Source organism: Centruroides vittatus, unplaced genomic scaffold, assembly GCF_030686945.1.
Source record: "Centruroides vittatus isolate TY-2023 unplaced genomic scaffold, ASM3068694v2 contig_941, whole genome shotgun sequence".
Taxonomy (NCBI): domain Eukaryota; kingdom Metazoa; phylum Arthropoda; class Arachnida; order Scorpiones; family Buthidae; genus Centruroides; species Centruroides vittatus.
In genome coordinates, this window is record NW_027122625.1 from 1403605 (window position 1) to 1458764 (window position 55160).

The 55160-nt window shown below is 33.6% G+C and overlaps 4 protein-coding genes across 4 annotated transcripts in view; 2 read left to right on the top strand and 2 right to left on the bottom strand.

The window, feature by feature from the left end:
* The first annotated feature begins 1817 nt into the window (after window positions 1-1817).
* Window positions 1818-12591, top strand: LOC136984943 (saccharopine dehydrogenase-like oxidoreductase). The gene is made up of 11 exons (XM_067282088.1): window positions 1818-2017; window positions 4662-4771; window positions 6891-6971; window positions 7047-7176; window positions 7745-7794; window positions 10416-10580; window positions 10650-10766; window positions 11900-11956; window positions 12016-12145; window positions 12211-12292; window positions 12369-12591. The coding sequence occupies exons 1-11, from the start codon at window positions 1837-1839 to the stop codon at window positions 12463-12465; spliced, it is 1200 nt and encodes a 399-aa protein (XP_067138189.1). The 5' UTR covers window positions 1818-1836; the 3' UTR covers window positions 12466-12591.
* An 8056-nt stretch (window positions 12592-20647) lies between these two features.
* On the bottom strand, window positions 20648-28260 carry LOC136984922 (lipid droplet localized protein-like). The gene is made up of 11 exons (XM_067282061.1): window positions 27968-28260; window positions 27717-27823; window positions 27201-27281; window positions 27003-27132; window positions 25127-25176; window positions 23260-23411; window positions 22706-22823; window positions 22517-22627; window positions 22052-22172; window positions 21892-21970; window positions 20648-20872 (listed from the first exon to the last, which is right to left on the bottom strand). The coding sequence occupies exons 1-11, from the start codon at window positions 28146-28148 to the stop codon at window positions 20767-20769; spliced, it is 1236 nt and encodes a 411-aa protein (XP_067138162.1). The 5' UTR covers window positions 28149-28260; the 3' UTR covers window positions 20648-20766.
* Window positions 28261-40605: 12345 nt separating this feature from the next.
* On the bottom strand, window positions 40606-47039 carry LOC136984944 (saccharopine dehydrogenase-like oxidoreductase). The gene is made up of 14 exons (XM_067282089.1): window positions 46859-47039; window positions 45581-45687; window positions 45428-45508; window positions 45218-45347; window positions 44005-44054; window positions 43654-43793; window positions 42631-42748; window positions 42438-42554; window positions 41508-41874; window positions 41426-41454; window positions 41148-41204; window positions 40937-41057; window positions 40777-40858; window positions 40606-40702 (listed from the first exon to the last, which is right to left on the bottom strand). The coding sequence occupies exons 1-14, from the start codon at window positions 47037-47039 to the stop codon at window positions 40606-40608; spliced, it is 1677 nt and encodes a 558-aa protein (XP_067138190.1).
* A 2807-nt stretch (window positions 47040-49846) lies between these two features.
* mRpL37 (mitochondrial ribosomal protein L37) overlaps window positions 49847-55160 on the top strand; it is a 12472-nt gene continuing 7158 nt past the window's right edge. Inside the window, exons 1-6 of the mRNA XM_067282118.1 lie at window positions 49847-49917; window positions 51052-51238; window positions 51328-51443; window positions 51520-51754; window positions 51845-51960; window positions 54187-54390. Coding sequence (XP_067138219.1) covers window positions 51060-51238; window positions 51328-51443; window positions 51520-51754; window positions 51845-51960; window positions 54187-54390 — 850 coding nt within the window. The 5' untranslated portion in view covers window positions 49847-49917; window positions 51052-51059. The remainder of the gene's footprint in view (window positions 49918-51051; window positions 51239-51327; window positions 51444-51519; window positions 51755-51844; window positions 51961-54186; window positions 54391-55160) is intronic.

Below are 55160 nucleotides of genomic sequence, written 5' to 3' on the forward strand. Positions count from 1 at the left end.
CACATACATCAATGTAAGTAGATAAATCTGACGTCATTGGTATCAATTTTATTCTTCCATTAACAAATATACTTCGTGTGAAACACGATACTTCGATTTTATAGGTATTATTATTCATTAATTCTTTATATGAAGAAAATGTGTAAGTAGCTTTAATTCTTTAATGGCGTCGGATGATAATTTCGAAACGATTGTACCCCTAGAAAATAATAAACAGGTAATTTCAGATCTGAACCGTCTTGGACAATCAGCCGGGCGGCCTTCGTAAGTGATTAATAATTTAAAAATAATTGCTTGTATAGAATAAATTTTTCCTTATTTTGAACGTGAATAATTGCTTAAAAATCTCACAATTTATTCACTGTTATATAAGTTTGTTTAGTTATGCAACGCAATACTTGAGCAATCTGACTAGGGGGATGCCTTCCGGGAGGTCTTTTAAAAAGTAATTGGTCCCTATGCAGGCGTTACAGATGGAGAAAACCCGGGAAACTCCATATGGCCAGCCTGTCCTGGCGAGACGCGAACCCACGACCGAACTCCCAGTGTTCAGGAAACAGAACCGCTTGGCCACTGATGGACCCCTAAACTCTGTAACACCGAAATTCAGCGGCCGGATGGCCAAGCGGTCAAGGTGACAGCCTACCGCTCTGGAGGACTCAGAATCGAATCCAAACGGTTCGAAAAATCTCAAGAATTTTTCGGGGGTGCTCCGTCCAGATATGTCGGGCCCTATCTCTCACCACATTGTGGGCCTGGCTCACAGTGAGGCGGTATGACCTATAATGGGCGCACTGACCAATAATGGGCTTGCTGAAAGAGGCGCTCTTAGTGCCCATAGGATGGAAAAAGAAAAAAAAACCACCGAAATTCAAGTTTAGGTTACTATGTTCAAGAAAGTATTTCACAAGGAAACACGAAGATTTAGAATATAATTTACACAATCAGTACATTTAAACCAAAATAGAAAAAAAAACCCTAATCATACGTTAAAATGAAGAAATTACGAATTCTGAATGCTAGAACAACGAAATTACCGTTGAAATCGGCCTACCAGTGGCCAAGCGGTTCCGTTCCCTGAACACTTGGTGTTTGGTCGTGACCACGTGGAGTTTTCCGGGTTTTATTCACGTCTATAACGCCCGAATAGGGCCCAGTTACCTTTAAAAAGATCTCCCGGAAGGCATCCCCCTAGGTAGATCGCCCAGTGTTGCGTTGCCATAGCTTAATAATAAACAAACCACAGAAATTACAAATATCCATTTCCGGCATTTCTCTGTATTAAAAAAAAAAAACTATTATATTTCCTTATATCATGAAAATCATATAATCATATAAAATCATAAAATGATATAAAATCATGAAAACTATATATAGGCCTATATATAATATATATATAATACTTTGGGCACGTGCCCACCCTCTTCGTCTCAGTTGCCCTTTTCCTAATCCCCAAAGGGAACCCCCAACACAAAATTCGCGACTTCTAGCCTATTCTGCAAATATAAAAGAAATTAATGAACTACTAATGCGACTTCGTGGTATGTTTACCAAAACTCCCATTCCTTGTTTTCAAGGACAAGTTAGCAGCCGTGCAACTAGCGCCACCTTGTGGAAGCGTTGATCCGACCTTCGAAGATCCTTCAGTAATGCACGATGCCCCTTTTTTCCTCTCTCTCTCCATATATATACACACACACACATACAGGTTGTCCCACTTATCATCGGCACTATTGAAATGAAATATTAGTGAGGTAAATTGACTTCGTTAATACGCTACTGCTACGCAATTGGTCTTGCTTTTGCAAATTTGGTATTTGTCGTTCGGGTGTGAAGATGTCTTCACGTGAATTTGACATAATTGTTTTTGGTGCTACAGGCTTTACGGGTCAATACGTGTTCGAAGAATTAACGCGACTGTCTAAAGCCGAAAACGTGAAATTTGCCTTAGCCGCTAGAAACGAAAACAAGTTAAAATCTGTAATGGAAAGGTCAAGAAAGTATCTGCAGTCTGTCGGTATGTATGGAAACAGTTCTTATCAATAATATATATTGTATGTATCTATACAGTACAACCTATCTGAAACGAAACCGGAATAAAAAGGAAACCTTCACAAAGGGGGAAAATTCTTCAGAACGGAGCAATTTTCTACGTTAAAAAAAAAATCTGTTCTAAGCGGAAATCTGCCAAATCGGGAAAAAACATTCGGCACAGTGCGATTCCGGTTTACACAGGTTAACTGTATTTGTTTTAATATTTATTTCTAATGTAGACGATGTAGCATTAAGAACGTTCGTTATCATGGAGATTCATTGAATATTATAGTTGCTATATATAAATATTTCTACAATGTTAACTGTTATAAGTAATTCGTAATACACAAGAGCGTGCTCAAATTAGGTCCACACTGTTCGATTGCTCAGACAGAAACATTATCTATTTATACTAGCTTGATCCACATTAGGCGTAGACAGGATAAGAGACATTTTTTGTACTAGCGCACATACTCGGATGGTAGGATAGCTTTACACAGGATAGCCGCATTAAACTCGTGCATCTCTTAAATCACATCCTCAGGCACTTAAATAACAACATTAGAGTAGATTTTCAATGGGTCTTGCCAAATCGGCTGCTAAGTCTACAATCACTTTCAGTTATATTCCTACTTCTTACATCGACATTAGGGTTTCTCATTTCCTGGTCCTTTGCTTGTCCCGGGATTTCGGGGAAAATGTGAACTGTTTCCCGGGATAAAATTGATTATTTTTAAGATATGCAAAATATCTTTATATCAAATGATATAATTATTTTTCATTTTTAAAGTAATTTAATACGTTCTGCAACCTCCAAAATCACATTAATAATGCTGTGTAAGATATATATTAAAAATTACTTTTGAATTGCGTAGAAATTTTCACAAATAGAAAAAAAATTTATTAAAGTGTAATGAAAAGTCCAGCTATCGAGAATTCCCTTTCCGATTCAATTGATGTGAGAAATCTTCCAGCCGTAGCTTGGAAGATTTCTGGTTCGTTTTCGAGATTGTAGTACTTCTTTTGCTCTCTAGTATTCTTGATTTGTCTACCTCGGCTGCTTTAATAGCGGCATCGAGCTTATAGCCCGATAATTCGGCAATTCGTTTGGCTTTAATAATCAGATTTATGAAGGAAACTTCATACTTGCAGACTTCGTACTCGTTTGTATCCTTGCCCAATTTACACAACCTGGCGTTACGAAGTTATTGATGCCGCTGGGCATGGTTAAAAATTAAGACAGCGTAAGCACAATTATTCCAGATATTACAGCTTCTGACAAGTAAAGAATTTTCGGAGTCCTGCCACAAATAAGCTATGTATTGATTATTGACCATTTGTGGCATGCCATAAGAAAACTTATAAGTAGGTTTAAAATTAATAAATACAAATGTATTCTGACCGTTTATGAGTTAATTATACTTTATATTTGCAAAATTTTCTCAACCTTAATACAAAATAAGAAAAAAGTGAACTTTTAAGAAATTTGCGGGATTTCCCGGGTTATAAAAACAACCGGGATCCCGTTTGAGAAACCCTAATCGACGTACACGTCAAAAAACAGCTCTAATAACAGAGGAAATTTTGGAGAGTTACAACTGGCCTCGTACAGTACACCACGGCAACTCGTCCAGACGCGTACAATGTACAGTACCATCGCTTACTTTCATTCATATCCCGCAGCTAAGCCGCTGTGGTCTCTCTCCCCACGACACACACAACACAGCTCTTCTTTCTATCTCCTCGTCCTCCTCCTTCCATTCCCCTCTTTCCTTCCCTTCTTCCGCCGGCTAAAACCCTTTGTGTACGGCCGTTGTCTTTCGTTAAATAAATAAAATAAAAAAGTTATACCCTCTAATAAAAGTCGTCTTTGAAAAGGAACTGTTCTTGGTGATTAGACGCGACAAAGGTATGAAAGACCTTTTAGTTTCTACCATGTAGTTTAAATGTGAAATACCTTCAGCCATTTTAATCGGAAGCAATAGATATATTAAAAATATATACCAGTAATATCAGAATATTACTAGTATCTGATGGTACTATTTTGATTTTATTGTTTTGCATCATGCGTAATAAAAAAAATTGCAGTAATAAATATTAAAATTTAATTACAAGTTTGGCAAAGTTAAATAATTCAATTGGGAATTCTTGAAAGTTTCAAGAATGCTCAAGATTTTTATTATTATTTTTTAAATGGAAATTGAGCAAAAAGTTTAATTCTTAGTCATTTTGCATGTTTTAATTTTGTTACTTTTTAAAAAGTATTTACTTTGTCCTTGAAATCACTTTTCCTTCCTGCACATAACAAAATTTCTGTAAACAATTTTTGAAGGAAGAATATTAATATACTAATTAATTTTCAGAAATTGTTTCCTAAATTACTAGCTGCTATTTATTTTTTTTAATGAGCCTTTTATATTAAACAAGACACCACCTTCTTCCGGAATCAAACATCTCGTTATTTAATGAATAATAGAAGTCAAAAGAATAACATAATCATTTAATATTTCAGTTCGTTACAGTTTTTATTCTTTTGTTATTATTATAAAGTACAGTATTGCATTATTATATCATTATGATAAAGAGTAAAAAATAACATCTTTAATGATAAACTTTTATTCTTGCAGGTGAAACAATAAATGCAGATATACCCATTATTATTGCTGATGTTAGTGATGAAAATTCACTGTTAGAAATGTGTAAGAAGGCCAAAGTTCTTTTAAATTGTGTAGGACCAGTAAGTTTTAATCGTGAGAAATAAATTAATTTAGAGTATTTGGGAGAAAAGATGGTCCGGAGAAAGACTTGAATATCCCGCATCCTCCGCTTACCATGTAAAATTATTCGCGAGGTTGAGACCGAAGTTTTAAATGCGAAAACGTCGGACGTTCAGCGCCGCTTTCCTGTAAGCCTAGAAGTTTGACAATGGCGTTTGAAATGTCGAGCGCGATTCCACTGACTTTCCAAATGACATTGTCAAACTTCTAGGCTTACAGGAAAGCGGCGCTGAACGTCCGACGTACACGTTTTCGCGTTTAAAACTTCGGCCTCAACCACGCTATTACTTCTGGTTAACATAACTGATAATCATCTGCGTGGTAAGCAGGGGATGCGGGTTCGAGTCCTGCTCTGAGCCTGCATATATATATATATATGTATTTAACACATATACAGTGGTGCCTCGTACTTCTAATTTAATTCGTTCCAGGAAGTCGTTAAACTCCGAATCGTTCGAAGTCTGAATCAATTTTTCCCATTAGAAATAATGGAAAGCAAATTAAGATCCGTTTCCAGATCCTAAACGATACCCACTTCGATAAACTTGAAACAGCAAATACACTTAACTGTGTTATTATTCCTTAATAGTAAATTAAAATGCGAAAACAAAAATAAAATACGTAAATACTGGATAATGAAATGAAAATTGCACTTACAGGTTAAGTTTGTCATCTTAAACATGGCTGCCAGATCTGTCTTATGTGATTCGCGATAAGTTCCTTCATGTCAAAAATTGATATTGTGACCTTCCTCTTAGATTTCGTCGCTTCCACACACTTTTCTCGGATGTCGTGGTTAATAAATAAAGGTTATATTGGGTCGACAGAAAGATTTTGCTATTATTAACGGTGTTTTTATTTTTTGTAACTCTTTCCGCCCAGTGGGCACTAAGAGGGCCTCTTATAGCAAGCCCATTATGGGTTCGGCCAGGCCCACAATGAGGCGGCCGGGTGGTGAGGGACGGGGACCGACATATCCGGACGGACCACCCCCGAAAAATTCCTGGGGATTTCTCGACCCGTCCGGATTCGATCCCGGGTCCCCCAGGGCGGCAGGCTGCTAACCTTGACCGCTCGGCCATCCGGCCGCAAATTAATTAACGGTGGTTAAAACGTTCCGTTCGTAAGGGGCGCCCACAAGCTGTGGTCAAAGAAAAGCTGCAGGAAGAAATTGTTAAAAATCCACTAATAACAATATATGTAACCAAACACACCAAAATTAAAGCGAAAAAAGCACTGAAAACATACGAGCGTAACGCGAAAACAAGTGTTTTCACTGTACACGTGCATCTCGAACTTTGAAGCACCGTTCGAACTCTGAAGTGAATTTTTGTCAAATTTAGCGTCAGAACTACGAGGTACCACTGTATATTAAAATTGAATGAATATTTTAATTAATAATCTGACATGCAAATGTGTTTAAAAACCCATTGCAAGGCTAATCAATGTAAATTATATCATAAAAACAAAAATTATTTACTTAATTTATATGTATACATGATGACTATCACGCATAGTACAGCGAAATCCGCTTATTATGATCACTTAGGGACTTGCAACTTTTGATAACAATAACAGGCTGATAACATTAAACCGAAGGAAAAATTTTCATTATTCAACACAATTTATTATAAATAATTACAGTACGAAAGTGTACTATTTATATTTATCACAAAATGTACATTTAATACGACATTACACATTCATATATGCTACAAGTTTTTAAAAATAAATAACTTTTTAATTCAACAGATCGCAAACTTAAATTAAAAAATCACAGCAGGAATGTTCATTTCCGAGGGTAAGCTTCAAGTAAAGATCTACAGTACTAAGAATTCTTATAGTTTGTCTCCAAGTGTAATTATCACAATTGATAACAATAGCCGAAGTTTGATTATACTAGGCGGATTCTTTTTAACTACACATGGAATGTTTATGGACAGACTAAGTTAACAATATCCGACCGATAACATAATCCGATTGATAACGTTATCCGTGATTATAATCTGACATTAAAATTTAAACCTACATTATAGATTGTTGTGATAATTCCAGTTAAATCCTTTTTGTGGAATTTAGTACTATTTATATGGAGAGACTGTCATTAAAGCATGCCTGGCTGCCGAAACTCATCATTTGGATTTTAGTGCAGAACCACAGGTAAATCTAATGTTATGAATTAATAGTTTATTATTTCTTTTATGGCAATGGTTCATTAATCACTAGAGTTTTTAGTTTCTTGAAGGGATGCAATTGAAATATCATGAAGAAGCAATTCAAAAAGGAATTTATATAATTGGAGCTTGTGGATTTAGCAGCATTCCTTGTGACTTGGGAGTATCTCTAATTAAAAAAATATTTCCAGGTATTGGTATATATAATCTGATTAATATAATTTTATCTTAAATCATTTTTGTATATAAATATGCAACATTTAAATATTAATGTCATTTTATTAATGTGCATTTATGAAAGAAAATCTTTTTGATTATCAATTTCATGCTTTTAACTTTTCTGTGCACTTATTGATAGTTAAAATGTTTAATTTATAATATTATTTTAAACCTAATCATTTGATTTATCATGCTGTATTTAGGCTAATTAATCAATTTAACTAAATAATTTTTACATAAGGATATGCAGTTAAGCTGACATCTTGTATTCATATTAATAATTAGAAATTATATACTAAGCCAGTGGTGCCCAAACTATAGCCGAATCACACACCTTAATCTGGCCCATGAACATATTTGATATATCACTTATAAAAAAAATATAAGCTCATTTTTACCATTTATATATGGAATATACAAAATATTTGAATGTTTCGTATACTTATGCACAGTTTGGCCTACTAATTGAAAGGTTTGGGCATCACTGTACTAACAATAGAACACAGGTAAATTTTATATATTATATTTTTCTTATTTCAGGTGATCTTAATTCTGTAGAAACATATCTGAAACTTAGTAAAGGACTACTGGTGCATATTCTTTGCTTCTATATGTAGTATATTACAATTTATAAATTTAATTATCCTCAAACTGTAATTTGAATAATTATGTTCTTTTTAACATAGTTTTAATTAATTACATATGCAAAATAAATGTAGAGATTTTAAAGGAATATTTAAAAATTTTAGGATACAACTTTTAACTCAGGAACATGGAGCTCTGCTGTTCATGGAATAACGACTTTGAACAAAGCTAAAAACATTAGAAAACAATTAAATAACACTATTTTTAAGAAAAGTCCACAATTCTTACATCCTCTGCCAAAAAGGTATAACGTTAACATGTAAAAATTAAAAGTTATTTTAGATTTAGTTAATTTATTGAAGCATTGTGGTTTATCGTAAGAAATTGTCATGCATGGTTTGTCGTAATACATTTTTAAAAAGTTTCAAGGTGTAGATATATTATCCGCACCATATTAAAATTAATCTCATAACAGCCGGAAAAGTTATGCAACTCGTGGCTGGATTTTTTTTATTTTTACAATATCTAATTTTTATGGCATTGAAAAATATTGTCAGGAATGAAAAATTTCAGCTATACAACAAGATTTAACTCTTATGATATGCGAACATTTTTGCCTAAAATCATACTGAAGCCCATAAGGTTCTGGTAAGTCATATGATTTCTACAGGCAACACAACTTTTCATCATTCTTCTGTATTAAACAAATAATAATAAAGTTATAAATTTACATATATATACAGTAAACACGTAGTTCTACTATTCGATGCGTTTTATTTGGATTAAGCAACGAGCTTACTGTGTTTCTTCCACGCTCAAGATGGCGACTTCCGTCCTGTGCGCGCATATTGATTTTTCAGGGGCTGCCGCTACAGTATTATAGCTCCGTGGTATAGAGCCCTGCAAGTATCTTAATCTGCTACTCGTAGCTCAATTTTTCAACCCCGAAACCTAGCCATATTTTATGAGAACGGGGGTAGTCGATGGGTAAGATGACACCCGAAAATGTGTTACTGTAAAAGCAAAGCCATATTGACCAGATTAGAGTTGTTTGTGATGTATTGTTCTCTTATAGTATGGAGACACTAAAAGCTGATCTAAATACACGAGTTAACTGGCACATATCATGGAATTTGGACAGAACTTTCACCTTCAATTTCAAAGTAGCCATATCGAACTGACCGAATTCCTTAACATGTAAATCTCTCTGTATCTGCTGGGACAAATAGTAGTTACGAACTAACTGGATTTCGAACTATCCGAGTTTGAATTAACATTGATTTCCTGTATATTAAAAAGTTATATAGCCTACTAAAGTAGTAAATAGCTAAATGTTTTGCATTATTTTAACAATTTACCAATTAATAATTTAAAAAATCCAGCAACCAGTTGCTTAACTTTCCTGGCAACATTTGTTGGCACCATCTATTATGATATTTTAGTTAAAAATATAAAAAGTTTTTTAAATATCATAAAATGGCAAAAAGCTTAATTTCGAGGTTAGGGATGGGTTTTATAAAAAAAATTGTAAATGCTAATAACGAGTAAAATCATCATTAAGTCCGACCATACTGGAGATACACACGACCCCCTTTATCTCCACACCCCTTCGACCTTTAATTACCAAAATTTAATAGCATCAACCTCCTAATAAACAAACATACCTGCAAAATTTCAAAAATTTTCGACAAAAAAACAGGAGTTACTAAGCTTCGAATAAGATGGAAAAAATCGTGTCCCCCACACCCATTAACATTCATACATTCAGAAATTACTCCCGACTTTTTTTATAACATTCCTCGACGTTTCAAGGTCTCCTCGTCCAAAAATATAAATATCTTGGGGGTCAGTTATTGACAGATCGCCATACTTTCCCTCTGTTATATATAACGTTCGGGAAAGTAATATATGCTTGGAAAATAAAAAGGATATGAACAAATTTGGCCATATACATCAAGTTTCATTTCGCACCAAAAACTCAATATCTCGTTCCCCACTTCTAACACCTATAAATTTTTTCTCGTGAGTATTGTTTATTTATTTATGGCAACGCAACACTTCGGCTATCTGCCTAGAAGGGTGCCTTCCGGGAGATCTTTTTAAGGGAAAGTGGCCCCTATTTAGGCGTTACAGCGTGGAGAAAACCCGGAAAACTCCACGTGGCCAGCCCGTCCGAGCGAGACGCGAACCCACGACCGAACTCCCAGTGTTCAGGGAATGAAGACCGCTTGGCCACTGGTGGGTCCTCGCGAGTATTAAGGATCAACTGTATGTGCCACTCTTACCTGTAAATGTGGCCAGACTCCAAACTCAAATAACTGCTGCAGTTGCTCAAGTTACATCGGAGATGCTACACCACGTGCATGAAGAAGTTGAATACAGATGGGATATCTGCTGCATAACAACTGAAGTCAGACAGAACCATAAAAAAAAAAAAAAAAAAACTGGTGGTTGAAGTGTTTGACTACACTTCAATGTTTTAAAATTGTGTTTCTTCTATGGGTTCACTAATATCTCGTTAAACGCCTTCGAGTTGTAAAGCTATTTTTGAAACACCCTGAAAGTTTGATGAATAAATCTTAATAATTTCAATACAATAAAAGAATAAGTAGTAATAATTATTTAGTATGAAATTTTTCACTTACTTTCCAATAAATTTCATTTTTTTTTCAGACCTTTTCTCTTTAAAAGTGACATTACAAATAAATGGTGTTTACCCTTTCCTGGAAGTGATAAAACAGTCACATTCCGAAGTCAACTTTTTAATTACAATTATAAAAACGAAAGACCGGTAACTAATATCATAACTGATATAATTTGATGACGATTTTAAAACTAATATAATTAATTTTACATTCAGGTGCAGATAAAAACGTATTTTGTAACATCATTATTTGAGGCATTTTTACCTGTACTGACGGTAACGATGCTTTTTATTTTTTCACGTTTCAAGTATGGCAGAAAACTCTTGATTTCTGTAAGTTGCTAATTGTCGAATATTTAACTGTAAATGTAAATATAAAATTTTATACAAAATACGATAGTTAAAAAATTTATACTGTTAAGCATTCATTTATAATTATACAGTAAACTAAATCTAAAATTATAATGGGTCATAAGTCAACAAATTAAATGTACAGGCACTAGAATGCAAGAATTTATATGATGCCCTAGAATAATTATGTTTATCATTAATTTGTCATATAGGCTACTTAGTGCATTCTGCCAGCCTTGTGCAGATATAAAATAATTTGGTAAAAAAATAGGTGATTAAACTTTAGTGGTTGTGACTTTAGTGTAAATAGTGATTAAACTTAGGTAAAAAAATAGGTGATTAAATAGGATCTTGCCACTTTGTATCGAATTTAATAATTAAAATTAAATAATTTAGAATATTCTGGATGGAAAAACGAGAGGGGTTCCAAACTCGCACTCAGCTTGCTGTATGTATTTATTGCCAATTATGCTCAATCCGATCATTGCTCCCAGATCAAATAGCAGAATTTGAATCCACAACTCCTATGATTTTATTACTTTTTTCTTTTCAGAATATTTCAAATTAATTTAATTCTAATTAAGTAGATATTTTGTATTAAAATTTAATAATTACCTACCATTAGTACAAATGATTATACAGGGTGGTTATAATTAAAGTTGTCCTACTCAGACCTGTCAGACCTACTAGAGCCCGTTCTCGTGGACGTATTTTGATGAAACTTGGAATATGTTATATGGACCACGGGGAAAAGGAAAACGCAAAAAAAAATATTTAGTTAGAATTTTTATCACTAGATGAAAAAATGGCGCATAAAGAACAAGAAGCACAAAATGGAAACACGCGAAAGGTTTTTATTCACAACATTTGTTCAATGTGCAATCCATTTTCATCAATCCATTTTTCCATATACCAAGTTTCATTAAAATACGTCCATGAAAACGGGCTTTAGACAGGTCTGAATAGGGCAACTTTAATTATAACCACCCTGTATTATAGCCATAATAATTATGAGAAATAACAAAAGTTTTTGACTTTATCAATATTCCATTTTAAAAATAAATATTTAAATGAATTTAATTCTAATCAATTTAATTTTACTAAAAAAATTTCAGTATCCACATTTGTTTTCTTTTGGGGTGTTTAAAAAAGGTGGTCCAACAAGAAAAGAAGTAATTAATTTCATTTAATATATTATCTTTACTATAACGGCTCTCTACATATCCTCTTATTGTATCAGATTAAGGAAGTATCCTTCACTACGGTGTTTTGGGCTGAAGGGTGGAAGGATAAACTGGATGTTGACAAACAACGTACAGAACCGCCCAATAAGAATATGAAAGTAATTTTAACTGCACCTGGTTAGTTGTTACTTTTCTTTTAATATTTAATGTTGAATTTCAATTACATAGTTGTCTTTTTATAGATCCAGCATACATTACTACAGCACTCTGTCTAGTCAATGCCGGTGTTGTGTGTTTGAAAGAAAATGAGAAAATGCCTGGAAGGTAAGAAGAAAATATAATTTAAATTTACTTTGTATCTTTTTATGGATTAATTTAATTTCTGCAATTATATTTTCAGTGGTGGTGTCTTTACTCCGGCAGCTGCTTTTGAAGATACTTCGCTATTAGAACGGTTACAAAAGTCAGGAATGGAGTTTAGTATTATAGAGAAGTAATCACGATCGACTGTTCCACTGTGCTATTCCAATTCAACAGAAAATAGTAATAATTTACATTTATGAAATTTCGATTGATGGGAACAGTTTTTTTATGTTTGATGTTTTGCCATTTGTACTAAGAAATCTATTGTCTTGATTATGTTAAATCTAGAATTGCTTTTCAGTCAGGCAATATTAATTGTTGATTTATTTACATAGACAAAAATTATCTCTGGTGAAATAAAATGGTTTAATATTTTCTTCAATGTTCTCAAGTACTGTACATTAAATTTACACAGCAGAAATAATGTATACATTAAGTACATTTTGTATACGTTATCCTTCAATAACGCACAGTCCATAAGAAAATTCCTGGCCATTGATAGTACACACCCAAAGTCAAGCTTAATAAAATATGTCTTGCATCATCCTGTAAATAGTATATATTGTATACAGGATTCTCCCTCAGAGGGAAATGTAAGGGATTCATACAATGGTGCATTATTCTATAGGCAAAAAAGGCAATTAAGTAGGGCATTATGATAGTACCTCCCGTGTATTGACCACAGCTGCCAATTGCAATCATTGGACGGCGACGATGCTTGTGTGGAAACACCCGTGTGGACCGGCGCCTGTTTAATGTCAAATGGCTGTGAAGATTGGTGGCAACCAAGCACACCACTCGCGAATCTGTTCCGCGTGTCTGTCCGTGAATCGTGACGTCATTTGCGATAGTTAATGCCATAGCAGCAACTGCTCTGTCCACATGAATAAGTGAATGGTGAAGGCAAATCGGAAAGAAAAAGAATTGTTTAATACATGTCAGTACATCAGTTCGCGCGTTTCTTGACAATAGGCACCAAACATAGTGATCTTGGTACCTCTCTTTAAACAGTCTAGGTTGTATTTTCATCTCCTGGTCAAGGTTACGTCTGTCTGAAAAGAAAAGGTTGAAATTTAATGACAGTAGAATAAGGACTGGATGTCTCTCACAGGTGTGACAGACATGGAACAAGCATCTTCTCGATGTGTAAAGTCTTCAGCGCCAAGTTGCATGTTCTGCTGATGAGAGCAGTGTCGATTAAGCCTTTTGCGGGCCCTACACAAAATTTAAATTGGGCCCCCTTTAAATAAGTTGCTTCTAAAGAAATGTTAAATAACGTCACTTAAAACTTTTATTAATAATAGAGAATATAAGTACTAATACAATATTAATTGTATAATAAAAAAGTTTTTGGTATAACGAATGAATATACAAAAAGATATATAAGAAGCTGGGCCTTTCCGAATTACATTTGTCTTATTTGTCTATTGGTTAGTCCGGCACGGGCTAATAGATTTAAAACTCTTCAACTTCCCGGAAAAAGTTGTACCAATCTGCCAGCGTGTAGATTGGCCACGTGGCATTCGTGCACGGTGATGGTGACCGACTTCTGCTTCACCCACAAGTAAATCGTCTCATCGTCTATGGAATACAAACAGGTCATATGTATTATATTATTTGATGTGATCTAAATGAAAAAAAAACAAAACATGGGGTAAAAGATAAAAAATACTGAAGATTGTAAGTACTTTTCGTGACCAACCCAAATATATTTTTTGAACGGAGAGCTGAGCGCCTTCAAAAAAGGTATTGTGGGTGAAAGTAAGACCAATGGTGCCACGGTCTACCAGACTGTACCTCCAGTCCGTTTTTGTTTTTTGTTTTTTTGTTGTAGCAGCTTTCACAGTGCTAGACGAATCTGAACTTGTTAGATGAAGCTGGTGCATTGTGCTTGAAATTTATGAGAAATATTGGGAATAAACTCGAAAAACAAGCGCAATATAGACAAATATGATTGGCTTGAAGTAGCTATTTATGAATATTAGAGAGGTTGCGGCCGAAGTTCAAACGTTAAAGTTGTACAGCAAGCAAAAGTACACGTTTGATGTTTGAACTCCAAGTCAAACACGTTGCGCCACACGTTCACGTCGCGCACTGACTCATGGATATTGTTGAAAAATGGCCGAACACATTTAACAACGACGAATGTTACTAGCGAAGATAAATAAACAAATTAAACTATTTTAAAGTATTTATAGAATGTTTAATAACACTAAATAATTATTTTTAATTAGCGTCGTATCTCCTACCGTACGATAGGACTACTTCATACTTTTGTTCAGGGAAATCCGAAAGCAGCTCGGGAAATTATTTTTAGAAAATTTACAAACGTATTACGCTGTTGATGGTAGAAGATGCCGTGGAAGAACAAACCTACCTTAACCTTTTTATACTCGCGGCCCACCAAATATTTTATAATTTTTTTGTGACCCCATTTTTTAATAATAATTTATATTTGAAATTGATAATTTATCTATAATAAATTGATTTTTTTATTATTGCTTTATTTTTTATATAATAAATGTAAATCATAACTTTATTATTTCATTATCTATTTAAATAACATTCAAACTTCACAATTAAACATGAAAACTCATTAATTTTTAACAGAAAATAAAATAAGAAACATGTCCATAAATCGATCCAATGTCGATGCTAAAACTAAACTAAAACTAAAACGCCCACTTGTGGTAAGGATTTTGCATATCTTTTGCAAAAATATTTAAATTTTCAAAGCCTACTATTTTTCCTAATTATTTTTAAAATTCCAAGCATTAATAGTTTCTTAAAATTGCTTTGGAATAAAAGAAGTAAATACTGCGGTGTAAGTAGCATATTTACATTTATTTCTTCTGTACTAACAAAGTTGTATGTAGGAAGAAATACAAAATAAATAAATAAAAACTAAATAGGAAAACTTTATCTTTCTTCTTTCACTTTTCAATACGATATTCGGATTATACATCAATTTTCTTTTTATTATATTCTGAAGGAAATTTTGCATAATTTGGCGGCCCCCGGCAAACTTCTTACGGACCCCCAGGGGCCGCGGCCCCCCTGTTAAGAATCACTGGTCTAGGGTCCATTCGTATTCATTTGTTCGATAAGCCAGTAAAAACTGTAGACTTCTCTAAATGTATTTTTAATATCACAATTACATTCCGAATCGCTAGCCACGATATAAGGGCTAAAATTAAAAATAAATTATAAAAACTTACTCGGTGAAATAAAATGTGCGGTGGATATACATACCTGGTACAATGTATTGTTCGATTGTATTAATATACTTTTAAAGAAAATTATAATTAAAATATAGCTTTGTAAAGAAACGTACATAAAAATAACATAAAATATTCTTTACTTTTTAAATCTTAAAGCAATCCACTTAGTCAAATATCTTGATACGAGTAGCTAATGGATGGAACTAGTGACGGTCCAGGTAGGTGTGTAGTGAGTGTGTGCGTGCCAAATCCCGAGGGTGCCGATACCGGTCAATGTCAAATGCCTCTTTTGTCGCATTACTAGTATATCTCAAAGGACGCCACAGGGCTGTTGTAAATTTTAAACGTTTCTCACCGTAGCTGTAAAAATCTAACTATGTTAAACTTAATAGTCATTCGTTTTCTAACTAATTCGTTTTAATACCAGGTGTACACGGAAATCAGTTTCCCACTGTACCGAGCGAGTGATTGGTTCTGTTAAGCTTTTGTTGAAGTAAAATTCTGGCTCTTTCAACAGGGTTTTATTTATGTCCCCATTCCCTAATCTCTTAATTATTTAGTCACTTCTTAAGTAGAAATAAGTCGAAACCAGTTACTTTGTACCTGAATATCTGTAGTCTTGGGAAAACAGTGGAAAGACAAATTTTTATGACAACGGATATATAAATCGTAAATTTAAGGAAAATAAATTCTAAAGCTTTTTTTTTGTACCATTGTATGTACTGTACGTCTCATTCATTAAATTTGGTTGTAAATGATGCTGCCAAAGTAACAGTTAATTTTTAACACTGTACTAGAATTGTACACGTTTTTTCTGCATCCCCTTACAGATGGGACATACTAAATCGTAATGTCACCGGTTTAACATCGAAATCCGTAAGTAATATAAGATGGGAGAGCGGAATAAACGCGGAATAAATATATCAAATATTTTAATGGAGTTTTTTTAAACTCCTGTCAACTATACAGAACTATCATAAAAACGTGCCAGTAAATTCCTATCGGTTGGGTTAAGTTATAAATCTAGTCTACGGTGGGCAACCCTTTTTATAACATGGGCCAGAATAAATTTTACGTTTTTTTCCGCGCCGTAGTAGTTAATTGACGCCTTCTTGTGACTCGTAATTTTTTTAGTCTGCAAATATGAAATAAATAAATAAAAAGTTAATTACTACATTTATTTCTTTTATCGTTTTCGAAAATTACAAAGAATTGGAAAAATAACTATTAATTAGTTATTTTTCCAATTTAATAATCTATTAAAGATCTCGCGGGCCGGATAGAAACTTTTCGCCAGCCGTAGCTGGCCCGCGGGTTGCCCGCCGTTGATCTAGTCTCCTCCTTATTCACATAATCGGGCGACGGTGGCCGAATATCTAGCAGGCGGCTAACAGCCCACAACCGCTCCGGGATATAAAGTCGCGTACTCTTTACGCGTGTGTCGCTTCTACCAGCTAAACCGTGACGTTTGTGCTATGTAAAGCGCATGCGCCAATGCCTATAATCTGGCTGCTTGGAAGTTGACAGGCAGGCGGATAACAGCCCACAACCGCTCCGGGATATAAAGCTGTACTCTTTACGAGTGTGTCGCTTCTACCAGCTAAACCGGGTGAGGTTGGTGCTCTGTAAACTGCATGTGCTAATGCCTATATAATCTGGCTGATTGGAGACTGACCCGGTTTCGACATTCCTTTCGCCACCGAATTATTCGAATATACAATAGCAATCTTATCGTTTTTTTTCACATGTAGTATAGAAATTTGTAAAAGATACATAATGCAGTTATAATAAAATATTAATTTTAATTAATTCAAAGTACGTTAAAATATGAAAATTTATATCTTTAGATAAGCTATTATGAAGACAAGTCATATGGAAAGTGCTACAGGCGCTTCCATCGCTTGCAATGAACGAAATTGAATAATTAAATCATTTCTGGATTAAAATCGTCTGTTTCTTTACAATGTTATTCGTAAATGCTAAATAATCATTATTTTAATAAAATACGTCATAATCTTAACTCCAAACACAAAAAATAAAGAAGTTTAGGTCGAATTTTTACTCGCCATGCTAGACGTAGCGAACGCCATTTTCAACCTTCTAGAATTGCCAGATGGCGGCGCTTGACGTCCGACGTTCACGTTTTAGGCTGAAAACGTCGGCCGCAACCAAGGTCAATCTCTCACGAGATATAACACACGACCTCCTCTATCTCCCCACTCTTTCGACCTTTAACCACCAAAATTTAACAGCATCAATGTCCCTTATACACAGGCTATCATATCAAATTTCATATTTTAATCATTACTCCATCCTGTGACATTACACGAAATAGACCTCAACACACACACACACATCCACGGAATATATATATGTATATATATATATTTGTTTCTTTATATATATATATATATTTGTTTCTTTGACGTTTTAGGTTTAAGAGGTCTCAAAACATTGAATTATAAATTGCACATAAAATTACTGCAGCTAAATAATTTTGTAAATAAATAAATAAATAAAACGCTGCAATTTGAAATACAGTATTTACCAAAGTTATAAAAATCTATAATAAATATATAATGAAGTAAAAATTAGATGTTGATGACAATGTATTTTGGTATTTTAATTACTTAGCTCACTAGAATTTTAGAAGTTTTTTTATTTATTTGGATAAATTCCAAAATTATGGGTTTAGCTACAATTTTTGTAATTTTATAGATATTCTCCAGACAGACAAATTTGATCTTTTTTGAATGTTTAAAAAATTGCATTACGAACTTTTTAAACTTTACAAAGAATCAAACGAGCATGATCTAGCGCAGAGATGGCGAACCTTTTTGAGTCCGCGTGCCGTATAGTAATCATGTTTATTGGGCTGCAGAAATGGCAATGACAGATTTCAATACAATTTCTTTAAAACCTCGAACAATACCTACATAAAAATGAACAAATAATGCATTGTTTAACATTACTACAAAGAAATAATAAAAAGCTTTTTCACTATTAGAATGCGCTGCAATTTTTCTCTCGCCATAAGCCTATATCAAATTGTGATATTTTCTTTATTATTTAAAGAAATTCTGACTATTCTTTTACCCAATCCAAGATGGACAAAACACGATTCGTCGAATTATCGTAGAAGCGAAAACAATGGATTTGTTATCATCGATACTAAACGGAATCCACACAGATATAGAACGTTTTTCAATACACGCTTTATCGATGACAAATATAGCAGTGGCGTGCCGTCATTGGAAGCGGTGGAAGCGCCGCTTCCACCTTCCAATGAAGGACCTTCCCTTGTATTTTCTAAAATATAAATTCTCATATTTTAACGTACTTTGAATTAATTAAAATTAATTTTTTATTATAATTGCATTATGTATCTTATTAGAAATTTCTATGCTACATGTGAAAAAACGATAAGATTGCTATTGTATATTCGAATATCAGTGGCGGAAGGAATGTCGAAACCGGGTCAGCTTCCAAGCAGCCGGATTATAGGCATTGGCGCATGCGCTTTACAGAGCACCAACCTCACAGGGTTTAGCTAGTGAAAGCTACACACGTATAACGCTTCCAATTTTATATCCCGGACCGGTTCTAGGCTGTTAGCCGTCTGCCTGCTAGATATTCGGCCACCATCGCCCGATTATGTAAATCATGAGTAGACTAGATTTATAACGTAACCCAACCGATAGGAGTTTACTGGCATGTTTTTATGATAGTTCTGTATAATTGAAAGGAGTTTAAAAAATCCATTAAAATATTTGATATATTTATTCTGCGTTTATTCTGCTCTCCCATCTTATATTACTTACGGATTTCAATGTTAAACCAGTGATATTACGATTTAGTATGTCCCATCTGTAAGCGGATGCACAAAAAACGTGTACAATTCTTGTACAATGTTAAAATATTAACTGTTACTTTGGCAGCATCATTTACAACTAAATTTAATGAATGAGACGCACGAGGTACAAAAAAAAGCTCTAGAATTTATTTTCCTTAAATTTTTATGACAACCGATACATATCATAAAAATTTGTCTTTCCACTGTTTTCCCAAGACTACAGATATTCAAGTACAAAGTAACTGGTTTCGACTTATTTCTACTTAAGAAGTAATTAAATAATTAAGAGATCAGGGAATTGGGGAAATAAATAAAACCCTGCTGAAAGAGCCAGAATTTTACTTACACAAGAGCTTAACCCAACCAATCTCTAGCCCAGTACAGTGGGGACTGATTTCTTCGTAATATTAGATAATAAAGACAGAAATTTTTCCAGTTCAATGAGAGTGACTAAAAGTTGTAAATTTACGTAGATACTGGTCCTAAAACGAATTAGTTAGAAAACAAATGACTATTAAGTTTAACACATTTAGATTTTTACAGCTATGGTGAGAAACGTTTAAAATGTACAACAACCCTGTCGCGTCAGTTGAGATATACTAGTGATGCGACAAAAGAGGCATTTGACATTCACCGGTATCGGCATCCTTGGGATTTGGCATGCATGCACGCACTGCACACCTACCTGGACCGTCTCCGATTCCATCCATTAGCCACTCGTATCGAGCTATTTGACTAAGTGGATTGCTTTAAAATTTAAAAAGTAAAGAATATTTTATGTTATTTTTATGTACGTTTCTTTACAAAGATATATTTTAATTATAATTTCCTTTAAAAGTATATTAATACAATTGAACAATATATTGTACCAGGTGTGTATATCCACCGCACATTTTATTTCACCCAGTAAGTTTTTATAATATATTTTTAATTTTAGTCCTTATATCGTGACTAGCGAGTCAGAATGTAATTGTGATATTAAAAATACATTTAGAGAAGACTACAGTTTTTACTGGCTTATCGAACAAATGAATACGAATGGACCCTAGACCATCACTGACGCGCAATTAAGTGATTGCCCCTGGAAGTCGGCTTCTTACAGAAACACAGCTTCCCTGTCATCAAATGTCACGGCACGCCACTGATATAAAGTAATAAAATTGTTACTTGTTCTTAAAATGTAATTCTAGAAAAATCTAATCAACTGTTAAATTGTAAACTATAATAATTAAAAGTCTTGAATCTATCGAACATCCTTTTATATTATTTATTCAGTACAAGGAAAACCTGTATATAGGGGCATACGACTTAATATTACAATCAACCAATAACAATTACGACACAAAATAATAAACTGAAATTCAGAGTAAGTCATTCTCAGTAATCACGAACTGAAGTCCAGATTTTTGCAATCGTTCTAACAAGGAAGTGTCTTCGAAAGCAGAACCGGGTGTTAATACTCCTCCACTAGAAATAAAATTAATTAATGTTTATATATGCGCAAGTTAATTTATAATTCTTTCGTAAAATGTATAATGCAACCTGGTTTCAGCGGACACTCTGGAAACAGAAAATGCCCTTATAAGATATAACCTTGCAAAATATTTAAGGTTATAGCGGTGCTTTCGAATCACTTTTACAAAACTAAACTGCATAAAAAATTATAGAAATGTTTTTATGCGATAATTAACATAATTTTCTTCGCTATTGCGTAGTCGCCATTTTTGTTTGCGGTGCTCTCTATAGGCAGAAGACAGATGAAACTCGGAAGTTACTTTATCGATTGGTGTATATTGCGTACTTCTCAGATAACAATTAACATAATTACTGTAATTTAACATTGGAAGATCCAGTATTTCACACGTGAAGTGTTGGGATGTACTATCTAAAAATTGAAGTACCGTACTTCATTTGTAAAGTTCAGGGAGAGAAAAATCCTAAGGAATGATGGCAGTAAAGTATTTTATAAATGATATTTATGAGAGTCACGTTGTTTGTCGTAATGTCCGCTTAATACAGAGATTTTTAACACTAGAAATAATAACTAATTTTTTCAGTTGTCTGCAGAAGACAGTGTCCTCTTAAAAACAAAAATGCTGTCAATACGACGAGACCGGATTAGTACAATGTCCGCTAAATCCAGGTTTTATTGTTTACATTCTAAGAAATCGTTGAAATATATTCAAAAGATTTAATTTATCTTAAATAGCTAAAGGAGCAAGTTAATGCAAAAATAGCAAATTATTTAACTTGTATTTGAGCTAACATCCACCGTAAGAAAGAACAGACGTATGTATACAATTATAACAATTTGATCATTATGTACGAAATTTGGACACTTTTAAAGCATATATAATGTGAAATTTTTCGTAACAAATGTATTTACGTGAGATTTTCTTATTAAATTACATTATACGGTTATTTTCCCTCAAAAGTTATTTTCTTTTGTAATTTCTTTAACAGAATACATAAACTTTGATATTTACCTTTCTGGCATTTTTTCACTCTCTTTTAAACACGCAATACCAGCATTAACTAGACAAAGCGAAGTAACACGAAAAGCATCTGCAATTCAACATTACGAAATAAACTTTTAAACAAGAATACAAACAAACAGGATATTGCGACATAAGAAAATATACTTACCTCCTCCATTTAAAGTTACTCTCATACATCTGTTAGGTGAATTAACATGTTGCTCATCGACACCGAGTTTATCTTTCCATCCTTCTGCCCAATATACAAAAGTAAACTCGGATTCTTCCATCTGCATACACATAACAATTCTATATTATACACATATATATTTCGCATAAGGATAATCCATATTGATCATCCATAGACGAATACCTTACATAAGATGAACCTAGTATAATAAGAATTAGAATGAGTGTATATTGGGGGGTCGACTATGAAGCTTAAACTAAGGAAATGTTTAAACCCTACTTTGATTGAATGTATCAGAATAAAGATGTTAAAGGCCACGATCGGATTAAACAGAATCCTTCAAAAAATCATTTCGTAATTTAAAAGGAAATTCATTTGAAGAAAATATATTCTGGCATCTATTTTGAAACTTAAAAACAGAAAAATTCAGCAATTACTACTCACGTAATTTAGGAAATATTTTGTTAAGTTTCGAAACATTACTATCAGTAAAAGTCGTAAAAGACTGGAAAAGAAATTTACTATGGACATTATATAATATGCCTTTATTTGTACCTGAAAGTAAAAAAACAAATCCAATGAAAAACTTATATTATTTTAAATAAAAACTAATATATAAATAAATATAATTACGGGTCTTTGATTTTTATAATTATAATTATAAAGTTGACTTCGTAATGACACTGTTTCGTCGCATCCCGGAAAAGGTAAACACCATTTACCTATTGATTCACTTTTAGAGAGGAAAGGTCTGAAATATATTAGCAGTGTATTAACATAATCGTTTATTAAAGGGGACAGACACCAATGAAGTTATGAAGCTTTCGTCTTCTCTAACTATAGTATTTAACTTCTTTTATTTCAATAAATATGAATGCACTAACATATAGACTTTTTATATTACTTTCGTCAGTTTAAAAACCCACAACTAGAGTTAAATGTAAATACAACGAGTTAAGAATTGCACAGAAGAGAAATCAAGGTTCTGTAATACACATTTTACCAGAACTCGCACTCCACGTAATATACCATTTTCTCTTAGTTGGACCTTAATATTTTAAATTAAAAATGGAAAATAACAACAGAACACCATTAATAAACAATATAATTTACAAATTCTTAATTATGATATAATAGGCTTAAATGTAATATTCAAACATCTCATTAGATCTTAATTTATTTACAACCTTTTCCTCAAAGGATAAGAAAACGTTGGCACTTTCTTGAAGATTTCCATATTCAGTTGTTCTCTGATGTTCTTTATTTTGTTTCGGTTCTTAAAGCCGTAAATAAACGAATTTGACAGTGCTTTAAGAGTTCCAAAAGTAATATTTCGGCGCTGAAATTGTAACTCTATTATTATTAACATTTTAAAATTATCGAATATAATGTTTAATGATTTATATGCTAACTACTGTTTAATATAATGAACGATTTAATTGTTGAACGACAGATTATTACTTATAAATACAGTAATACCTCGGTTTTCGTTGACTGGGGTTATCGTCGGTTTCGGTTTACGTCGATTTTTTCAGCGAAAAATTGGTTCAGATTTCGCCGATTATTTTCGGACGAATTATCGACGAAAACCGAAGTATTACTGTACAGACATTCCTCGACTTTCGGACCTAACCAGGTGGGAACGTCACTCATGGGAGATATGCCAAAAGTGATACCTCACGATAGGACTTTCTATGAAAACTGGCCTCTATTTAGATGTTATATACGTGAAAAAAACTCCGATAACTCCACGTGAGATGAGAATCCACGACCGACTTCCAGTGTTCAGTGGTTCTGTCCATGTGTCCACTAGTGGACCTTTCGACTTTGGAAATTGGACAACTCGATCTTTTGAATAGAATACTTTAATGCATCCGAATCGAATTCTCACTTTCGTATATTTGCAGACCACAAACAAAAATTTCGAGCTATCACGCGATGACGTGATCGCCAATTTCGGTTTCGGTAATATTAATTACAATCGGTTTTACTAAAATTAATTGGCGATTCTAGAGCATCAGCCTATCATTCTAGAAATCCGGCCGGCCCGTTGTGAGCCTGGTCAATCCACAATCAATATGGTTGAAAATGCCTTCTTGATCCCATAGGAAAATGCCCTCCATCAGCCCCATAGGGCTGAGGGAGACAAAAATGGAGGAAAACATGCAACTCTATTGTTCGATTTTACTTTACGTTTTAACGAATAAAAGTCGAGGATTGTCTGTAGTCGGAGTAGAAGAAACACGAAATTTTGAAAACTTTATTACTCGTCCTTTTCGTGCTAAAAGAACACAAGATTGAGCAGGGACAATTTTTGTTCTGCCCCGCCAAAAATAGCAAAATTATTACAGTCTCTTTAGTGTCTCGATACTTTGAAAAGTATAATTTGTATACACAATAAAACCAGGATGGAAAATTAACTAATAATTGTCTTAGTGTTCAAAGATGAATTATGAAGATTTTATAGCTTCGTGTTTCTTCTATTACGAATATTTATTAATAATTCTTCCATTCTCGTTTTATTGAATAAAAAATTAATAAATTTGTATAAATAACAGTTAAATTAATATTAATGTTTAATAAAGAATTGTTATCTAATAAAATTTCATTAAAACAATACGCTGTAACCAATGGCGCCCGTACATTAAGGCCTATACTTTCGTCTGTGTTACCCTCTTCCTATTCCCTACGGGGGTCCCAAATTTCATTATCAACAAAAAACAGAAAATTCATCTTATTCTCCAACCATAAAAGAAACTAATGAACGATATTTGTCCGTTATCGCATTCAACTTCATCGTATGTTGACCCAAACTTGACTTCTAAGACAAGAAACGTTCCTTCTTTTCAAGGCAAAGTTAGCCCCGATTGCAACCAATACCACCTGTGGGAGCGCTGATCCTACGTTGAATCATAATCTGAACCTTCTTACATAATGTACGAGTATGTTGCGCTCTTTTATAGCTTGTGCCCCCTTTCATACAGTTTGCGGGCGCCACTGGCTGTAGCTTTCAAAATAAAACGAATAATAATTATACAGTAATTTGCAACGAACCTGTCTTCCATAAGTAAATTCACGATACGTTTCTACAGAATTTACATCACCTGTAAATAAATAAATTTATTATAGGCCTAATCAATTGTCTCTTCAGACATTTAATTAGCTAGAATTGCTCATTATCATGCAACTGTGAGATTAATATCACGTACGATAACTCGATATTGTATACAGAGGCATACTCAACAGGTAAACAATTTTTTAATGTGTTTCATACATCCAGATGTAGAAAACTAATGACTTTTGATGTAGCAATTATTCGAAAGTTATAGTTAATTATAATTAAACCTAACTTTTTGATTCTTTTATTGTTTACTGAGCCCTTTACTAGACTTGTCACAAGCAGAGGAGGACTGGGACATATTTTGAGTCTGGCACATCAGGAACACCGGCCCCTTTTACAACAAAATGCACTTATATCAGAATCGATAGATAAACTGGTCCTTGCGCTATGCGCTAAAGTACAGTTAATGTGTCAGGTTGCCAATAGTTGGCGTTAGAGTCGCTGTTAGGCGAGAAGAAGTTTGTTTATCTATTTGATTAGTAGGTAGTTTTTCGTTTTCAAGTACTTTCGTGACTTTTTTCTATTGTTCTGTCAAAAAAATCTTATTCGTAATTACATTTTAAAATTTTATATCATGTATAAAGAAAGAAAAAGTGTATTTGATTTATAAAACGTTAATAACATGATAATTTTAAATTACAGATGAGGATGTGGATAAATCGAAAATATAAATATTTTCGATTTAATTTTCCAGGTTTTAAATAGATATCTGTTTCAAACTTACAACTACTATCATTTGCGTTAGTAGTTGTATTATCGAAAATATAACTATTTTTGCTATAGTAGAGATAGCAGAGACTTATCGCAATACTACTGGTAACATAAATATGACACTTCTATCATTAGAATGCAATCTTCTATCATTTTAATGTTACCGATAACTTCGTGATAAGTCTGTGTTATTTCCACTATAATATTTGAGATATTAGTATCAACAATTTTCAAGACAAGAAGCTCTTTTATAATGTTTAAAACTCATATTGCTACATATTGTAAATGAAAGTTTTGTACATAATGTTCTGTGTACAATCTATCTGTTTAATAAATAGATAATGGTAAAATAAGTAAATAAATTTGCATTTTACTGTTTTGTTTTATTACATACTAGCAGACCCAGACACGCGTTGTTGTGGCTCAAAATGAATCTATTATAAATGTATAACACTTCCTCCGTGGGGGGAAATTCAAAAAACCCCTTCTTAGTGTACATTCTCTTGACGCACCCTATTAAAACGCAATCAAACACGCAAAAAACCGCATGTAAAATAGTATAATAGAAGCCGAGTTCTTCACGGTAAGCCTTAATCCTGTCCATCTCCCCCCTTGGGGGAATTTCGACATGTATATTATATAAAATCACCTGCGTATTCGAATGCAACGTTGTGTCAAAATTTCAAAGGAATCGGTAGGAACAAACGAACGTTATATTTTATTTATATAGATAGATAGAAAATGATGTGCTTTAGTCCATTCTCACAAAAAAGCAAACTTAGGTCGTTGGAGTTAGCGCCATCTGTTGGACATAAAAGCCTTAATCCATATAAAAGATATTTTTGAAAGGGGAAATGGTGGTCTTCACATATGCCAGAAACCTTCGCGGGAGTGTATTAAACAACTTTCCGAAGTTTCATGGGTTTCATGGCAATCGGATAAATGATGTGGTAATGCATGAAGGACAAAGACAGCCAGACACATTCGTTTATATATATATAGATAATAAATTATATTTGTTTCACTTAAAGAATAGTAATTAATTATTTAAACTAATTCAGCAATTATAGATATTTACTATTTTTTTTATTAACTTACCTTGAAATTTTCTTTTAATTAATGAGATTCCCAAATCGCAGATGATACTGCCAAATCCACAAGCACCAAGAATATATATCCCTTTTCTTTTAGCCTCTTCGTGATATTTTAATTGCATTTGTTCAAGAAACTGTAATTAATTTTTTATTAATAAGAGTCAAAATTTTATTAATTATTATTTCCATCCAAGTTTCTTACCATGGATTCTTCAGCCACATCCAAATAATGGGTTTTAGTAACAATACATGTCTTAATGACAGCTTCGCCCAGTAAATAGAACTAAATCAAAGAATACATAATTATAAAGAAAACTAAAAAATAAACGAGCAATTATTTATTGTGACATCGTCACAATGCCGGGCTGCAATTTTTAATTTATTCAACTTAAAATATATGTTTTTCGTCTCAAATTTGTATTGTGGTGTCTTGCTCCTGTATATTATGCTTTTCTTGATAACGACAGCCATGCTGGTCATCTATATAACTCCGTCGAGAGAAAATTCTTAAATTGAATTTACTCTATGTCATTTCCGGTGTATATCAGAAGTTCGTATATACTTAATTGGGAACTCCTGCCCCTAAGCTTTCCACATCTGATCTCGACTTTTATCTACTATCACTGTTCTCGAAATTAAGAAAGAACAGACAAACAGACGGAACTTATAGGTCTACAATCTTTTAAATTGCAGCCCAACAAATTTGTTGAATACTTACGGATCCTACACAATTCAACAGCACTTTAGTCCTTTTGCACATATTTAATATCGAATTTTCACTATTAATATCAGCGATGATTGTGGGCACATTATCTATTGTTTCTCCTGAAAATATTAAATAATTTAGTTCAATTAGTTTCTATACAGTGGGGTAACGGGGAGATGGGACCCTTTACCTTCGAAAGTAAATTAAGAAAAAATCGCTAGTGCTAAATCTACGATAGCGTATGGGTTAATAATAATACATACCAAGAGATTGAAGATACTTTTGGGACTCCTTTATTACACTTTTTAATTTGTTCTCATTTCTGGCCGCTAATGCAAATTTGACATTTTCACGCTTAGAAACTTTAGCTAACTCTTCGAATACATATTGTCCCGTCATTCCGGTAGCACCAAAAACAACAATATCAAATTTTCTGGTATCCATTTCGAAATACCGGCTTAATACAGTACTTCGACTTAGCAGGATTGTGGTATAACGTGCAGAGTAGAAATATACAGAGGAGTTACTCCCGTTTACCACAATGTTAACGTTTATAAGCTGTAAAGATTCCCAGATAGTATGGACTAGTGTTGAACAAGAAAAAAGCACCACGTGACATTTTGTACATTACGCCATGTTTATTGATATTGTAATTTATATTCTGCGTGCCGACAGCTGTGACTGTGTCCTTGTAGTAACATTATCTAGCTTATTGTTTATTTTCTTTGAATGTCGATATTTTTGGTGTTTAGCCAGTTTGCCAGCTTAGCAGATGATATTATCAGTCATGTTTACTTCATCTTTACGGAAAAAACTGATATCATCATTAATTAAAGGAAAATTTCAAGGTAAGTTAATAAAAAAATAGTAAATATCTATAATTGCTGAATTAATTTAAATAATTAATTACTATTCTTTAAGTGAAACAAATATAATTTATTATATATATATATATAAACGAATGTGTCTGGCTGTCTTTGTCCTTCATGCATTACCACACCATTTATCCGATTGCCATGAAACCCATGAAACTTCGGAAAGTTGTTTAATACACTCCCGCGAAGGTTTCTGGCATATGTGAAGACCATCATTTCCCCTTTCAAAAATATCTTTGTATATGGATGAAGGCTTTTATGTCCAACAGATGACGCTAACTCCGACGACCTAAGTCAAGGTCTGTATAAGAAGGTCAGGACACGCTCCCGTGATTTTATGCGGCAGCGGCCATGTTGGGGCATATCGATAGAGATCACCATACGTGGTCCCTGCGTGAGTTGACTATTATTACGTACATACGTACTCAGAACGTTAAACAATGGGTTATTCTGTGGCACCTAATTGTAAAAGTAAGTCTACCGACCTTCGATTGTTTAGATTTCCTGCAGATAAGCGGAGGAAAGCGAAATAGGTGCAGAACTGCAGACGGGATAAGTGGCAGCCAACTGAACATTCTAAACTATGTGAGAGTAGTGTATATTATGCATTTTTCTATAGGTACTGTCTTTGAGATGTACACTCAAACCTGTTTTTATGCGGTGGATAGGGACCGCAAAAAATGTCTCACGTAGAAAATAACTCAAAACCGTACGAAATAACTAGGAATTGCTTTTTTAACTCCTCGGGCCTTTTTCTGCAATCCCTGATGGGGAAAAATCCTCTAAGAATTTTATTTTTTATATTAATTAATTATTTCCACTTAAATACCAACCTAACATTAAAAAGTTAAAAATAATCCTTAAAAAATGATTTTATTTGATAAATATAGCTGCAGAAAGTGTTATTTCATTTAACAAGGCGTGAAATTTCACACCCGCAGTCTAAAGCTGGAGGGGAGCCAACTTACCGCATCTGTTCAAATATAACATAATATTTATGATTTTTATGCTATTAAAATGAGAGGGGACCGAAAAAAACGTATGAGAAAAAAATTTTACTGAATAAAAAATGAAAAAACCTGCTGATGTCATAGAAAACATCCAATAGTTTTTAAAAAATTTTACAGGAATCAATTACGTTCCAATTTGATTGAAATTTTCATATACCGCACAAATAAAAAATCGCACAAAAACAGGTTTGAGTGTATACGTGAGCTCACATTAAATTATTTGTTGTTCAGCTTCATTTCGAAGAATCTCAGAACTGTTAATCTCAACTTTTCTGTCAGTGAGATTACATATTTTTGCCAGAGATATGAACAGTACTTTGAATGTAAAAAAAACTGTATGGAAGCAAAAACTCATTTATGCGTACTTCTGCTGACTTCCGAAAATGGTATTTTATTATATTTGTATCTTGTGTTTACGGAGAAAGAAGTTATGTCTCGGATCAGCTGTGTTAAAAATATCATCAGATTGTGTTTAATATTATCCTTTTTGATTAATTTTATATAATTAGGAAAATATGACGTTTAAGCCTTTGTAAAGCCAAAAATGTTCATTAATTAAACGTTAGTCCAGTATTTCTTCTTTAATGCTTTTTTTATATTGTATTGGTAAATGCTTTAAAATAAAATTTTGGAAAACTTATGTTATTGCATTACTTTACCAAGTGCTTATATACGTAATTGCATCAATTTTAGCACCTATTTAATTAGTTTCATTCACGACAGCGAGTGATGTGGATGATTGTTTCTTTTAAACTATTCGATCGAAAAGTTACATAAAATTGGGATGCGTAATCATCCGAAATTATTATTATAATGTTGACTGGAAATCACTGAATTTATGCAATTTTAGTTTAATTAATGTCGTATAAAACTGACTGCTCGTACAAGTTTGCTTAAAACATGCGACTCAAAATACCCCAAAATGGCGGCTCAAGAAGTAGGTCACGCGTGTCCTGTTCTTCTTATACAGACCTTGACCTAAGTTTGCTTTTCTGTGAGAATGGACTAAAGCACATCATTTTCTATCTATGTAAATAAAATATAACGTTCGTTTGTTTCTACCGATTCCTTTGAAATTTTGACACAACGTTGCATTCGAATACGCACGTGTTTTTATATAATATACATGTCGAAATTCCTCCCACTGGGGGGAGATGGACAGGATTATGGCTTACCATGAAGAACTCGGCTTCTATTATACTATTTTACATGCGGTTTTTTGCGTTTTTAATTGAGTTTTAATAGGTTACGTCAACAGAATATACACTAAAAAGGGATTTTTCGATATTCGCTTGCGGGGGAGAGGGACAGGTGTAAGGTTTGCCGACTTTAAAGGAGGAATACAATTAATCCCGCGTCAGGATGAGCTTAAGGGAACCCGTGTATGTGGGCGGTTGTGAAGGAGGCTAATGATGACAAGCGTTTACATGCGGAAAACCGTTTATTTGGTCGAATACATGCTTACATCGGTTAGGTTGATCCAAATCTCGGCGATCTTCAGAACGTAAGAGTTCGGCAGGTCACTATATCCAGTCCCGGGCGGACGAGAAGGGCCGTACGGCGATGTTGACGGGCGGTGGCATACTTAAAGTTCCGAGGGACGACACAGCACACACTGGTTTAATCCTCGAGAGGCACGTCGATCATTCCGAAAAAGTTTTTCGGAAAAACTCCCCCTTTTGACCTTGAAGTCCCAGTTTTTATACGTTTTTTCGTGTCCTGTCCACCTTGCGGATTGGTCCCTCGTCCCTTTCCTCGCTTCCCGATTGGTCTCCCCTTTGTTTTCAAGCGCAAAACGAGACCATGTCGGGTCGCGGGAAAGGTCCGATTCGAGGTGTCTATTTGACACCCGTTTTCGATTATGCTCCAAGATTGTTGATAGAACCACAACACCTGCACTCATAATTTAATACGTTGTTTGCAATTGATGTCATTTTGGAATTCTAACGATCACGCGATATTTTTCTATCTCTTCAATTTTTCCTTTTTTCTGAAATTGTTTTCCTATGTTTAATTTTTCCTTTGAATACTTGTGTCAACCTTATATCTCTTTATGAGTGCGTGTGTCAGAGTTCTACCTTTGGATTAAACATTAACAGGTCGTTTAACACGCGTTGACGTCATCCCGAGACTCGTTGTTTACATTTTCCGTTACGTTGTTTTGATTAAGAGGTTTTTTTTTTCCTCTCTCTCTCTCTTATATAATTTATCGTTATTTTTTTTCGCAACAGAATTCTGCATTTTTGCGATTTCGGACCTCGTCTGGGTCCTCACACAGGATTAAGGCTTACTGTGAAGAACTCGACTTTTATTATACTATTTTAGATGCGTGTTTGATTGCGTTTTAATAGGGTACGTCAAGAGAATGTACACTAAGAAGGGATTTTTTGAAATTCCCCCCACGGGGGAAGTGTTATACATTTATAATAGAAACATTTTGAGCCACAACAACGCGTGGCTGGGTCTGCTAGTATGTAATAAAACAAAACAGTAAAATGCAAATTTATTTACTTATTTTACCATTATCTATTTATTAAACAGATAGATTATACATAGAACATTATGTACAAAACTTTCATTCACAATATGTAGCAATATGAGTTTTAAACATTATAAAAGAGCTTCTTGTCTTGAAAATTGTTGATACTAATATCTCAAATATTATAGTGGAGATAACACAGACTTATCACGAAGTTATCGGTAACATTAAAATGATAGAAGATTGCATTCTAATGATAGAAGTGTCATATTTATGTTACCAGTAGTATTGCGATAAGTCTCTGCTATCTCTACTATAGCAAAAATAGTTATATTTTCGATAATACAACTACTAACGCAAATGATAGTAGTTGTAAGTTTGAAACAGATATCTATTTAAAACCTGGAAAATTAAATCGAAAATATTTATATTTTCGATTTATCCACATCCTCATCTGTAATTTAAAATTATCATGTTATTAACGTTTTATAAATCAAATACACTTTTTCTTTCTTTATACATGATATAAAATTTTAAAATGTAATTACGAATAAGATTTTTTTGACAGAACAATAGAAAAAAGTCACGAAAGTACTTGAAAACGAAAAACTACCTACTAATCAAATAGATAAACAAACTTCTTCTCGCCTAACAGCGACTCTAACGCCAACTATTGGCAACCTGACACATTAACTGTACTTTAGCGCATAGCGCAAGGACCAGTTTATCTATCGATTCTGATATAAGTGCATTTTGTTGTAAAAGGGGCCGGTGTTCCTGATGTGCCAGACTCAAAATATGTCCCAGTCCTCCTCTGCTTGTGACAAGTCTAGTAAAGGGCTCAGTAAACAATAAAAGAATCAAAAAAGTTAGGTTTAATTATAATTGTGGGTACCGAGGAGGAACGACGAGGTCAGACCTCTGTCTAATTTCGGCTAACAAGTCAGAGGGACTTGCCCACGAGTGAGAGATGGCTTATTTGTCGGCAGGGATCCCGTAGGGACGGGACTACTTTTCATCCGTTCGAGTGTAGGAGGGAAGGTGGAGTCCGTGATAAGGCGATAAGCGAATATTCGAGCAAACAAGACACCATGTAACAGGATAACAACGATTTAATGAAAAAAAAATTACGTTACAAAAAGCTGACCTTAAAGGGGTTACATGTATAAAAAGCTATATATCCCTACCACTCGAGGAGAGAGAGAGCTCACATAGATGGATTCCATACCTTTTAGACAATCCAATGTTTTATAGCGTCGTACCCGTATACCAAATCGGTAGGATATCTACATTTTCGCACAAGAGACGTAAATTCTCTCGGATTCAGAGACATGAGTTATTTTTAAGCAAGAGACGTTAATTATCTTCGGCTCACCCTCTATCAACCGGTTGAGGATCGACTCTCCTCCGGGGGGGAAGAAAGCCTCTTATATAGCAGTGATTCTCAAAGTGGGGGTCGCGACCCCCAAGGGGGTCGTGAAAAATATTTGGGGGTCGCTGAAAAAATTGATGCCAGATCAATTTTTTCAAATATTTTATAAATTTACTATGGATTCATGTTTAGAAATAATAGAAATAAAAGATATATAAAATAATTTTTACTTAAATAAATTGCATATATAAATAATATAAATAATATAAATTTAAATACGAGCTTAACCCCCTCCCTCTGGGATGTTTTTGACACATTTGAACCTATGACAGACCCCATGCTAATACCATTATTCTGTGTGTAGTATTCTTCATCTATCTCGAAATAATTACTCATATACGCAAATACGTCATTTGCATAGTGACAAATATTAAAAAAACCAAAAGCGGGAAAAAATAGGGCACATGCTGTGTACTAATAAATTCTAAAAAATGCCGCTAAGCTCTGGAATAATTTTATTGGAAGGGAAAAAAACCCCTTAAAAGGAATACCTACCCTACCGGTACTCAACCAAACGTATGCAAATTGGAAACAGATCGTATTGCGCAGTTGAAGTGGAGGAGTACGAGATCGGTATACGAACACAACTCTAGACACTACGCAAAGGAATACCTAGATAACATGCAGGTAGACGAATCTCAGGTATGATTTTATAAATACGATCCGTGGAGAATAACCCGATATGTTTCCGCAGATTGATACCAAAGCTTTTTATGGAATTTTATAAAGATTTGTACCCTTGGACTATTCGCACTCTGTCTATGCTTCCGAATGAGGTACGGTCCACCTTTTGATGGTATACAAGCTCTTACCACCAGGATTTATAAGGTAATGACCTCTAAAAAACTAGCTATGTATGCTGTCGTGGTACTTATTTTAAATATTTGTCTATAGCCATTTCTTATGTGAAAAATATTTTTTACTGTTTAGTTGGCTGAAGAGGGGCATCGGCGCGTAATGTAAAAAAAGCGTTCCAACCGAATAAAAGGATGAAAAATTCGCCCAGTGTTTTTTAAATCCATGTCACTACATTGTGTCCCCGAAAGAAAGAAAGAAAATACAAAACACGGTTTCCTCAAGATAGATTTTTTTAATTATTCACACCAACTCTTGCAACAGTTCACTCAACGAATTATATCAATAGAACGACGTCAAAATAATCTGTACTGCTCCTATTTATAGCCTTGGGTGCTGAAATTTTTCGGAGATTTATAGAGTTTTGTCTGGTTCTGTTAAGATTAATCATATTCGTTATTGTAAACCGCGCTTTAGTTAGGCGCTATCTGTTCATTTTTTTTTTTTTTTTTTTTTTTTTTTGTATGTCCGACCATCGAAGGACCGCTTGTTTATAACTTGAAACATAATCTTGTCAGTTGTATATACAAAAAGTAAATTGTTTATTATCTGATAAATGTATACTTTTTCCGTCAATTTTCACGATAGCAGATGTTTTTTGTGTAGAATCCAAGTCGGACGTATGTAAGCTAATAAGTATTCTCATTAATTTTATCTCTCCTTTTGATTCAAAAGGAGAGATAAAATTAATGAGAATATTTATTACACGGTTACAAGAAATCACCACAGATTCATAAAAAATAATCTTCTTTTAATTATTGTGCGCTTAAAAAGAGTACACTTATGGCGATTTCTGTTATCATGTAACCAGTGATTATGTTACTACATAATAGAGGGCGCTAAACAGATCAGCAGAAATCAAGGTCTATTTAAGAAGGTCAGGACACGCGTGACCTACTTCTTGAGCCGCCATTTTGGGGTTTTTTGAGTCGCATGTTTTAAGCAAACTTGTACGAGCAGTCGGTTTTATACGACATTAATTAAACTAAAATTGCATAAATCCAGTGATTTCCAGTCAAAAATATAATTTCGGATGATTATGCAACCCCAATTTTATGTAACTTTTCGATCGAATAGTTTAAAAGAAACAATCATCCATATCATTTGCCGTCGTGATTGAAACTAATTAAATAGGTGCTAAAACTGATGCAATTACGTATATAGTCACTTCGTAGTGATGCAATAACATCAAAGAAAATTTAAAGTATAATAAAGAATATACAATGAAGTTATCCAAAATTTTATTTTAAAGCATTTATCAACACAATATTAATGCATTTAAAAAAAATAAATACTGGACTAACGTTTAATTAATGAACATTTTTTGGCTTTACAAAGGCTTAAACGTCATATTTTCCTAATTACATAAACTTTATCAAAAAAGGATAATATTAAACACAATTTAATGATATTTTTAACAGAGCTTATCTGTGACATAACTTCTTTCTCTGTAAACACACAAAGCTGTAAACTCCGTAAACCCATTGTTTAACGTTTTGAGTATGTATATACGTAATAATAGTCGACTCACGCAGGAACCACGTGTGGTGAGCTCTATCGATAAGTCCCAAAATGGCCGCTGCCGCATAGAATCACGGGAGCGTGTCCTGACCTTCTTATACAGACCTTGGCAGAAATAACTTTGTATTGCAATAAAGTCTTTTACAATATATAAGAAATGAAGGTACAAAGAAATGTTTTATTGATAATTTTTAGATACATTGAAAATAACGATAATTCACAAAAGAAATTTTTAACTTTTCGGTAGATTTGGTGCTTCGATCGGTAGACCGGACCCAAAATCGGTAGACGAGGCAACAGTGCTTGTATCGTACATTATATTTCGCTATAGAAATTTGTAATCCAAAGTGTATGTAATTCCTAATACTCATAGGTTTTACTGTAATTCATTATTATAAAATGGCAAAAAGCTTAATTTTGAAGGTAGGGATGAGTTTTATATAAATAAAAAAACATTGTAAATGCTAAGAACGAATAAATAAATAATAACATAAAAAACGGGAGTACGCCGGATAATTAAGAGACTAGGTTACTATAAAGGGCCCGATTAGCAAAAGACAATCCGGCCCTTCATAACCTGTAATATTTATAGACATTATTAATTAAATATTTGCTTTGTCTAATGAATGATGACAAAATATAATAATAAATGAAGATAATGTAGTCTACTTTTAAAGAATAAAGAAGAAAAAGTGTCAAAGCCTGAGATACTTCTTGCTTTTCGATTAAATAAAAGAAGAAAAAAACAACAAAAATGGCGACAATAATAATGGTTTTTTTCGTGTAATACGTCTAATCAAATATCAGAGAAATAAAAAAATACTTTAAATTATTTCTAATTCTTAAATTTCGACCAATCGGATGATATTTCTATAAGATAAAATAGACGCTTCTCTTTTGTCTGAAAGTCTCCGCCTCTCGGGTTCCGAACCCGAAGTATATCCAATCAATTGTCAGGAAGGCGTTTCTGTCTACAGACGATGTCAAATCGTCTTCGTTCGCTTTTAGGAAACCGCCCATTCGAAACGGGTGACAAATGGGAGAGCAGGACGTAATGCAAACGTAACCTATTAGTACACGTCCTTTCTATGTGTCTGTCTCTTGATAAAAACTTCTATAACTTACTTTTTACAGATAGAAATAATTAAAACAATAAAAAATGTCATTAATAAGTTCCTTTAGTTTAAAATTAATTCTGTATTAATTAAAAATGATTTTAGAAGAAACAAATTGTTTCACAAGATACGACACGACGAACATTGTCGATGTCCATAGTAGGCTAAAAGTCATTATTACTACAATGAAGTTATCTGTTCTCGTCATTTGAGTACTTAATTACTCTTGTTTCATAAATTTATTTTTTTAAATAAATAAATAATAATAATAATAATACCGTATTAGCCCGAATATAACGCGATATTTTTCGACCATTTATTTTCCGTTAAAAAATCGACTCGCGCTAAATTCGGGGTTTAAGTAATGGAATGTAGTATAAACAAGGACATTTTCCTACAGAGATTGAAACGCGACTGAACGTCAGACCTAGCTCGACCGACCACTTCAAAACAACCATGTGATCTAGTTAGTAGGCCTGCGCTTTTGTTTGCATAGCGCTACTATAGTAAGGCCATGTCTCCGCTTGTTCGAAGTTCATTAGTCACGTGATTTTTCGACCGCCTTTTAGTCACGTGGGCTCTCACAGACGCCATTTTTTATCCTAAAATTGTGAAATTTTTGGCTTCGCTCGAAAAATTATTATTACATCTTTCTTTTCTTTATTTTCTCTACTTTTAAACAATGTAAAATATTTCTATATTGACAAAAATGCTTTATTTGTGTCGAATTTAATGTAATTTGATACGTAAAACGCAAAAAATAAACACATCAAATTTCAACTCGCTGTAATTTATCTCATGTTTCACCGATTGCCATCGGGTTTGTTTGTAAATGGGGAAGAAATATGACTCATTCAAGTTAAGTCAGTAGAAATTTCGTACTACTGCGAGAAAATTTGTCAATAGACCCGCTTTACCCCCTAACGCGAAAGTCAATAATGAATAACGGAAGTCAATGAGTTCTCATTCTGAAAACAGTTCAGATTCTGAATAAACATTTCCGTTTTTTGTTGTTACTTACGTAATATTAATTTTGTTTTACATTACTTAATTTTATTGACATGAATGTAACCTGTGTTATTAGCTATAAATACCTAAATAAATGCTTATCTGATTGAATTTTACTTTCTTTGAATTCTTTTATGAGTATTATTTTTTTTTTCTAAATATCTTTATGAAAATTTTGGAGTCGCGTTAAATTCGGGTTCGCGTTATATTCGGGCTAATACGGTAATTAACTAGTCGACTTACGTGTGCAGCCAATATAAGTGGGATAGAAAAATACAAATAATGCAGTTGCGGCCGAGTGGTTAAGGCGACGGACTAGAAATCCGTTGGGTTCTTCCCGCACAGGTTCTGCCTACTGCGTGATGTTATTTTATTTTTTGTTCTCCCTTGCTGAAATTTATTATCCTTGTTTAGCGAATGATCACATTATTTTCATGATCACGAACACTGTCATCATAGCACCACCACCGGACAGACACTTTTGGAATCACATAGACGAGACCAATTCGGTAAAACGAAGTGGCAATTGCAATTAGACTATAGTTGCTTTCTCTCCTTCAGTTCTCGCAAATTTAAAAGTTGTGATACAAAGTTTCACATATTTTGAATCGGAGTTGCAACTCAAAATTTACAAATATACACCAGTCGTGAACGAAGAAACATGAGACGTAAGAACGGTAGCGAGAGAGAAGTTTGGTACCAAAATCGCTTTCGCAAATCGAAAATCACGCACGACAGAAAAGTAGAGTCTGTCGCTGGCAAGACAAAAAATCTCTTAGTGTTTGCATTTTATATCCATTTTTCTATGTGAATATGTATACATAAATATACACAATTTTCTTTATTTCATTATATCTTACTTGTAAGTAATTAAAAAGAGAGTAAAAATGGATATACGCCCAGTGGCGTAGCGAACATCACTGGCGCCCGAGACACGACACTTTATTGGCGCTCCCTCCCCTTCTAGAAACACATATAGTTTGTCTTGGAGACCATTTGGGCGCCCCTCTGCGAGTGGCGCCCGTGCATGATACACCCCCTTGCACCCCCTCGCTCGTCACTGTATACGCCAAAGACAAAATGCTGTCGATACAGTGTAGCTTTATGAAATGGCGATGGATGCGTTGGCGTGTTAAACCTACTTCGAAGATTACTAATTTTTTTAAGGTCCTTAGACGATGCTCTTCGAATACTGAGGGATAGAATAACCCCGAAATTTTATTCGATTCCTCTAACAAACGATAGGTTCAAGCGGCAACTAAAATGTACAGGGTGTATCAGAATGACGTTTTAAAAATTTAGGGGACTGTAGAGGATGAAATTTTGAACGTTTTGATATAAGGAACCCATTGCCGGAAATGTGATATAAAGTTTCTACAGCACTTTGCACTTTGCAGTCGGCAAAGTGCAAAGTGTTGAAGTACTGAATGAAACAGTAGAATACAGTGCAAAGGCAAAGTGCTGAATGAAACAGCAGAATACAATATTTACGACAAGTTTTATTGACAAAATAGTAGAGTACAATCAAACTATACATCGAATCAGTGGCTGCACTACTTTAGAGTAAATGTTCAATGTGATGACCACCAACTTCGTTATATCATGTGCAACGACGAACCATGTTTTGTCCGACTCTCTGTAAGATGCTACGCGCCCCTCTGGTGGTATTAAATGCTGTAAAGATGCGTTCCGTAAGCATGAACTGTTCATACAGGTGTTGTGTACACAAGGGACTTTACATAACCCCAGAGGAAGAAGTCAAGAACAATAACATGACGTCAATGGACGGAAGGGTAGCTCCAAAGTGAAGGGTAGTCAAGCACTTCCTACCACTGTAACCTTCCTACTCCTTCGCGACCCATAATTTGAGAAACACTGAGTAAAAATATGTTATTAATCGAAAATTTTTTCTAGCCGTTCGAGTTTGTTCAATTGAAAACCGAGCAATTTATTTTTTAGAATTCGTGTTCGGGTTGGAAACAGTTTGAGTACCGAGATAAAGCCGTATTTCGTTTGTCATTTTTACGAATAATTACTTACCTACAAAAAAATGTTAGAGAAATGTTTAATAACACTCACCTAAAAGTGATTAAGTAAACTTTACTAAATACAAAGATTAATTAATGTTCCTTACCGAACTTTGCGGATAATCAGCCGCAAAGTTTGGTAATCCGACTCTGAAAATGTACGATAATTTGTAGTTGTCCGATAAAAATGGTAGTAGTGTGTGTAGTAGGACAATTCCTACCTCATGGTAGTAGGACAATTCTACACGTGTGTAGCTTTTGTAAATCGTATGCATTGAAAACGTAAAAAAGGACAAAAAGTTTACATGGCAATTTATGCAAATTGTCATACAAGATGGTATAAATTTTATAATTAACTGATCAACCAATTTTGACACACAATTCAGATTACATTTATTGTACATCTTACTGTCATGTCTTCTCTTCAAAGAGATGTAAAATTTCAAATTCTATATAATATTACAATAATATACAAATTTACCATAAAATATTAAAAAAAAGCTCAATATATAGGCTTATATTGAAAATTTATCAGCAATTTCGTGAATTGCTGCATGCAAATTATGATCTTTGGGCAGATCATTTCTCCATAATACTAAACTCCATTCCGAATTTCTGCAAACGTTCTAATAGCGAAGTGTTCTCGAAAGCAGCTCCTGGTGTTAAAACCCCTCCACTTAAATAAAATAATCCACAGTTATTTGAAGAAATTAATTATCTTTTAAAATCAAAATTAAAATTCTACTTTACCTTCCAGGCATATTTTCAGTTTCCTTCAAGCAAACAATACCTGCTTGCACCATGCAAAGGGATGTTGTAAGAAGTGCTGCATCTATAAAATTGTATTGTAAATTAATAATTGTGTAAATAAAACACAGTATAATTTTAAGTGTATACAAACAGCACTAACTGGGAGCATTTAAAACTACTTTCATGAATTTGTTTGGAGGTTCCGTATGCTTCTGATCGATTTCCAGTTTATCATTCCAACCATCTGCCCAATATACAATATTAAAAGTAGATTCTTTCAACTATAAAATAAGATTATTTCATATAAATTCCTGTAAAATAATTGCATTTTTTTACAATATATAATTCAATTTTAAATAATTTGAATGCACCTGTTGTCTAGTTGGACCACCTTCTTGAAATAATCCAAGAGTAAATACTTTTGGATACTGCAATGAAAGAATCCGATTTTTAATAATGTGAAATCTGTTTTGTTTTACATTTAAAGTACTATATTTATGTTATAAAATAAGTCATACTGAAGGGCTTATAACATTATCAAATTGTTTCAAATTATATTATATGAAATATTATTCTAGTTACTCCAGATGAAACTTAATGGCTCAAAAGTCATCCGTGACAGATTTACAGGGTGATTATAAAGTCTCACTTTTTGCAAGTCGTGTGAAACACGTTGTCCTAAAAAAAGAAAAGAGAATTGTGAATGTTTGATTGGATTAACACGGAAATACCATCAGATCCTCTTGTTCCATAGTCTTTGAGAGATCGTGACACATATCTTGGCAGGTGGCATAATCCTCTTTCCTTCTTCCAGCTTATATAACACCCGGACACATTACACGTTTGTAATGAAGGCTCTCTCATACTTGGAGGAGCAATTGTGGCACAGTTCATTATTCTGAACGATGAAGTCGATTCTGTTATTGCAGTTTCTGCACGTTGAATCGTTTTGTCCGGTATAGTGGGTCTCTCGGAACGTTGTACATCGTGCACATTACCCATTCGCTCAAATTTGGTAACAGATAGTCTGATATTGGCCTCGGTAGGAGCAGACTCCTTGAATTTCTGGGTGATGTCTGTACTTTCGTGTAAGTTAATCTACTAAAACATACGCAAACAACAGCAATTCTCTCTTCTCGGATCAGCATGTTTCACACGACCCACATACAAATGATTTAGTTACCATTTTCACAAAAACGGATCGGGACTTTATAATCGGCCTGTATTTTAAGATTTGTCTATTTTAAGAACAGTTGCATGTTATTATTCATGATCCAATCACGGATACAGCTATAAAAAGGCCTTTTAACAGACTTTTGAGTCATCCGTATAAGTCCGTAGGCGTATAAGTCACGTGTCGTAGGCAAATTGTAATCAGGCCACCATTGCACAATTAGTCAGAAAGTTTGGATTGGATCCGTGGCTAATCCCCGACATCTTGCAAGTGCGTGGAATGATTGGATCATTGGTCCGAATCTCTGTGAACAACGCAATAGCAACCACGCCGGACTTATCATCTAAACAGCCATTTTGCCTGTGGCACGTGACTTATGTATAAGCAGAAAGTAAAATAGAACGATTGTTTACCAAGCTTTGTATTTTAGTTTCAGCTTATAGAGATTGGAGATATTTATTTAAAGAATTATTTACTAAATACTTACAGATTTTAAGAGTTGTCTGCCTAATTTAAAGTTTAAAAAAACGAAAAATATGAATGCCATTATAATGGTGAGGAAAAAGTTGAATAAAGTAGACATGAAATAAGTATTTATTTGTACCTAAATATAAAATTGTATTAATGCTTAATTACGTAATTTTATTAATTTTTAAATATAAAAGTAACGAATATATTACTGCTCTTTCATTCTTATAATTATAATTAAAAAGTTGGCTTCGGATTGCAACCGTTTTATCGCATGCCGGATAAGGTAAGCACCATCGATTTGTCACTTCGCTTTTAAAAGCAATAGGTCTGTAATATGTAACGATAATTAAATATTAATTACACAAAAGAAATTTAAAATATAATTACAATAGTAATTCGTTAATCCGGCACCCTCTGAAGAGTATCGATAATAATCCGGACGTTAGTATTCCGCGAATCTGAATTTGTTTGAACATGTGGTGCTGTAAAGGATAATAACGTGTTCATTAATAAGGGGAATGCGTAAATAAACTAGAAGCATACAGCAGCGTGCGTTGGTACAAAATACCGTATACAGCAATGTCTGCTGTGTTCGGATAACATAACGAAAACACAAAAACTTTCGATAATCCGGCATCACCGTCATTCTACAGCTGCCAGATTAACCAACTTCTATTGTAATATAATAAATATTTGCCAGGGTGAATTATTTATCAGAAATTATTTTTTGGTCAGAGTCCTTTCATTATATCTTAATTATCATTTTCGTTTCCACCTTTCTGGGCATTAAGAGGACCTTTTTTCATATCCGGGATAGCCGGAGGGCTCGACATATGTTGGATTTATTGCTCATGAAAAATTCCTAGGATCTTTCGACAACCCGGATTCGAACCCGGATCCTCCAGAACGGTGAGCCCTCGCCATCTAACCATCAGAAAGGTCTACAGCAGGTATAAGATGGACGATTTGAACGGGTTCCGGGCAGAGAGGAACCCCAAATTTTAAAATTTAATGTAAAAAAGCACGATATGGAAATAAATTAAAGATTTTTTTCTGATAGGCAGTAAAAAAATTTGCTTTTGTTTGATTATTTTTATCTTTTTATGACTACAAGAATAGGCCTCATATTTAGAAACTGACTCTGACTCTACTTCATTGTCTGTCAAACCCTGTGTAAAATAATTTAATTTACAATATAAATTCGAATTTAAAAAAAAAAATTAATAACATACCTTTTTTTCAAAAGATGGGAATAATTTGGAAACTTTTTGAATATTTTATCATTCAACCGTTTCCTGATATCTCCAATTTTATTTCGGTTTAAGAAATTGTATATCATGGATTTCAATATTCCAGCATTAACAATTTTTCCCTAAAATAATTATAAATTTATGCATAATATAAAAATAATTCGAATATAATTTGTACAATTTTTTATAGGCCTATACATTTTAAAGTATTATTTATTATAAACTTAAAAATCGTTTGTAGGCATTATTCCTTTAAAAGTGAAAATTTCTTATCACTAATTATTATTGAAATTCTAAAGGATTTATGTATGAAATTAACTGAATAATACAAACCTGTGGATTTTCATGAAACTGTAGATATGTTTCTACAGAATTAAGATCTCCTAAAGGGAGAAAGCAGAATTTTAATATTGATTTAAAACAAAGTGTAATTTTCTTATCTATTCATAATTTTATATATGTATTTCTTATAAATAAATAATTCTTGTTTTTATAATAAATTTGTTGCCAGTATGTAATGTTCATTCAAATATATTGTTGAAAATAATGGAAAAAATCAGTTATTACAATTAACACAGGAACGATAAGGTGTAGAATATCATACGAGTATTAGACAAGTACGTATACAAGTGACAACATTGTTGTCACTTATAATTGTAGTGGAATACTTGGAATCATTAGCATGAATGATCTGTAGTGATACCTGTCCTTATTGACTGCAAGATTTGAAATTGTTTCTATTTACATCACCCATATACATGGCCAGTTAGCTAGCAAGTACTAGAGTTGTCGGTCTAGTGGTACGACTCCTGTTCTCTGAGCAAGAGGTCCTGGGTTCTAATCCCAGACGGCAAACTCTATTTTTTATTTATTTTTCCCTCCTCACCCTCTGTTCCTCGTTTGAGATAACTTTCCATTTCATTACGTTAATACTTTTTACTGGTCTAAAAAAGCCGTTCGGAAGCTCCGACACGACGACTAATCTACTGGCTTTAATCCATGTGTTTTTATTTGTTTCCAAACATTTCAAATTGTCTTAAACTAGAAAAATTAAAAGAGTTGTTGACTATAACCATATAATTAGCTTAATCATTAACATTACAGCTGTCTGTTTCAAAGTTCAAACGAAACTCGACATATCCGGGTTGTGTTCCGGTCGTTATCTTTGGTTTTAGAGAGACAACGGCCAGAATGGAATCCCTAACAAGACCATGATGAAAATTTCTGAGAATCCGACGTGAAGTTGAATCTAGAACCCTCAAGACCACGTGCGCGTGCCTTAACCATTTCGGTTCGGTGGAATACGGCGGCAACGCAACACGTGGATGACCCGCCAAAGGTGTTCTGTTCGTGCGTACAATACAATAGGAAAATTAAGCCCTATTGTGATGATAACAGGAATCTGCACGCTGGTTGCACGATGAAAACAGGAATCTGCACTATAGGCAGTTGGTCAGGCGTAAAACCGGTTTATAAACGGATTAACAAATAAAGTAATTTAAAAGTAAAATTTTGCAAATATTTCACTTTATATAATAAACCATACCTTGAAATTTCTTTTTAATCAGAGATAAACCCATTTCGGAAGGAATACTACTAAAACCACACGCTCCAAGTACATATATTCCCTTCTGAATTGCTTCTTCGTGATATTTCAATTGCATTTCTTCCAGATACTACAGAGATAAATTACATGTGCCGATATAATCCAAGTCGAAAACAGGATTTTTTAAAGAAACCGATGAGAAATTCTTACGATTGATTCCGCGCTCACGTCTATATGATGTGTTCCTGCAGCAATACACGACTTAATCACAATTTCTCCATGAAAGATGTACTAAATATAAATATTAAAGATTTTTTATAATCGCATTCAAATTAGATTTCGATGAAACTGTAAAGAACTTACGGGTCCCGCGCAGTTCAATATTACTTTTGTTCTTTTACACATTTCTATTATGGAATTTTCGTCGTTAATATCGGCAATGATAATAGGCACATCGTCTATTGTTTCGCCTAAAAAAAAAAAAACGTAATTAAATTAAATGGTTAGAAATAGATGTAGAAAATCTCCATTTTTGATGCTATTCTACACACAAAGGGCGATGAGAAATAAATATAACATTGTAAATGTCCACTGAAGTTGAACCCCTCCACTTCTTGTTCCACTTTGTCCGATTTCTCATAACCCCTCCCTCCCTCCCTCCCTCCCTTCCAGCCTGAGCGTTATGGACAGACCCAAATTTAATTATTCGTAATAGATACTGAAGAATTAAACTGGCAATTATTTATTGTGATATCGTCAAAATGCTGGGCTGCAATTTTTAATCATATTTTTAATTTATTTCATTTAAAATATATGCGCTCCATCTCAAATTAGTAGTGTCTTGTCCCTGTACATCATACTTTTACTTTAACAATAGAGCTGTACCAGTCATCTATCTAACATCTTTCAGGGGAAAAGATTTGAATTGAAATAACACAATTCGGACGTTCACATATAATTACTCGGGGCCTTCTATCCCTAAGGTTTCCATATCTGGCCTCGTTTTTCATTCATCTGACCTCATTCTCAAGATTAAGAAAAGACAGACGGACGGACGACAGTGAGAATTTATAGGTCTACAATAATAATTATCATGTTATAACTTTTCCTACTGTCTAATTATTGGATAAACAAACTGTAGACGTGAAATTTGATTGGTTGGACGAACCGAAGTTCGGCAATTGAGATATGCACAGGGACGAATTTAGGCATTTTGAGGCCTTAATGTGAACTCTGTGTGTTGTTACAAATCTTTACAATTTAAAAGTCAATCATAATTAACATAAACATATTAATTAAACTCTACACAAAATAAAAAGTAAAAACTATTTAGTTGGTTCGTAAAAACTTTTCTTATTACAAAATTTGACTTTAATTTTCGTTTTGTAAATTTTTGTAAAACTCGAGGCCCTAAGTAACAGTTTATTTGCAAATCTGGCCCTTTAAAATCCCTTTTCGTATACATATAATGTTATTTTCATACTGTATAAACTCCTTTGTTTACTTACTTTAATATAATATAATAATTTACTATAGGGCCCCAATACTTATTTTGCCTGAGGCCCCGTTATCCTTTCGAAGACCCTGCCTATAGATCTAAGAATTGTAAGAATATATTTTAAAATTATTTTTTCTACTTACCTTCAGATTGAATGTACTTCTTGGATTCTTCTATCGTAGCTTTCAATTTATTCTCGCTTCTAGCAGCTAGGGCATATTTGATATTTTCTTGTTTAGCAACTCGAGCGAGTTCTTCAAAGACGTATTTACCTGTAATTCCTGTAGCACCGAAGACCACAATGTCGAATTCTCTGGAGTCCATTGTAAAGTTGGAATGTTAAATGTGCCTGCTATGTTCGAACTCCGACGTCTATAACGTTCCTCTTCGTGTTACGTCACACTACTTGATGTCACTCTCTGGCAACGCTTCATTAAAGCAGAACCGAAAACAAATGTTTATTTTTTTAGGTTATTATTATTTATTTTTTATTTCTTGTTTTAATTCGTGAACTCGTTTACCTCTTTAAGGAATTTTCCTTAATTTAATAACCTTTAGATTTTCTATTTGAATTGGGTTTACTGTCTTAATAAGTACACATCGCCCTATTAAATAAGGTGAAAAGATTTTCTCTACACTACATTTAAACACAAGGCATACAATACCTCATACAAGTCATCAGAAATACACGTGAATACGATGCCAAAGTCTTCCTATTAAATATTTATGTCTAGATACGAGGAAAACAATTCTAAATAAACATTAAGTAGAATAAACTTTTAAGGATAATTCGATTAATTAATTTGTGACTGACTCATCGCAATTATTTTATTTAAAAATTAAGAAAAATAACTTTACTCTTGATTTTTAAGAAAAGTTTCTTCTATTTTCGTGATTGCATCTGCTAAGGGGATGTCTCCCGGACATTTTATAGGAAATTTAGCCTTATTTTACGTGTTACGCCAAGAGGAATGTCTCCCAGGAGAACTTTTTTTTTTTTACAAGAAACTGACCCCTATTTTAGGTGCTACAAACGTGAAGAAAACCTAGAAAAATGTACGAGACCAATCCGTTTGTCATGCACGAACCTACTACTCGGTGTTCAATGGTTTTATCCTCTCGTGAATATGTACTGTGTTTGTAAGGACGAAAGAGCTCCGTAACATCACATTGGCATGGAAAATTTCAAGTATTGAAGTTGAAATATGTAAATTACAATTAAAAATTATAAAGACATTTATAACAATTTATAAATTTAACATCAGGAAAATGCCAATTTTTAAATATTTTATGCTTCACGCTGTTAAACATGATTCTATAAAATCATTTCTTGAAATGTTTTGAATAGAGTTTATTGCTCCCATGATTCATTTTTGGTATTTTGACCTATTGATTCACATTTTTTTACGTTCTAATTCGTCAATAAAATTATTTCTGGTAAAAATATTTGCAAATTCCACATTGACATATTTTACTCATATTTGAATAAATTATTTTCCTCGTATTACTCTTCCCCCGTAGGCACTAAGAGGACCTTTTCTTTGCCCATTATAGGTTCGGTCAAGCCCACAATGAAGTGGTGTGATTGCATTGGATTGATGGTAATAAAGCAACCCAACACATGGGTCTTTTATGGGAAACTTGCCCCAATTCTTTATCGAAAATTAACAGATTTAATGCACGTCTGCGGGTCTTTACTTTTTACATAAGTGCATGACCGTGACCGAAGGAAAGACTCGAATCTTTCCTTTAAAAACTGAATCAACGTGATTTATTTTCGACGGTTGCAACTTCGAGATTTATTTTATTACTATTTTGACGCGTGCCAACAAACTACGTTTTTCTAAAAAAGAAAAAGAAACAGTTGAATTTTTGCAAAGTTCTTCGAAGTCTTGCTGCCTTGGAAGATGAAGATTTGATCAATTTCAAACCCTAAAATCGATTGTAAATATTACGGATATAATTTCTCTATCTGACTCTTGTACTGTAAGCCAAAATGACCCCAAGATTTTCACAGTTTTGTACTGAAGGCCTATAATGAGTCGAGAAATGCAAAAGAAATAAATCGAAAAAGGGGGAATTTTTGTGTGGAAAGCTTAATAACTCCTGTGCCTTTTGTCGAAAATTTCTGAAATTTTGCAGTGAGGTTTGTATATTAAGGGCATTTATTCTATTAAATTTTGGTGATTAAAGGTCGAGAGGATGGTGAGATACAGGGAGTCGTGTGTAGTATCTCGAATGGGGTCGGACTTACTCGAGATTTTACTCGTTATTAGCATTTGGATTAAAAAATAAATAAAGCTTGTACCGTATCTACTCTCAAAATTAAGCTTTTCCCCCATTTTATATTAATTAATATTATAAAAAAAGTTTTAAAATAAAATCTCTTAACAGATGGCGCCACACACAATTTTAAAGTTTGGCAGGAAAAGTTACACAACTCTTTGCTGGATTTTTTAAATTGAAATTAGAAATGTTCACGACTTTAATATACTTCCATCAATTCAATTTTGTTGATTGTAGGAAAGCGTCTGACTTGCAATACGATTGATAATCATGGTTGAGGATGAGAATAACATCTAAGTCTAATACAGTATCCAAATCGTTAAAGTCCAATAACGAATCCAGAAATTTTTTGGAGGGATACGGGAAGGAAACAATATGCCTTACAAAATATCTTACTACCTGAGTACTACCCACCAGTGGCCAAGCGGTCACCCTAACGGTCGTGTGTTCGCGCTTCACCCGGACGGGCTGGACACATGTAGTTTTCGGGTTTTCTCTACGTCTGTAATGCCTAAATAGGAGCCAGTTACTCTTAAAAGACTTCCCGGAAGGCATTACTTTCCGCGTAACGACCATCATAATCGCATAAAACTACTGCCCAGATTCGATCCCGATTTCCCCAAAGCGGTACTCTGACTCTAGCTGCTTCGGCCCTACTTGCCCACCCGCCATAATTAAATTAAGCCTTTTTTTAAATAAAAAATCATTATTAATTTTGAATTAATTTTTTAATAAGCGAAACTCGGAGAAAATAAATAGAATATAAGATTTTTAAAAATAAAAATCAAATTATTATGATTATTTTTTTTTAATTTTTGTTTCACTTAGGTGGCGTGTATGTCGCTGAATATCCGAGTAGACATGTGTCTGTGTATTTTGTTTCCTTCGTAATTATTTGAAAATTTATATCTAGCGTGTGAGTAAAAATTCAAATTTCTTAGTGTATATGTTCATAATTGATATCTGAGTTTATTGAAAATGAAAATATTAAATGTTTTCCATATAATAATCGATTACTTTGTTTTCAAATGCACAATTTTTATTGAAAGGTTACGTATTGTGTGTAAAGCTACGAATGTTTATATGATATTTAGTGCTTACATCTCCTAGCCACAGTTAATGTTGCTAACTGTTCGGAAATGTTCTAAAAAATAACAGAGAACTTGTGTGTTTTTGTTTTAACTCCTCCCCTTTTCCTCGTGAGAAGTTGGCCCACCCAAATCTTAATTATTTTCATACCCACTAGGTTGTGTTCCCTCACTGTCTCATCATAATCAGCAAGGTAAAGAAAGAAGTCCCCAAGTTCATTTATAGAGAGGGGTTTTCTTTCTCGAGTCACTTTTCGTGTTGGTGTTTTTTCCCACACGCTGGCCGGAATGTCAGTCGGATGGCGAAAGTGGTTATGTTGTCGTCCTGCTCAGGTGGACCAGTGATTCAGTCTGGGCCAGTCGAAAATCTAGAAATTTTTTGGAGACCGGTCTGACCTTTGTCTGTTGCCGCTCGGCTGCCCCATTGTTGGCTTGGCCAAACGTGCAATAAACCCGAGGAAAGTCCCTCTCGGTGCCCACAAGGTGGAAAGAATAAAAGTGTGTTCAAACTGAAAGTTGGCAACTCTAGCCTTAGTTATAACTTATTTGAGTTATATGAGTGATAACTCATAAGTAGCAGTAAAAGTATGAGTGAATTAATTTGTAATATGATTATATTGACTCATGTGAAATATTTGACTTCTTGACGGTTATCAATAACTGACGTAAAATAAAGTTAAGATTATAGAGATCTTATTTATTTTGCATTGACATTTTCGGTGTTTTAAACTATAAGTTCAGATGCCTCATTTTTCTGAGTAAGAATGCATAGAAGAATTTAAAGTTTTGTGAAAAGGAAACATTTTAAAGCTTTAAAAACATTATTGCTTTTGTTATATAAGTTTTATTTTTAAAAGTTGAGTAGACGAAAGAAAGTTGCAAACTTCTGCATTTTTCCACACTAATTACGTTTATTACAATTCTTTTTGTCTTATAAATTTAACTGTTTCTTATTTCTACAGATTTGAAAATGCGACTTTCGTCCGTGCTCTGGAAGCAACATCTTGGTTGGATGTTCAAACAAAAATGGAAACTTAAAAGTAAAATTAAAATAACTGATTATGGTGTTCCCGAAGATTTGAAAGCACTAAATGTAAAAATTTACGATGCCTTGGAGGTGGCAAGACCGAAAAAGAAAGAAATTCCAAAGTAAAATATTTTAAATTGTGATATTGATATTAATTTTTAAGCACATGTTATATTGATGAATATAAAATATAATGGATTAATAATTTCAGAATTGAACCTCCAGATCCATATAAACTTAACCCGTATTTAATTAAAGGACCAGGAAATCCAAATTGGCACGATCAATATGTTTTTTGGTTTGATAGAAATTCTATATTAATTGAAGGTAATATATAAACACAGTAAAACATATGAAATTTCATAAATAAAAATTTATGACACTAAATCTAATTGGGTTTTAGGTGATAAACAGGGAAAAATACTTACTAAAACAATAGGATACGAAGGCTTCCCCTCGTCATTAAAGGACATCGTAGATGACATGTCAGATTTAGAAATTGAAGATATAGTACGACATTGTGTACTGGAATCTACATTATGGGATGGAGTACAGGAAAAGTTACCGAAAAGAGTAGATCCCGAAAGACCAGGGTGGAATTTTCGGAGAGAATTTGGTATTTCGCACAACAGAAAAATGTGACTACTGTTATATTTTAAAGTAGTTTATAATTGTTATTTCTGATTTTAAGTTTGTTTTTTCCTAAAACTATTTAATATATTTTCAAGCTTAAACTTGCTTACCAGACTACTGCATTTATGTGAGAGGATTTCTGCAAGAAAAAATAATAATATTTTTAGAATGCAGATAATAGATCCTAAAGTTAAACTACGTTTAAATATATGTAAGTATTGCTATTTTAAAATGTTATATAAATATAAATATTTGCTACTTGTTAAAGAAAAAATATTCCAGTTTTAAAATTTTTGAATCATTTTTATCATATTGATTTAATAAATTTAAGACCATTTCTACTTGTTTGAGATCAAAGTTATGTTAAAATGCAATTTACAAAGTTACTACAGCAGTCAGTTAAAGGAAAGCAGATTTAAAAACTTCATAATCAAACAATTAAATGTTTTACTTTTCACTCCGATACCACCGGTGGATGAAATACTAAATACCGAACCTGTTACCGGTGTAATTTGCGTGAAAAAATCTTCTTTCCACAAACGTTTTCGAGCTTTCCAAACAGCTCTTCTTCAGGTAGAGAAAAAAGTTCCGACGAAATACTTCGAAAAAAGACGAAAAAAGAACGTAGAAATTTAAATAAAAAATTTAAATGGTTTTTATTTAAATGTCTACGTTCTTTTTTCGTCTTTTTTCGAAGTATTTCGTCGGAACTTTTTTCTCTGCCTGAAGAAGAGCTGTTTGGAAAGCTCGAAAACGTTTGTGGAAAGAAGATTTTTTCACGCAAATTACACCGGTAACAGGTTCGGTATTTAGTAATTCATAATCAAACAATTAAATGTTTTATTGGGTGTACTATAGATTACCACCTATGGAATTTCGGGACTTTGAGTATATATTTGAACTCAGAGGACCGAGACGAGTTCAATGGTACCCTACTTTTGGCCAGAGGCGAAAAATAAGAAAGTTATCATACCTTTTTTGGCAATCTTGCGGTGATCGGGAGTTGCGTCACTCTCTCCGCTAAGCCTATCGCGTGTTTAACAGGCAGTCCGGCAAGTCAGCCATATATACCTTCAACAAAGGCAGATGTTGATCCATAGGCACACCGATCGTCTACAGTTCGAGTTAAGTCCTTTTTGCACACCTTTGCACTCGTCGACCTCGAGGGCTACGGCTCCTCAGTCTCGCTATCAATACTATTGCTATTTGCAATAGCTCAGTACTGGCCGACTGCGCTATTGCAATCAGGAGTCGCGATGCTTGAACAAAAAGAAAAAAGGAACTGGCGTTCGACTGTTTGTGCTTCCGACGGACTCCCCTGGGAGGGGAGTCGCCAGCAGGTCGCCGATTGTTTAACATCACTAGTTATTGATTCACGGTAGTTCTTAAATAAAAGGAAAAAAAAGGAAGTGGCATTCGACTGTTTGTGCAATTTCTTGTTTTTCAGAGTGCTTTTTTTGTTTGCAGAATTTACCGCGAGATGGCAGCACTAGGAACTATGTTGCCATCTGCATGAAAGCATTAAAAAAGTATGGTAACTTTCTTCTTTTTTGTCTCCGGTCCAAAGTAGGGTATTGTTGAACTCGTCTCTGTCCCCTCAGTTCAGATATATACTCAAAGTCCCGAAATTCCATAGGTGGTAATCTATAGTATCCCCATTTTATTTTTGTAAATAATCATAATTTTCATGAAATATTTGAATTTCTCAGTAAGACCTTAAAGTTATATTTGTGTGTTTAGTTAAGTCACCAAATAGGAATTCATTGCTACCTTTATTTACTTTTTAAAATAGAGTATAATAGAATAAAATATTTAAAGTCGCTGTATCAAGTCATACACTGGTTCTGTCTTCTTTTGAAGAATAAATAAAGGTATTTAACAATGCATCTATAAATTTAAAATACGTTCCTACTTGAAGCAGTTTCCATTAATTATTAATCTAAAATAACTCTTCTGACTATATGGTTGCAGCAGTAAAGGTATTGGATTACCATTCTGAGAGATTTGGTGTCAAATCTGGATTAAACATAAAAAATTTTTATGAAAATTTAATAAGGAAATTTCAGACTCCATTCTTCATTACCTGCTTGCTTCTATTAAGGGTGTGGTTTGAACACTGTAACAGGCATTAAAAAAAGCTTCCTTAGTATCTAAAGGATGGAAAGAGTAATAAGAATTATTTTGATTTTTATGAATTACAGCAGTTGTGTTCTTTTTTTTCCTACTTATTTCCTGCTATTTTAAAAATGTAAGGAATGAGTTAAACAAGTTTATCAATACTTTTTTGAAATTTTGTAATAGAAAACAATAATGTATATGAAATATATATATATATATATATATATTTATATACAAATATGTATTCAATACATATCGAAAAGTTTGAAAATTAATTATTTTCCAGAAAGAGGTTATTCTTTTTTATAATTTTTTTTAGATGACGATCCAGTTATTTTTGATGCTGTAAATAAACCATTAGAATCACCTGATATTCTTCTCTGTAGTGATAAACCACTTCCATTACTATTTAATAAAGAAGAAGTTCAAATGACTGTTAATGAGGAATTTCCAGATTTATATCCACTAAAGCCAGTAATTTCACTTGAAACAGTGAATATTTTTACAGAAGAAAACATTTATCGTAAGTAATGTTTTAGTATTAAAATTTAATTCTTAAAACTATGTTCTTTTCCAAAGTTAATATTAATAAAAACACTCATACTTCAAATAAACATATCCTGTGGTATAGAGCAGGGGTCTCCTTGAAGGCCAAAATAAGGTCTCCAAAGCATATATATATATATATATATTTGGCTTGCATAGCTTGATTTCAATGACATACTTAGGCTGTTTTTTTTTTTTTTTAAAGCTCCGATGGTCCATAAAAAAAAAGACAAGTGTAAATAACAAAATGAATTTATTACCAAAAGTTAGGTACAGACATGGTTATTTTCCAACACAATCACTGTGAAGATTGAGGTATTTGTCATATCTGTGGATGAGCTTTTTCAACCCCTTGTCATAGAATGTTGCCGCCAATGACTTGAGATGGGCCCTAACATTTTTTTGAAGATCGTTATTAGTCTTGAACCTCTGCCCTCCTAGCCACTTCTCCTGTTCAGGAAAGAAGTGGAAGTCGCTCGGTGCTAAAGCGGGGTTATACACTGGGTGTTTAAAGGTGGTGAAGACTTCCAACTTTCAGACTTCCACCCAGCTTGAAACTTTTTAATGTGTGAAGACTTGCTGCAAATGATTTTTATAAAACTTATTTAAAGAAGGGATTTGTTAAATTTTTAGAAAGAAGAGAATTTTAAACCTTAAGAATGGGGTTCACATGGGGATGTTTTCTAATTTTTTTTCTAAGTAGTTTTGCAAACAAACCTTTTCAAAAATGAAATATATAAAATCAAA

Excerpts from the sequence above, each read along its gene's own strand:
- LOC136984943 (XM_067282088.1), top strand. The coding sequence starts at position 1,837 with ATGTCTTCACGTGAATTTGACATAATTGTTTTTGGTGCTACAGGCTTT. Across the intron at positions 11,957-12,015 it reads GTGGTCCAACAAGAAAAGAA|TTGTATCAGATTAAGGAAGT; the intron begins GTAATTAATTTC and ends CATATCCTCTTA. Across the intron at positions 12,146-12,210 it reads AGTAATTTTAACTGCACCTG|ATCCAGCATACATTACTACA; the intron begins GTTAGTTGTTAC and ends GTCTTTTTATAG.
- LOC136984944 (XM_067282089.1), bottom strand. The coding sequence starts at position 47,039 with ATGGACTCCAGAGAATTCGACATTGTGGTCTTCGGTGCTACAGGAATT. Across the intron at positions 42,555-42,630 it reads ATTATAAGAATGAAAGAGCA|GTACAAATAAATACTTATTT; the intron begins GTAATATATTCG and ends TTTTATATTTAG. Across the intron at positions 41,058-41,147 it reads GTGGTCCAACTAGACAACAG|TTGAAAGAATCTACTTTTAA; the intron begins GTGCATTCAAAT and ends CTTATTTTATAG.
- LOC136984922 (XM_067282061.1), bottom strand. The coding sequence starts at position 28,148 with ATGGATACCAGAAAATTTGATATTGTTGTTTTTGGTGCTACCGGAATG. Across the intron at positions 21,971-22,051 it reads AGTAACTTTAAATGGAGGAG|ATGCTTTTCGTGTTACTTCG; the intron begins GTAAGTATATTT and ends GTTGAATTGCAG. Across the intron at positions 20,873-21,891 it reads AGTGAAAAAATGCCAGAAAG|TGGAGGAGTATTAACACCCG; the intron begins GTAAATATCAAA and ends TTTTATTTCTAG.